The 72,089-nt window shown below is 39.2% G+C and overlaps 1 protein-coding gene across 1 annotated transcript; it reads right to left on the bottom strand.

The window, feature by feature from the left end:
• Window positions 1–18,094: 18,094 nt before the first annotated feature.
• Window positions 18,095–49,070, bottom strand: MEAF6 (MYST/Esa1 associated factor 6). Its single transcript, XM_053707134.1, has 7 exons — window positions 48,953–49,070; window positions 45,714–45,829; window positions 45,459–45,546; window positions 44,661–44,706; window positions 37,483–37,675; window positions 22,187–22,220; window positions 18,095–19,781 (listed from the first exon to the last, which is right to left on the bottom strand). The coding sequence occupies exons 1-7, from the start codon at window positions 49,040–49,042 to the stop codon at window positions 19,773–19,775; spliced, it is 576 nt and encodes a 191-aa protein (XP_053563109.1). The 5' UTR covers window positions 49,043–49,070; the 3' UTR covers window positions 18,095–19,772.
• Between the last annotated feature and the right edge of the window lie 23,019 nt (window positions 49,071–72,089).

Genomic DNA, 72,089 nt, shown 5'->3' on the forward strand with positions numbered 1-72,089 from the left:
GGGTTCCAAATTACTACTCTTTCTGATCTAACTATATGTTTCTTTTTGTCTTTTTGTATAGTACTTCAACCCATTCACTATTGCTCCTTTTGGTATTATGTATACTCCCAATCATAATCCACCCTAACCAGGCTGGGTTTACACCCATGCGAGAGTCTAGAGATAACACAACCAAATTACTAACTCTTATGGAATATGCAAATCAACACCAAATCCCCTCCGTGTTCATTTCAATGGACGCAGAAAAAACCTTTGATAGGCTGAATTGGCTTTTCCTTAAACATACAATGGCTAGATTTGGATTTGATCAAAAGTTTATAGGGTGAATATTTGCCCTATATAACAGGCCACAAGCAAAAATAAGATTAAATGATTGCACATCTCATCCTTTCCAGATCACAAATGGCACGAGACAGGGGTGCCCCCTCTCACCTCTATTGTTTATCTTAGCCATGGAGGTTTTAGCCACGTACATCAGGAAACAAGCAACAATTACTGGATTCCGAATAGGGCAAACCAAATATAAAACCACTCTTTATGCGGACGACATATTCATGACCATCACTGACCCAGTTAACTTTGTCCCCTCACTAATCTTAATACTGCATACTTATGGCCTCTACTCTAACTTTAGTTTTAATATTGCAAAATCTGAACTTTTAAGTATAGCACTGCCCAATACCACATTAGAGACAGTCAAACAACAATTCTGTTTCCGAACCCAACATAAGGCGATAAAATATTTAGGAGTGCAAATTTCACCAAAAACTGAAGATATAATCTCCCTAAACTTTAAAACCTTAAAGAACGATATCAGCTCAATGTTACAATCCTGGGCAACTAAGCCCCTCTCTTGGTATGGAAGAATAAATGCAATTAAAATGTATCTTTTTCAAACGTTGCCTATTCCTATTCCAGATACACTAATCTTTCAACTTCAAAAATTGCTAAACTCCTTTATATGGTCCTATAAAAGACCCTGCATAGCTACAAGCACCTTATACTGTCCCAAAGACCTAGGAGGCATAGGAGCACCCAATGTGCAGTACTATAGATTGGCTGCTTTTTTAACTAGAATAGTTGATTGATGCAAACACAGCAGCACAAAAGAGTGGGTTATGCTTGAGCGCACTCTTTCTAACGACTCCCATCTGGGAGGCCACTGCTGGCTTCCTGCCGATATCAGACGTCTGCCCCTCAATGCTCCCATAACTGTGAAGGAAACATTCAAACAGTGGGATAAACACATCAAAAGATCTCCCCACTTTTCTTGCACATACTCTCCGTTAACACCACTAGTAGGAAATACCCTGTTCCCACTTCACTCTCTTTTACATATAACAGACAATCCCACCATGATAGAAATGGTCCTGATACACACACTACATCACAATGGCAAACCAAAACCACACAATGAAACCGTTACCTTACTCCGACCCCGATTCAATAGTTGGTTTACGTACTTGCAATTAACGCATTACCTGCAGACGCATCCCTATAAAAAAAATCTCTAACCCGCCCTTTGACAACCTTTGAAGATTTATGTATACACACTTTCCCCAATAAAAGTATACTATCGCTTATACATCAACAGATCCTTTCATCCTACGCTTATACTCTACCATCTTACGTTAAAAAGTGGGAAATTGAAATAGGTGACTCCTGCACCAACAAAGAATGGCTGCATATCTTTGCCAGCATGAGCAAGTCCTCATTTTCTATCTCAACGCTTGAGATGAACCTGAAGCTTCTAAGCAGATGGTACTACACACCACACCGCTTACACCAGTTATTCCCTGGCACACCTGCCGAATGCTGGAGAGGCTGTTCAGATTTAGGTACCCACACTCATATATGGTAGTACTGCCCCATAGCTGAAAATTTCTGGAAACTGATCACCATTGAAATCACACGTGATCTAGATATTCCTCTCCCCTTCACAATATGGACCTTCCTCTTTAACTCTCTCCCAAAAATCAAATGCAAACTTAGATCCACACTACTAACAATTATGATCAACACTGGCAAGAGACTAATTCCCTTAAATTGGAAGAAAACAGAACTCCCAAATATCTCTGTTTGGAGCAACCTGGTATCTCACACACTTAATTTAGAAAAATACCACTACACTCATACAAAACGCACAGAGGAGTGGACTATTATTCAATATGCTTCATATGGGAAGAGTACCTACAAGCCCGATTATGCACTAACTGAACCTTTGTTTCAGTAATTTAGAGCACCCATTTACCTATATCATGATATTTCCCTGTCGTAACACCCCACGGAATAGATTGTCTTGCATTAGTATACACCTATTATTCACCCCTATATACACTCTGGTACACATACGTGCATAAAATGAAATCAACTGTACTTATTCAAAGCAAACCTGTGACTGATGCATGTTTAGTTAATTTTCTGCAAGATACTACATGTAATTATTCTAAAATTCACGTGTTTTTTTATAGTTGATTGTAAACCAGTTACTGATGTTGACCTAATTTAATGAGAGCTGCAAGAAATAGATAGACATTTTGCACTGAGTGGGGCCCTGTCCCGCTTGTACAAGACATACTGAGTCTTTGCAACGCTCCACTAGTTGCCAAGGTGATATAAAAATGTATCTTTGTTAAATCTCATGCGCTCATTTCTGTATATGCAAATTGTATATTGACCAGTTCACTAAATGTTTCAATAAAGCTCTTTTTGAGAAAAAAAAAGTTCAATTACCGAGAAAAAACGTTACTGTCTCTTTAAAATTTAAACCGCACCTTTTTTTACTCCAAACTGCAGAATGCGCTATTCAGTTAAATAAGAGAAAATAAAACACCTCTACACCTCAGTTCTAAGCTGAGGTGCCTACCTGCCCTGCAACACCAGAGTTTAGTCCCCTTTAGCAGCCAAACGATCCAGACTCCAGCAGCAGACGATCTTAGTTGAGTTCCGATTCTAGAATCGCATGCTTCCAGGAAATCATGCGTTTCTAGGCATTCCCTTGAAACTCAGTCTCCTCCGCTCTCAGATGCAAGTAAAATGGAGTGTAATGCTGAGATTACCACCTCACTTAGCTCCGCCCCTCATGGGCGTCTCAAAATAACAATCTCCAGGTTGGTATATTTGTTAAAGTTTAACCGCCGGGAGAAGTGGAACCGCCACAGTATAATTAATAAGCAGCTATCTCAGCCCTAGTGCCTGCATAACAATGCTGTCTAAGAGTCTCCTCCAGTAAGGAGAGTTAAAATGTCCCTTGTGAAAATAAAGTGCTTTGCATTTGTGAGGTAATAATTAAGACTGAGTATTTCCCCTCAGGCTTTCATAATCAGGGAAGCATAAATTATATGGGAGGCGCAGTGAGAATTATGTCCCACAAGTTCCCATTGCTCTAAAGCCACCACTGCTCTACTGAAGAGACTGATATGGACTACGGCTACACCCTAGGAAAAAGCAGCACAATCTTGTACTACTTTAAAAATAATAAACTCTTGATTGAAGAATCTTTTCTAACACCTAATTTACCACCTCCTTGCTCTTAACGTAGGCAAAGAGAATGACTGGGGTGGGAGGGAAGGGAGGTGATCTTTAACAACTTTGCTGTGGTGCTCTTTGCCGCCTCCTGCAGGGCAGGAGTGATATTCCCAATATTAATTAGATGATCCGTGGACTCGTGTCATTAAAAATAAATTATTTTTTTTCTTCCATTTTCCAGCCCCTTGTATCCTGTGACAGATATCAGCCAATCACAGACTAGTATGCGTATAACCAGTGAACTTGTGCACATGCTCAGTAGGATCTTGTTCCCCAGAAAGTGTGAATAAAAAGACTGTGCAACAATTTGATAATGGAAGTAATTTGGAAAGTGTCTTAAAACTGCATGCTCTATCTGAACCATAAAAGTTTATGACTACATTTTTATCTTATAATTATATGATGTTAGTCAAAGAGCAACGGAAACAAAATTTATTCAAGATAATTTAAATACTTCATTTTTTTCTGCAACTAATTTGAAATGCAATATATTATAAAACTTTAAAAACCACTTTATGTTCCAAATAATCAACACATTGCAATTGAGCTGTTGTTTCAGTGTAGCTGCCTAATTTAAAGAGAGAGTAAACATTATCTTAGAGACACCTTGGGGGGGGGGATCAGAGATTTGAGCCCCCAAAGTTTTACTTACCTTACTTTCCTCGCTAGCCTCTTCTGAACCAGTCTTCATCTCAAAAGTGTGTCACGAGTGCGCTAACTAGTAACATAGTGCAGAATTAAGTATAATTTTTTTTACGTTTACTGTCCATTAAAATGGATTTTATTTCAAAATACAGAAACATTTTCACATAAGAAAACAAACAAACAAAAAAAACACTATCTACATCTCATTGCAGAAAGTGGAAAAAAAAAAAGGAAATGTATGCTTACCTGATAAATGTATTTCTTTTTCAATACGATGAGTCCACGGATTTCATCCTTACTTGTGGGATATCGCCTCCTGGTCAGCAGGAGGAGGCAAAGAGCTCCACAGCAGAGCTGTATAAATAGCTCCTCCCTTCCCTCCTAACCTAGTCATTCGACCGAAGTTAGGAAAAGAAAGGAAAAGCCAAAGGAGCAGAGGTGTCTGAAGTTGAACAAAAATATAAAAACCTGTCTCATAGAACAGGGCGGGCCGTGGACTCATCGTATCGAAAAAGAAATAAATTTATCAGGTAAGCATAAATTTCCTTTTCTTTTTAAAGATACGAGGAGTCCACGGATTTCATCCTTACTTGTGGGATACAATACCAAAGCTATAGTACACGGATGAAAGGGTAGGGACAACACAGGAAACCTAAACGGAAGGCACCACTGCTTGAAGAACTTTCCAAAAAACAGCCTCAGCAGAGGCAAAAGTATCAAATTTGGAAAAAGTGTGAAGAGAGGACAAAGTTGCAGCCTTGCAAATCTGTTCAACAGAAGCATAATTTTTGAATGCCCATGAGGAAGCCACAGCCCTAGTGTAATGAGCCATAACCCTCTCAGGAGGGTGCTGCCCAGCCGTCTTATATGCATGACGTATGATACTCTGCATCCACAGAGAAAGAGAAGAAGCCGTAGCTTTCAGACCCTTAGTCTGCCAGAAAAAAACTACAAACAAAGAGGAATGACGAAAAACCTTATTCGCCAGAAGATAAAACTTCAGGGCCCGAACCACATTTAAATTGTGGAGAAGCCTCTCCTTCTGGGCAGGAGGAGTAGAACACAAGGAAGGAACAACAATTACTTGGTTAATGTTCCTATCCGAAACGACTTTAGGAAGAAAACATAATTTTGTTCGAAACACTCCCTTATCTGAGTGGAAAATAAGGTATGGGAAGCCAAAATTTGACCCTTTAGGGAACTAGCAGATAAACCCTTCTCCAGACCTTCCTGGAGAAAAGACAAAACTCTAGGAATCCTAACTCTACTCCAAGAGTAACCCTAGGATTCACAACAATAAAAGTATCTATGCCAAATCTTATGGTAGATTTTTCTAGTTGCAGGCTTACGAGCCTGAATCAAGGTCTCAATGAACGGATACAGGAACGTATACAGGAAGTGTGGCATTCCTATGAGAAGCCAACAGATCCAACTCCGACTGTCCCCACTTGAGGATCAGCTTGAGAAATACCTCCGGATGGAGTTCCCACTCCCCCGGATGGAACGTCTGTCTGCTCAAGAAATCTGCCTCCCAATTGTCTACTCCCGGGATGTGGATCGCCCATTGAAATATTTTGGATACTTCTGTCATCGCTAGAGAACTTCTTGTTCCCCCTTGATGATTGATGTAAGCCACAGAAGTTATATTGTCCGACTGGAACCCGATAAATGTTGCCGCGGCTAACCGAGGCCAGGCCAGAAGCACATTGAGAACCGCTCTCAGTTCTAGGAGGTTTATAGGGAGAACCGATTCTGACTGAGCCCAAAGACCCTGAGCCTTCAGGGAGTTCCAGACAGCTCCCCACCACAGAAGGCTGGCATCTGTTGCCACAATCTCGCAAGCCGGCCTGTGAAAGCAGGCTCCCCGGGATAGATGATCCAGAGACAACCACCACTGAAGAGAATACCTTGTCTCCTGATCTAGAGTTATCAGAGGAGACAGGTCTGCATAATCCACCTTCCATTGCCTGAGTATGCTTAGCTGTAGAAGACGGAGATGGAACCGAACAAAAGGGATGATATCCATTGTCACCACCATCAGCCAAATACCTCCATTACATTGAGCCACCAAAGGCCGGAGAGTGGACTGAAGGGCACAACAGGAATGTAACAACTTTGTTTTCCTGACCTCTGTCAGAAAAATTGTCGTTATCGACAGGGAATTTATTATGGTCCCTAGAAAGGTTACCCTTGTACTTGGAAACAAGGAGCCTTTTTTCAGATTTATCTTCCACCCATGTGTACACAGGTAGGATAATACCAGGTTGGTATGAGATCTCGTTTGTTGAAATGATGGCGCTTGAATTAGAATATCGTCCAGAGACAGCGCCACTCCAATGCCCTGTGGTTGAAGAACCGCCAGAAGAGATCCCAGCACCTCTGTAAATATTCTTGGCGCAGTGGCCAGGCCAAAAGGTAAAGCCAGGAACTGAAAGCGTTTGCTGAGAATGCAAACCTTAGAAACTTGTAATGGTCCCTGTGAATGGGAACATGTAGGTATGCGTCCTTTAGGTCCACTGTGGTCATAAACTGACCTTCTTGAACAGTGAGAGCATGGAACGTATAGTTTCCATCTTAAGGACGGAACTCTAGAAATTAGTTTAGACTCTTGAGGTCGAAGATTGGTCTGAAGGTTCCCTCCCTTTTATGGGAATCACAAACAGATCTGAGTAAAAACCCTGACCCTGTTCATGTGCTGGAACAGGAACGATTACTCTACGCAACGTAAGAACACTTCTCCTTGTATCTGATCTGCAGATAATCAAGAAGGAAGGAACCTGCCGATAGGGGGAAAATCTTTGAATTCCAATTTATACCCCTGGGACACTATTTCTAAAGCCCAGAGATCCTGAACATCCTGCACCCAGGCCTGAACAAAAAGGGATAGTCTGCCCCCAACGAGACTCGGCCTCAGATCGGGGGCATGCCCTTCATGCTGACTTAGTTCCAATTTCAAGCTTCTTGTTTTGCTTGGGCTACCAAGAAGGGTTGGGCCTCCATGCAGGCTTAGGTTATTGCTGCTTAGCAGAGAAAAAAGGAAACAATTCCTTTGGGATTCCGAAAGGATTCATTGTATGTATGTATGAATGTATTGGGTACTGTAAAGCGCAACTAATCACCCGTAAGGGTCTCAAAGCGCTGCCCTGCAGAACAGGTCCGAACAAGGTCTTACCCTTGTAATGAATAATAAGAAGCTTAGTCTTAAAAGACACATCCACGGACCAAGGCTGTAGCCATAAGGTCCTGCGGGCTAGAACCGAACTCTTAGTTGTTAGCTGAAGACCTGTAAATAAGCATCTGCAAGAAAGGCTTAGCAAGTTTCATAGCCTTTATCTTGTCTTGTATCTCCCCCAAGGGAGTCTCCGACAGAGTGAAGCCCCAGTGTCATAGCAGTTGTCAAGCTACCTGACCGGCTATGTGCATTTATGAGAGTTTTGAGGCCATCCCAAGTCACAAAGGAGGACAGAACAAAAAACAGTTTCAATTCTGTTAATAAAGGTTTCACACAAAAACTCTGCACTGTCTTTTTAAAATAATAAAAAAAGAGTATCTCTTTCCGTCATGCAGAACCAGACCAATATAAATATCAATATTGCTGTAACTAGCCATTGCTAAGGAAATCCAAGCAATGTCTATGTAAGGAACTGCAGAGCAATAATTGCAGACACTATGGTTAGAAAATGTGTAAAAGATTGCCCGGTATCACTAGATTTCTAACAGTCACATTAAAAGGTGTAAATAAAATAAAAAACAACACAAGCAAATGTGTTATTATCTCTTTAAGTTTTAAAAATGATAGCATTTTTTCTCTACATAAATCTGCAGAAATAAAGAGTGAAATATTGAAACCTCTTTTGTCAGTGATAGAAATGTAGTCAAGTATCATGTTAATCTTGCTGGAATGGACAGTGCTATTAACAGTAAAGTAACCTAGTCATGTGCTGCAAGGAACCGCAGAGCACCGCATGTGGGAGAAAGAAAAATATTTATTTCAGGTGCACACTTTTTTGTCAAGTACCAAACTGTATTATACAGGAAACAGTGGAATGTAAAATCTTTATTTCATGTGCACACTTTTTTGTCAAGTATGCAACAAATAAAAGGAACCCCACGAAAATTGGTACTGTCCCGTTAAGTGAAAGGAATGACATTTTAGATGTACCATCATTCCATTCCGAGTCATAATGAATGAAAACACTACTGACTCTTTAACGATAGAGACACCCCATATTTGAGCCATTACAGTAAAAAATGAATTCAAATGGAGTAGAGCTGTTAATCTGTTTAACTACAAACTCTGTCTCTTTAACCACACTACGATTGCAAAGAGATTATGCAAGAAATATGCCGATAACCCTTGTGTCAGCAACAGTAAGACTGACCGAAAAGGTATCTAGTTAATAGCCCATCATACACAGTGCGTTCCAGAAAAAGGGGGCGCAAAACTTTCTAAAGCATAGCCTAGCTTCGCCCATTGTGGGCATCTCAGGCTAAAACACTCGGGCGGCAAAGTCACAAGAATGGAGCCTCCTGCATAGGACTACATCCCGACCATCGTGGGCATAGTAGATCGTAACTCCTGGGCAGCCAACTCCAAAATGGAGCCGTTATTTCTATGTAAAAAAACACTATAAACCCCAAGTGGTCCTAAGACAATGCTGTGACCAACTGAAAAACAAACCTCCCGATCGGCCAGTATAATACCGATATTGGGAGTGGGGAGTTATGCCATTCTTATGCCACCATAATATAACACGTAGCTATCACCTGAGTAGCATATTATATCACTACCGGGAGCAAAATAACACTGTTGAGACCCAGCCCCAGTGTATATAAAACAGTCACAACACAATCAGAGCCCTTTCATGTGACTCAGCTCTTGAGAAGTGACTGTAATAATGCAGTGCTCACTTTTAATCTGAGATAATGTGTTTTCCCCAGAAATAATAAAGTTAGCACTTACCTGGAATGCTGTGCGACAGCATGGCAGTCCAGAAGGTTTGCAGAGGTCTTCTCCCTCTCATAGCCCTGTGGACAAAGATCAGCCTGAGTTAAAAGGGCTTAGGCTATCTGTATTAGGGCACAAAACAATGTATAGGAGGCCCAGTGAGAATTATGTCCCACCAGTTCCTAATGCCTTAAATGCTTCTCTTTTTACTGAAGAGAGTGATCTGGTCTAGGCTACACCCCAGCACAAAGTAGCACTCAGTGGCACCACTTTAAAAAATAATAAACACTTGATTGAAGAATCTTTACTAACACCTCACTTTGCCATCTCCTATCTAACTAACACAGGCAAAGAGCATGACTGGGTTGGGAGGGGAGGAGATATTTATACAGCTCTGCTGTGGAGCTCTTTGCCTCCTCCTGCTGACCAGGAGGCGATATCCCACAAGGATGAAATCCGTGGACTCATCGTATTTTGAAAAAGAAAAACAGGTTTGGCCTGGGTGGAGGGGGAAGTATAATATAATCTGCTATTTAGTGGCCAGCTATCTTTCCAAACAGTCATGAACTGTGGTGGAAAAGAAAGTGATTGCTCCTGTGCAAGATATATATTTATTAATTTATTTTCTCTCTATATATACAGGCATACCTCGTCTCATTGCTCTTTTTACAAATTGAAAATTTGTGACAACCCTGTGTTGAGCAAGTCTATCAGCACCATTTTTCAAACATATATACACATATAAACACATAAATACACGCCAACAGCAAAAATAATATGACTCACTGAAGGCTCAGATAATGGTTAGTATGTTTTAACAATAAAAGTATTTTTAATTAAGGTATGTACATTGTATTTTTAGACAATGATATTGCACATAATAGACTACAGTTTAGTGTAAGCAAATTTTATATGTAGTGGGAAACACTCTATTGCTATATTTGCTTTATTGCAGTGGTCTAGAACTAAACCCGCAATATCTCCAAGGTACGCCTGTATATCCACCTTCACATGCACACCTGGAAAAAAGAGAGACTACTGCAAAATTATCATTTTCTCTAGTTTTACCATTTATAGGTATGAACATTTTTGCTTTATTCTAAAATCTACTGACAACATTTCTCCCAAATTCCAAATAAATATATTGTCATTTAGAACATCTATTTATTTGCAGAAAAAGACAACTGGTAAAAATAATAAATACAAATGCAGTGTTTTCAGACCTCAAATAATGCAAAGAGAACAAGTTCATATTCATTTAAACACAATATTTGGTAGAATAAACCTAATTTTCAATCACAGCTTTCATGCGTCTTGCCATGCTTTCCACCAGTCTTTCACATTGCTGTTGGATGATTTTATGCCAATCCTGGCCCAAAAATTTAAGCATCTCGGCTTGCAACCGTCCATCTTCTTCTTGATCATTCTAGTGGTGGTCAGGATCTTGGGCTGGCCACAACAGTTTTGATCTGGTGGTCTATCCACCTTAATTGACCTGGCTGTGTGGCATGGAGCATTTTCCTGCTGGAACATTGTCAGAGCAGAAGGAAGCATGTTTTCTTCCAGGATGACCTTGTGAAATGGCTTGATTCATGCGTCCTTCACAAAGATAAATCTGCCCGATTCCAGCCTTGCTGAAGCATCCCCAGATCATCACCAATCCTCCATCAAATTTCACAGTAGGTGTGAGACAATAGGGATTGTATGCCTCTCCAGGTCTCCATCTATCCATTAGAGAAACAGGTTTTGTGCAAAGCTGAAAATTAAACTCATCAGAGAATATTGCAAGAGGATAGTGATGACAGAGGTAGATGTAATATAATATATTAAATGCTATAAATGACAATATTTATTTGGAATTTGGGGGAAAATATCAGTAGTTTATAGAATAAAACAATGTTCATTTTACTCAACATATAAATAGTAAACCAGTAGCCTCTAAATTTTTCCTAGAGTTTTATCTATCTAATCCATTGGTCTCAAAGTACCGGGGCCAAATGTGGTCCTCAAGATAGTTTCATCTGGCCCTCCCTTGATAAATAGTCAAACCATTAATTTGGGCTGTCAATAATTTTTTTTTAGGGTTCTAAGAGGTGCAACTAGTTGCTGTTCTATATAGGCACTCACAAGATAAATATAAAGACAAGTGTCCAATGTAGACTCCCACCACGCACTGTGTTGGGTAAATGTCACTTTTTATGTTGCTATACAGTTCCAAGATGATCACTTCACTTGGCACTCACAAGATAAATATAGACAACCATGTATGTTTATTGTGGGCTACAACTCCCACCCACCATGCACTACTACTTGACTAAATGTCACTTCCATTTCCTAGTATACCAAGTTCCGGACCACTTACTCAGTTCATGTGGCCCCCATTGGAGAAGAACACTTGGCTAGTGGACCCCCCCCCCCAGATACTTTGAGTTTGATACCCCTGATCTAATCTATCTACCTATACATACACATATCTATATCTCTCTCATCCTGACTGGTTATGAAGTTTAGGAGGTAGATATTTTTTATTTTAAGGATGTATTTAGGTAATCTTCTACAGGACACTTTTTTACATACTACAGTACATACATACATTTACTGAAATAAAAAGCAACAGGATACAGCAGAGAAATACATATTGTCCCTACCTTTATCAAAAATTAAATGCAACTTACTACCTGATTCCCAAAGTGTTTTCCAGACCACAAAAGGACTATATTACACTAGACTAGACCAACAACCACAGCCTAGGTAGCTAGCAAGAAATCTAATATAAAGGATAAAGGTTAACTGTGGGGGTAATTCTTCTGTGGAGATCAGAGATAACTCTCAAAATGTATACTGAAACCATTTGCTAAATCACACACAGAGGCCCAGAACCAGAGGGTGGCCAAGCATGCTCTACAAATAAAACATGTTTATTTGTGCAAAATAACAGCTGGAAAAAGGAAATATATGCTTACCTGATAAATTGATTTCATCTACGATACAACGAGTCACGCATTTCATCCTTACTTGTGGGATATTATCCTCCTGCCAACAGGAAGTGGCAAAGAGCACCACAGCAGAGCTGTATATATAGCTCCTCCCTTCCACCCCCAGTCATTCGACCGAAGGTTTTAGGAAGAGAAAGGAAAAGCTAAAAAGGTGCAGAGGTGACTGAAGTTGTTAAATAAAAAATATAGTCCGTCTTAAAATGACAGGGAGGGCCGTGGACTCGTCGTTTCGTAGAAGAAATCAATCAGGTAAGCATAAATGTCCTTTTCTTCTACAAGATACGACGAGTCCACGGATTTCATCCTTACTTGTGGGATACAATACCAAAGCTACAGGACACGGATAAAAGGGAGGGACAAGACAGAGACCTAAACGAAAGGCACCACTGCTTGAAGAAATTTTCTCCCAAAAACAGCCTCAGAAGAAAAAGTGTCAAATTTGGAAAAAGTATGAAGGGACAACCAAGTCGCAGCCTTACAAATCTGTTCAACAGAAGCATCGTTTTTAAAAGCCCATGTGGAAGCCACAGCCCTAGTAGAATGAGCCGTAATTCTTTCAGGAGGCTGCTGTCCAGCAGTTTCATATGCCAGGCAGATGATACTCCTCAACCAAAAAGAAAGAGGTAGCCGTAGCTTTCTGACCCCTACGTTTTCCAGAATAAACAATGAATAATGAAGATGATTGACGGAAATCCTTAGTCGCCTGCAAGTAAAACTTCAAGGCAGGGACCACGTCCAGGTTATGTAACAGACACTCCTTCTTAGAAGAAGGATTAGGACACAAGGAAGAAACAACAATTTCCTGATTAATATTCTTATTTGAAACAACCTTAGGAAGAAATCCAGGTTTAGTACGTAAAACCACCTTATCAGAATGAAATATAAGATAAGGTGAATCACATTGAAACACTGATAGCTCAGAAACTCTTCGAGCAGAAGAAATAGCAACTAAAAACAGAACTTTCCAAGATAATTTAATATCTATGGAATGCATGGGTTCAAACGGAACCCCTTGAAGAACTTGAAGAACTAAATTCAAACTCCAGGGTGGAGTAATTGGTCTAAATACAGGCTTAATTCTAGATAGAGCCGGACCAAAAGACTGAAGATCTGCCAAACATTTGTGAAGCAAAATTGACAAAGCAGAAATTTGTCCCTTTAAAGAACTTGCTGATAATCCTTTCTCCAATCCTTAGAGAAAAGACAGAATCCTGGAAATCCTAACTTTACTCCATGAGTAACCCTTGGATTCACACCAATAAATATATTTATGCCATATCTTATGATAGATTTTTCTATTGACAGGCTTTCAAGCCTGTATCAAAGTATCGATGACCGAATCAGAGAATCCTCGCTTAGATAAAATCAAGCGTTCAATCACCAAGCAGTCAGCTGCAGAGAAATTAGATTTGGATGTTGGAAAGGACCTTGAATGAGAAGGTCCTATCTCAAAGGGAAGTTTCCACGGTGGCAGAGAGGACATGTCCACTAGATCCGCATACCAAGTCCTGCGTGGCCACGCAGGCGCTATCAGGATTACTGAAGCTCTCTCCTGTTTGATTCGAGCAATCACGCGTGGAAGGAGAGGAAACGGTGGAAACACATAAGCTAGGCTGAATGACCAAGGCACTGCCAAGGCATCTATCAGTTCAGCCTGGGGATCCCTCGACCTGGATCCGTAACGCGGAAGCTTGGCATTCTGACGAGATGCCATCAGATCCAGTTCTGGTCTGCCCCACTGGCAAATCAATGAAGCAAACACCTCCGGATGGAGTTCCCACTCCCCCGGATGAAAAGTCTGACTACTTCCCAGTTTTCTACTCCTGGGATGTAGATTGCCAACAGATAACAAGAGTGGGCCTTCGCCCATCGGATTATCTTGGATAATTCTATCATCACTAAGGAACTCCTTGTTCCCTCCTGATGATTGATATATGCCACAGTCGTGATGTTGTCCGACTGGAATCTGATGAATTTGGCCGAAGCCAACTGAGGCCATGCCAGAAGCACATTGAATATGGCTCTCAGTTCCAGAATATTGAATGGAAGTAGAGACTCCACCTGAGTCCAAACACCCTGAGCCTTCAGGGAATTCCAGATTGCACCCCAGCCCAGAAGACTGGCGTCCGTTGTCACCATCACCCACGAGGGTCTGCGGAAACATGTCCCCTGGGACAGATGATTCGGCGACAACCACCAAAGAAGAAAGTCTCTGGTCTCTTGATCCAGATTTATCTGTGGAGATAAATTTGCATAGTCCCCTGTCCGAGCATGCACAGCTGCAGTGGCCTGAGATGAAAGTGGGCAAATGGAATGATGTCCATTGCCGCTACCATTAATCCAATGACCTCCATACACTGAGCCACAGATGGCCGAGAAATGGATTGAAGTGCTCGGCAAGTATTTAGAATCTTTGTTTTTCTGACCTCTATCAGAAATATTTTTATGTCTACCGAGTCTATCAGAGTCCCCAAGAAGGAAACCCTTGTCTGTGGAACTAGTGAACTCTTTTCTATGTTCACCTTCCAACCGTGAGTTCTCAGGAAAGATAATACTATGTCCGTGTGAGATTTTGTCAAATGATAAGTTGACGCCTGAATCAGAATATCGTCCAGATAAGGCACCACTGCTATGCCCCGCGGTCTGAGAACCGCTAGAAGAGACCCTAGAACCTTTGTGAAGATTCTGGGTGCTGTGGCTAACCCGAAGGGAAGAGCCACGAACTGATAATGTTTGTCCAGGAAGGCAAACCTTAGGAACTGATTATGATCCTTGTGAATAGGGATATGAAGGTATGCATCCTTCAAGTCCATGGTAGTCATATATTGACCATGCTGGATCATTGGTAAGATAGTTCGTATAGTCTCCATCTTGAATGATGGAACTCTGAGAAACTTGTTTAGACACTTGAGATCTAAAATGGGTCTGAAAGTTCCCTCTTTTTTGGGAACCACGAAAAGATTTGAATAAAACCCCTGCCCCAGTTTTGGAACAGGACAAATTACTCCCATGGTAGAGAGGTCTTTTACATAGCGTAAGAACGCCTCTCTTTTTATCTGGTCTACAGATAATCGAGAAAGATGAAATCTCCCTCTTGGGAGAAAATCCTTGAATTCCAGTTGATACCCATGGGTCACGATTTCCAGTGCCCAAGGGTCCTGAACGTCTCTTGCCTAAGCCTGGGCAAAGAAAGAAAGTCTGCCCCCTACTAGATCCGGTCCCGGATCAGGGGCCACCCCTTCATGCTGTCTTTGTAGCAGCAGCGGGCTTCTTGGAATGTTTACCTTTATTCCAAGCCTGGTTTGGTCTCCAGACTGACTTGGATTGAGCAAAGTTCCCTTCCTGCTTTGTGGAGGAAGAGGAAGCAGAGGGTCCTCCTTTAAAGTTTCGAAAAGAACAAAAATTATTTTGTTTACCCCTCATCTTAAGACTTATCCTGAGGTAGGGCATGGCCTTTACCTCCAGTAATGTCAGAAATGATTTCCTTCAATTCAGGCCCGAATAGGGTCTTACCCTTAAATGGAATAGCTAAAAGCTTAGATTTTGATGACACATCAGCAGACCAAGATTTGAGCCATGATGCCCTACGTGCTAAAATGGCAAATCCTGCATTTTTCACAGCTAGTTTAGCAATTTGAAAAGCGGCATCAGTAATAAAAGAATTAGCTAGCTTGAGAGCCTTAATTCTATCCAAAATGTCATCTAATGGAGTCTCAACCTTCAGAGACTCTTCTAGAGCATCAAACCAAAAAGCTGCTGCAGTAGTAACTGGAACAATGCAAGCCGTAGGTTGTAAAAGAAAACCCTGATTAATAAATAATTTCTTTAGAAGACCCTCTAACTTTTTATCCATAAGGTCTTTGAAAGCACAACTGTCCTCAATAGGTATAGTTGTACGCTTAGCCAGGGTAGAAATAACTCCCTCCACCTTAGGGACCGTTTGCCAAGAATCCCGAATGGTGTCTGATATGGGAAACATTTTCTTAAAATTAGGAGGGGGAGAGAAAATGGTATACCTGGTCTATACCATTCCTTTTTTATAATTTCCGAAATTCTTTTAAGAACTGGACAAACATCAGCGTAAGTAGGCACCTCTAGATATTTGTCCATCTTACACAATTTCTCTGGTGGTATCAGTATCATCCAGAGTCGCTAAAACCTCCCAAAGTAACATGCAAAGGTGTTCAAGCTTAAATTTATAGGACATCACATCCGAATCTGTCTGAGATAACACATTTCCAGAGTCTGAAAGTTCTCCCTCAGACAGCAATTCCCTGACCCCCAACTCAGAACACTGTGAAGGTACATCGGAAATAGCTAATAAAGCATCAGAGGATTCAGTATTCACATTAATACCTGACCTACTGCGTTTACCCTGCAACACTGGTAATTTAGATAATACCTCTGTAAGGGTAGTTGACATAACTGCAGCCATCTCCTGCAGAGTAAAAGAATTAGACGCACTAGAGGTACTTGGCGTTGCTTGTGTGGGCGTTAAAGATTGTGACACTTGGGGAGAATTGGATGGCATATCCTGATTCTCTTCAGACTGAGAATCATCCTTAGGCACACTTTCTTTAACTAAAATATGCTTTTTACAATGTAAGGCCCTTTCAGTACAAGATGTACACAGTGTAAGAGGGGGTTCTACAATGGCTTCCAAACACAGAGCAATGAGTTTCCTCAATGTCAGACATGTTAAACAGACTAGTAATAACCACAGTAGTCGTTAAACACTTTATTTATTGAATTAAATTTTTTTAGAAAAACGTGTACTGCGCCTTTAAGTAATAAAAAAGCGCACAATTTTTCCAAACTGCCTAAAAACGTTAAATAACGCTATCTAATTAGCTACACATACACAATAGTGCCAAAAATGATTGCACTCTGAGGCAAAAGGGCAAAATTAACCTCTAAACGTTCTTCATAGCAAAAAATGTATTTGATTTAAAAAAAAAAAAAAAAAAAACGACCCCTGCACCTCGCCTACCTGCCCCCAGGGAACTGCAAAAGGACTTGCCAACGATCCGGTTAACAGGACATCAGTGTAGACCCATCCGGAGCCAATGCCTGCTGCCTTCACAACCAGAGTAACTGGGCGTCTGAGCGTGCGAAAATAGGCCCCGCCCATCATGGACGACATTCACCTCAGCCTGTACAATCACATGGGAAGCGGTTTAGCCAAAAGCCATGTGGTCCCCAAACATAAACTTCATAAAAACAGCTATAGAAATGTTTGTTATCAATAAATAAAAACCAAACCGTTAAGCTGCCTTTCCCAGTGTCTCCGATATATGCTGCAATATGCATAAAGCCCAGTATCATAATAATAAATAATACATACAGGTTTTCAGTAATACCCTCTGTTTCAACAGGTCTACTGCTTACCCCTTCCCCTGCAGGGAAAAACATGTCAGCCAGTTCTGATACACCAAGTCTCCTCAGAAGTAAAGGACTGAACATACCTTAATGCTGCTTGTAGCATGAAACCGTTCTCCACACTGAAGATCTCTCTTGTACTACCTTCAGAAGCTCTGTGGGAACCAACGTGGATCTTAGTTACATCTGCTAAAATAATTAACCTCAGGGCAGAAATCTTCTTCTATATCCCCCTGAGGAAAATAGTACTCACCATTACCATTTAAAATAAAAAACTTCTTGATTGAAGAAACTAAAACTAACATCTCACTTTACCTCTTTCTAGTACAAACACAGGCAAAGAGAATGACTGGGGGTGGAGGGAAGGGAGGAGCTATATATACACAGCTCTGCTGTGGTGCTCTTTGCCACTTCCTGTTATCAGGAGGATAATATCCCACAAGGATGAAATCCGTGGACTCGTCGTATCTTGTAAAAGAAATTTCACTAGCCCTGCAATTTTGACATTGTTCTATGGTTCTACAAAAGAGAGATATATATACTAATTTAGTTATGCATTGGCATTCTATTAAAAAACAACATCAGAGAAAAGAGCAAATAATACCCAAATACATATTTATTAAATTGAATCTATTATGCAACTTAAACTATTGATAACCTTCTGGATATTAAGAGAGTTGTAGTAAATACAAAAAAATTGCTTTGTAACAACATATTCCTATAGAAGGCATCCGTCTGATCAGCTATAATCTAAAAATATAACAGAACAAAGTGTGGATGGATAAGCACATTTTGAAGGAAAAAAAAAAGAAAAAATGTCAAATGGGATACTTCCTACAAAAAGCTTAGAAGTCACACAAAATAAAAAAAATGTAGAGGATTCCAAAAAGTTAGGAGCTGGAACAAGATTTTTTTTGTAGCTAAGGGTCTGTGGCTTTGTCAAGCCCTAACTTAAAAAAAGAACACTCTATTATAAACAAATTCTTATTCTGGCACTAGCTTAATTTTAAAACAGAATATATTATGTTTAGGTATTTAAAAAAAAATAAAACTAAAAAAAAAAAATATATATAAGTAGAAAAATATGTACACTTTACAAATACAAGAAGCCAAAATACAGCACATTACATATGCAACTTTATCTTTTCAGCCATCTATTAACAATTGTTTCTAATTCCTGAATTAAAAAAAAAAAAAAAAAAAAAAGACCAGTTATCTGCCATTAAAGCGACATGAAACACAAATTTCTTCTTTTAGGATTTGGATAGTGCATACATTTTTAAATAAATTTCCAATTTACTTCTATTATCAATTTAGCTTCATTCACTTGGTATGCTTTATCGACGGAGCAACAATGAACTACTGGGAGCTAGCTGATCATTTATGTGCATCCACCAATTAGCAGATAGTTCCTGAGCCTACCTAGGTATGCTTTTCCACAAAGGTTATCAAGAGGTCATAGCAAATTAGATAATTGGAAAGTTTTTAAAATTGTATGTTCTATCTGAATCATGAAACAAACATTTTGGGATTCACGTTCCTTTAAATATACTTGAAACATAAGATTTCAAATGTGAAGGCAAATGCACAAGTTCAATGTGTGATGAAATAAAGTCAACCTGAAAAATAAAAAAAAATTATAAGAATACTCTGTCTGCTAATGTAATAGCAACCAAGTTGTAAACTACAAAGACTTTAGGATTAACAGATAAGCGCTTGTAATAAGACACTGTATACATTTCTGTAAAACCAAACAGAATTAAAAAAAGACTTTGTATTATGAATGTAAAAATGTATTATGTATTACAAACAAACAATAAATAGGAAAGCGAAAATAATGCTCTAAACAAGTTTCTATACAGTGGCTATATGCAGTCCTCTCAGAAAGATTGGTTAACTGATTTCATTTTACCATTTTTAGAAACATGCCGGGTTGGATGACAAACATGAATGTAGCTACCAGGAGCAAGGCAATACAGTTTCCCATTTATATTATTAGAAGTTATGTGCTAATAGGAAATTCTTTACATTAGTGCATATGAATTCACAGAAGGATGACCGTCATTCTCCTACAATGGTCCTGAATTAGCTTTGCTTAGGTCCTCAAACAGCTTTTGAAATTCTTTAAAGAAATCCTTCATCTTGAGTCCAGCCTTTATGTAAGGCACGTACACTGTTCCTGGTATCCTCTCATGTATACAGGCTGCATGAAGGCCTTGTTCTGCAAGTCAAGCTTTCTCAGAGGGGGAAGAACTCCACTGGTAGACCGTTTTCTCTTAATATTCCTGAAAGTTAAAATAGTATTCAGACAGATAAAATGAAGAAGAGGATTTAAGCATAGTGGTAAATTATTGAAAATTAAGTGCAACATTTTATCTTTTTCTGTTTAAAGACCTGTGGAATATATTTTCTTTTTTAAACTCTGAATGGTGTTACCTTGCATTCCTGATATTTTGCTGTATTGTTAGTAATTTATAAACTCTTTTACCTGGACAATTTTTTGTACATTAAACAAGTTTCAATACTGTTAAAGGGATTATATATACAAAAGTTGTGTGCACTCCACTATTGTTGCAAATTCTTAAAGAAACAGGTGCTTGCAGTCATAATCAATTTAACCTTAACCTTGAAAAAGAGAAGTCATAACTAATAATAAAGTTATGAAAAAGAATGACAAGGCAGCACTCAAATATCTTTATAACAAGTGGTTTATTATTGCTCCTCCCAACATGTCAAAAGACATGAAAAAAAAACCCTAAACAATTGTGTGATTAAGAAGGAGTTACATACATTACCAGGCCTGGTGAACAGAACATTTCCTACATCAAAAGGTTAAATAACCAATTACAGGGAAGCGTAGTTATGTAGCAGAAACGCTTCTATAATAACATTTTGTTAAGGATATGCAAGGCAACAGACCGACATTAGACACAAAGTAACAAATGTCCAGAACCAACAGAGCACTTAGTGTGAATCACACGCTCTTAATTGCAAAAGGAATGATGCCAAAATAAAGTTCCAGCGTTACTGAATTTGAGCCAAACAGCATAACAAGAAAAGAGCAGCCTCACCACCATACGCGGTAGAAGTTCCTAATACACCTGTGTCGTTTCTTCTGTATGCAAGCTTCACAGAAAGCGAGATAATTTCTCAGAAAAGCAACTGTGTATGATCCTCTTTTCCATTCAGAGATAGTCGCCTCCTTATAGACTTAAGACCCGGAACTCCCCAATCAAGGCTGCTGACTTCAATGCTGGTAACTGCAAACTGCAAATGCTCCTCAGTATTGCGGTAGTTCAAGACCGCTGCCAGGTAAGTATACTCCAATTCTAAAGTTGCCGCTTCTCAGACGTCAGTCATGACGCGTTTCGCCCCTTCCCTTAGTGGGCTGACTTCAGGGCTTCGTCAGAAAAAGAGGATCATACACAGTTGCTTTTCTGAGAAATTATCTCGCTTTCTGTGAAGCTTGCATACAGAAGAAACGACACAGGTGTATTAGGAACTTCTACCGCATATCCTTAACAAAATGTTATTATAGAAGCGTTTCTGCTACATAACTACGCTTCCCTGTAATTGGTTATTTAGCCTTTTGATGTAGGAAATGTTCTGTTCACCAGGCCTGGTAATGTATGTAACTCCTTCTTAATCACACAATTGTTTAGGGGTTTTTTTCATGTCTTTTGACATGTTGGGAGGAGCAATAATAAACCACTTGTTATAAAGATATTTGAGTGCTGCCTTGTCATTCTTTTTCATAACTTTATTATTAGTTATGACTTCTCTTTTTCAAGTTTACTGTTAAAGGGATACTCTAGTCAAAAATTTCCTGATTCAGATAGAGCATGCAATTTTAAGCAACTTTCTAATTTACTCTTTAGAGAGAGAGACAGCGAGACAGAGACAGCGAGACAGAGAGAGAGAGAGACAGCGAGACAGAGAGAGAGAGAGACAGCGAGACAGAGAGAGAGAGACAGCGAGACAGAGACAGCGAGAGAGAGAGAGACAGCGAGACAGAGAGAGAGAGAGACAGCGAGACAGAGAGAGAGAGAGAGAGAGAGACAGCGAGACAGAGAGACAGACAGCGAGACAGCGAGACAGAGAGACAGCGAGACAGCGAGAGAGAGAGACAGCGAGACAGAGAGAGAGAGAGACAGCGAGACAGAGAGAGAGAGAGACAGCGAGACAGAGAGAGAGAGAGACAGCGAGACAGAGAGAGACAGCGAGACAGAGAGAGACAGCGAGACAGAGAGAGACAGCGAGACAGAGAGAGACAGCGAGACAGAGAGAGACAGCGAGACAGAGAGAGAGAGAGACAGCGAGACAGAGAGAGAGAGAGAGAGACAGCGAGACAGAGAGAGACAGCGAGACAGAGAGAGAGAGAGAGACAGCGAGACAGAGAGAGAGAGACAGCGAGACAGAGAGAGAGAGAGACAGCGAGACAGAGAGAGACAGCGAGACAGAGAGAGACAGCGAGACAGAGAGAGAGAGACAGCGAGACAGAGAGAGAGAGACAGCGAGACAGAGAGAGAGAGAGACAGCGAGACAGAGAGAGAGAGAGACAGCGAGACAGAGAGAGAGAGAGACAGCGAGATGAGTGGCCTTGGATAAGCATAAGGCTTAGAATTTATATGAAACATGGACAGAAGTGTTGGGCCTATGTTCCTAATAGAAATGAATTTGTGATACTCACAGATCTTGGTTTTTTGTTCAGTTTAAGATCAATCCTGTAGGTGAGGAGAAAACAAAAATATGCATGATTAGAAACGAGACAATTGATATAGATTTAGCAATTTGTTTAAATTAATTAAGCAACACAATACAATACTTGGGTTGTAAAATTTCTGTAAATCAGTCCCCCAGTGCAATGTCTAGAGATTTAAATAGTAATACATTAAAATAAGTAGTTTAACTATGAAAACAGGTTCTAAAAAAAGGAAAACTAAGTAATGCATGCTGGTGCAACTGGAACCCTTTCAAACAAGTTTAAGATTGATATCAATCATATTTTCCCCATCGTATAAGCTGTAAATTTAAACTACAATAAATATAAAACAGTTTGGAAAATATATGGCATAAATTATGTGCTCGTCACTACTACATTGATATTTTAATTTTGTGCAAATTAAAAAGGGATACTAAACCAAAAATGTTTTCTTTCGCGATTCAGAAAGAGCATGCAATTTTAATCAACTTTCTAATTTACTCCTATTATCAATTTTTCTTCGTACTCTTGCAATCTTTATTAAAAAAGCAGGAATGAAAAGCTTAGAAATCAGCCCATTTTAGATTCAGCACCATGGATAGCGCTTGTTTATTGGTAGATACATTTAGCAAACCAATAAACAAGCATAACCCAGGTTCTCAACCAAAAATGGTCCGGCTCCTAAGCTTTATATTCCTGCCTTTTAAATAAACATAGCAAGAGAATAAGAAAAATTGATAAAAGGAGAATATTAGAAAGTTGCTTAAAATTGCATGCTCTATCTGAATTAGAAAAGAAAAAAATTGGGTTTAGTATCCCTTTAAAAGGAATGTGCAATAGGAAAATATACCAAAGAAACAGTTTGCAAGTGAGAAAAAAAAACAATGTTCAAGCAGAGGTCTTTGCAGAAAAATATTTGGAAAAGGGATGCAAATATGAAAATAGGTAGGAGACTATTGAGTCTGTGAGATGTAGAGATTTTTGATGTACATAAAGAAAAAATGGAGAGGGATCAGAAATAAAGAAAAAAAAATATCACTGGAAAGTGCTGGAGTATGCAAGAGTTTGCACAATTTAAAAAGGGACAGTCTAGTCAAAATTAAACTTTCATGATTCAGATAGGGGATGCAATTTTAAAAAAACTTTCCACTTTTATCATCAATTTTGCTTTGTTCTCTTGGTATTCTTAGTTAAAAGCTAAACCTAGGTAGGCTGATATGCTAATTTCTAAGCCTTTGAAGGCCACCTCTTATAGGAATGCATTTGACAGTTTTTCACAGCTAGAGGGTATTCGTTCAAGTGCGCCATACAGATAAGATTGTGCCCAGGCCCGTGGAGTTACTTATGAGAGGGCACTGATTGACTAAAATGCATGTCTGTCAAAAGTACTGGAATAAGGAGGCAGTCTGCAGAGGCTTAGATACAAGGTAATCAGAGGTAAAAAACAAAATTTATGCTTACCTGATAAATTTATTTATTTCTGGATACGATGAGTCCACGGAATCATCAATTACTGTTGGGAATATCACTTCTGGCCAGCAGGAGGAGGCAAAGAGCACCACAGCAAAGCTGTTAAGTATCACTTCCCTTCCCACAACCCCCAGTCATTTGACCGAAGGAAAAAAAGAAGCAACACAAGGTGTAGAGGTGCCTGAGGTAAAGTTAAAAAATAACTGTCTTAAAATAAAGGGCGGGCCGAGGACTCACCGTATCCGGAAAGAATTTTTTTTTTATCAGGTAAGCATATATTTTGTTTTCTTTCCTAAGATACGGTTAGTCCACTGAATCATTAATTACTGTTGGGAATCAATACCCAAGCTAGAGGACACCGATGATTAGGGCGGAACAAGACAGGTAATCTAAACAGAAGGTACCACTGCTTAAAGAGCCTTTCTCCCAAAAGAACCTCAGCCGAGGCAAAAGACTCAAAATTTGAAAAATTTGAACAGGATACTGTATGCAGAGAAGACCAGTAGCAGCCTTGCAAATACATTTCACAGAAGCTTCATTCTGAAAATCACAAAAAAGAAGAGACAGCCCTACTGGAAAAGAGCTTTAATTCTCTAAGCAAAACCAATTATACTTCTCTACCAGAGAAAGAAAAATAGCAGAAGCTTTCCGACCTCTACGTTTCTCAGAGAAACAAACAGGGCAGAAGACTGGCGATAATCCTTAGTCGCCTGAAAATAAAATTTTAAAGCACGCACAACCTCCAAGTTGTGCAACAATAGTTCTTTTCTGAAGAATGTTTATGACAAAGGAACAACAATGTCCTAATAAAAAAATTTGTCCAGACCACTTTAGGAAGGAGCCTAACTTGTGAAGATCCGCCTCATCGGCATGAAAGAGAAGATAAGGCGATTCACACTGGAAAGCTGAGAGTTTCGACACTCTCCAAGCAGATGAGATAGCAATAAGAAACAAAACCTTCCAAGATAACAACTTAATATCTATGGAATGCAATGGCTCAAATGGAGCTCGCTGCAAAACTTTAAGAACAAAGTTAAAGCTCCCAGGAGGAGCAACAGACTTAAACAAAGGCCTGATCAAAAAAGATTACACATCCAGGACGTCCACAAGACACTTATGCAGCAATCTGACACTTCAGAGAACCGACAAAACCTTTCTCCAGATCTTCCTGAAGAAATGGACAAAATGCTACAAATCCTGACTCTACTCCAAGAGAAGCCTTTGGATGCAAACCAATAAAGAAACTTATGCTATATCTTATGGCAATTCTTTCTCGTAACAGGCTTGCAAGCCTGAATCAAGGTTTCAATGACAAACTCAGAAAACCCCCCGCTTAGACAAAACTAAGCGTTCAATCTCCAAGCAGTCAGCTTCAGAGAAACGAAAAATGGATGAAAGAAGGGACCCTGAATCAGAAGGTCCTTCCTCAGAGGCAGTCTCCAAGGTGGAAGAAATTACCTCTCCACTAGGTCTGCATACTAGATTCTGTGAGGCCACGCAGGGAATATTAAAATAACCAACGCTCTCTCCTGTTGATACGATCAATAACTCATGGAAGGAGAGGAAACAGGTAAGCCAGCCTGAAATCCCAAGGAACTGCCAGAGCATCTATCAGAACGGACTGTGGATCTCTTGACTTTGAACCGTACCTAGGCAACTTGGTAATTTGCCTAAAAGTCGTCAAAACCAACTCCAGCACCCCCCCCCCATTTGAGGGTTAAGTTGGAGAATACCTCCTGAAGGAGTTCCCACTCCCCAGTCTATCTGCTCAGGAAATTCGCTTCCCAGTAGTCCACTTCTGGAATGTGGATTGCAGATCGACAACAATTGTGAGCTTTCACGCACTGAACAATAAAAGTCACCTCCTACATAGCAAAGGAATTCAGAGTTCCTCCCTGGTGGTTGATGAAACCATTGAGGTAATATTGTCCGACTGGAACCTGGCTAAGGACAACTGAGGCCAAGTTATCAGAGCATTGTAAATCGCTCCCAACTCCAAGATGTTAAAGGAGGAGAGCAGACACTTCTGAGTCCATAATCCCTGCTCTTAAACAAGACCCAGACTGTTTCCCAGCCCAGCAGGATGGCGTCTGTGGTCAGAACACCCAGGAATGTATCTAGAAGCACGCTCCCTGAGACAACTACTCCTGAGAAACCCCTACGGAATAGAGACTCTTCTCGACTGACCTAGATCTCTCCGAATATTCTCCATTTTATGGAAAATAGCAAAGGGAATGATGTCCAAGATAACCAACAGACCAATTCCCTTCATACATTGAGTCACTGAGAGTGAAAGTAAAAACAGCTGCAGCTGGATCCAAACTCCCAACCTTCTGGTTTACCGGACCACAAGAGCTTGCTGTTGGCCGGACAGAGGACTGCAGTGAAAAGAAAAAAAAAAGGCCAATCCTTGATTATCTGACCTGTAATAGAATCTTCTCCTATGATAGAGAAACTATTAAAGGCCCTTGTAGATGGGACAAAGGGACTCTTCTCCAAATTCATTTCCCATCGATGGAAAAGAAGATTGGACAAGATCTTGTGAAAGAGAGAGTGCTTGAAGGAGGATGACACCTGAAGAAGAGCATCCTTAAAATTACTTCAAGACCTAAAAGCCTTTCTAGGATGACAAGACTCAGAAACTTGAGAAGAATCCGAATAATGGGAACAATAAATACACATCCTTCAGGTCTATGTTCGTTCTGAACAGGTCCTTTTGAACCAAAGGATAACAGATACTACTTTGGAGGACAAAACCTGAGAAAATTGAGGTAAATACCCAGATCCCGTTCCCAGACTGGGACTGGAATTATCACTCCTAGAGAGGAAGGTCCTGAACTCAGCTCAAGGAAAACCTCTCATCATACTTGGATTGCAGATACTCCAGAATGAGAAATCTGCACCTGGGAGGAAATCTTAGATAGGACTCCAATAAACAAGACTGACCTTGCTGAAATAGGAAAGGAAAACCTTCCTTTAGTCTTACTCTCTTGATGTTTTGAAGAAAACCCTTTTTTCACCCGTAACGCCAGGAGACAATTCTGTCCAAACAAGGTCTCATCCCTGAAAGGAAATGCCAGAAGCGTGGAATTGGAGGGAACATGAAATATTGAACCTGTACTGCTAAGCCACAGGTACGCTTCTTTTCTGAACAAGATTTCAGCCACAAAGCATGGCGGACAAGCACAGCAAGTCTAATAAGACAAGACATTGTTCTAAATGAACAATTAAACCTCCAGCTTCTCATCCAGGGATCCGAAAAGGAGAACTATAAGGATCGAAGTTCTGAGCCGTGGTAGAAAAACACCCTTCTACTTAAGGCACCGTGCATTTAATGGAGTCAGTTACAGGAAAATCCCTTGAGGGACGGGAGACAGGGAGAAAGGCATCCCTAGCTTCTCCTAATCCTGAGAAAAAAAATCTAAGGCACATCTAGAAACACTTCCTCTTAGGAAGGAACATCCAAGAATGGCAAAGATTACAAAACTTTCAAAAGGTTGACAACGACAGGGTATCAATGTCGTCCAAGTAGCCAAAACCTCCTTTAACAGTACACGAGGGTGTGCAAGCATACATCTGAAGGACACCACTTCAGCATCAGATAAAGGAATTATACTGTCCATTTCTGAGATTTCACCTTCAGAAACTACCGGCGAGGCCTCCTCACCAAACTTAGGAGAGAGAAAGACCTAAGCAGTACAATATGGAGCAGCAACCGTGATATCTGAAAATGAAAATGTCCTCTTGCCTTTTTTCCTGAAAATAAAGAAAAACAGATAAAGCCGCAGATACCACAAAGGGTACCTGAGCTGCAATTTCTTTAGGCACATAACTCCTCCAGGAGATTAAGAGGAACCGCAGAGCACTGGGTGCGACACCCTTGAGGCCTGGGACGTTTGAGGAGAAATCTGTGACATTGTCAGAACAGCATCATCCTAAGAGACATGGTTTTCAGTGGGCAACAACTTCTCACCATGAGAAAGTTACAGCTTAAGCAAGCAGCACAGAATTGTCAAGAGAAACAATTTTTACTTCCAAACATAACATAATTAAAATTATTTTAATAAACATTTCAATATTAAATATGTAAATGTGATATGTACTGGCACTTTCAGAAGGACACAGCTAGTGCTCCTAAAGTTAAAAAAAAAAAAAAACATAACCTGATTGCACTTCTCAATCATGATTCATAACTCCGAAAAATACTAGCACTCAGCTAGGAAAACACAATTATGCCAACACTGCCCTAAAGGGTTAACAGTAAAACAAGGAAGCACGGTATGCTGATCGTATAGAATATCAGCTTAACCAAATATTAATGTTTATCCTGTCTACCACTGTGAAACAGAGGAATGTAACCTGTGAAGTAAATTTTGCAGGAATGTAATATTAGTACTTGTCACCTCGCACCAAATCGGTACAGCATAGAAGAGGGTCACATGACTCGCCGACAGGAAAAATACATTGCACACAAAACGCGCGCCATTAAACGCGGAGCAGAAATAACAGACCTTCCCGCCACTAGAACGCATGACGAAAAACCTTTCCCAACAGCCATAGCGGTCAAAAAACATGCAACGAAAAAAACTTGCATAATACAGAAGGAAGGATCTCGAAATCCTTAGTGCCGTTCACAGTGAAACATTTTTTTTTATTTAACATGTCTATTAAACACACTAAAGTCAATTAATGACAAGCTCGGTAGGAGTATCTCGCAAAGATGATCCTTGCTGCCGAGACCGCAGTAGAAAACTGCATACCAGAATAAAGAGATCTGCATACGAACAGTGCTTAACAAACACCCACTTGTGAACTTAGCAGCCCAAATAAAGTATGAACAACACATCATACTAACTATAATGCCAGTGTCTTGCTAAGCTTAGCCCGTTGCACATTGACTAAAAAAAAAAAGTATATACTTAGCTCCCATCAAGTAATAACCCCTGGTCTCAAAGTCACACAAACATGCCTGCTCCTTGCCTGTCAATATCCTTCCAAAGGATACAAATGTCCCATAACATGCTGCAGCTCACCATAAAAGTGCAAATTCTCCCAAGCCTGGAAGATAAGGCACTTACCTGCAGTCTGGCCGTCTGGCAGGAGGACAGCACCCAAGGTATGGAGAGAAACCGATCCTTAAAGGGACATGTGAAAAAGGAAAGAACAAAGTAAACCTACTTTGGCTTTCTTATACCAGGGCAGCAACATGTTAAGAAAACGCAGTGAGGCCCACCTCACAAGTTCCCAACTGCTTTAAATCCACCAGTGCCCTACTGAAGAGGCTAAAGTGGAGTATGACTAGACCCAATCCTTGAAACAAGGGAGAGAGCAGAGTAAACCTACTCTGTCTTAAAATAATAAAATCTTGATGTAGTGAAATTCCTTCAGACTCCAAAACTTTACTTCCTCCATGCATCAAGGCAAAGAGAATGACTGGGGGTTGTGGGAAGGGAAGTGATACTTAAAGGGACACTGTACCCAAAAAAATTATTTCGTGATTCAGATTGAGCATGAAATTTTAAGCAACTTTCTAATTTACTCCTATTATCAAATTTTCTTTGTTCTCTTATTATTTGAAAAAGAAGGCATCTAAGCTTTTTTTTGGTTTCAGCACTCTGGACAGCACTTTATTGGTGGATGAATTTATTCACCAATCAGCAAGGACAACCCAGGTTGTTCACCAAAAATGGGCTGGCATCTAAACTTACATTCTTGCATATCAAATAAAGATACCAAGAGAATGAAAAAAAAATTGATATTAGGAGTAAATTAGAAAGTTGCTTAAAATTTCATGCTCAATCAGAATCAGGAAAGAAAATTTTGGGGTACAGTGTCCCTTTAACAGCTTTGCTGTGGTGCTCTATGCCTCCTCCTGTTGGCCAGGAGTGATATTCCCAACAGTAATTGATGATTCCGTGGACTCACCGTATCTTAGGAAAGAAAGTACAGTATATTAATATAAAAACGTTTGTTATGCAAAATTGGAGAATGGGTAATAAAAGGGATTATCTATCTTTTTAAACACTAAAAATTCTGGAGTAAGCTGTCCCTTTAAAGACTGGGTGTCTGATATTCTAAACTTTGCCGCTCAGGCAAGATATTCTAAGAAGCCTCGTCGTACGACGAGGTCCAAAATTTTTTTTTTTAGAAACAAAATGTTATCTTGAGAAATGTTTAATGTTGTTATGTACTATTCTTTATATGAGACACTGACTTCTACATTACAATACAAAGTCTAAAAAAATAAATAAAAAAAATTAAGAGTGATTTCTCGCCATGCCGTTGAGGCTTTTGATATCAGACCCTGGATCTGATAACGGAACCAAATCTTTATAATTATGTTATAGGTTTTTTTATTGATATGTAGAAGATACGTGCATTCATCAGTTTCGCTCACTGCCAAATGCGGCGGCCACTCGCGGCATTCGTCTCTTTTCAGAGACAGATTTACTCTTGTGATAGTGCAAGACACTAAGATCTGGATTTGTGTTGCACTTTCACAAGAATAAAACTGGCTCAGAAAAGAGCCAAATGCCGCGAGCAGGGCCCCCTTCATCCACGCGCGAAAGTGACCGAAACTACCAAATGCACATATCTAATATGTAGTTAAAGACAAATATGAGAACAAGTTTATATTTGAGCATATTGAGGGTATAATTTTAGAGATGCATGGTATAACATACATGCACAGATAATTACAATGTTATATCTTCTACGGCATACAGGACATAACTCTGAAACCTTAAATGGATACAAAGCAGTCTGTTTTGTGGTTATAATAAAAGACACTAAGCAGTGGGTTACAATTAAAAGAGATCATTGCAAAATGTATCATTCCTCATTTTAAAAAGGATTTTACATTTTATTTTTAAACTTATATCTGTAGTGTCTATTACTTCCTGTCACAGTCTTACAAGGGGACTGGTGTCTCTACAGTAGACATCTACCTTGAAGTTATAAATCTTCTAGAGTAACTTGAGCTGGCTTAGTGTTTAGTGAATGCAAGAGAAACAGGCAGTCAATTTTGCCTATTCTCATGAGGAGGACTGAATGAAACAAAGTGACAAGAAACCCCAAATGTTTATTTCAGGGTTTAGATAGAAGTTTGAAATTTGTATGCTTGGTTATCACATTTGCTTCATGCTCTAGGTATCCTTTTTTTGAAGGAGCAGCAATGCACTACTGGGAGCTAGCTGAACACATCTGGTAAACCAATGAGAAGAGGTATATATGTGCAGCTACCAAACAGCAGTTAGCTCCCAGTAGTGCATTGCTGCTCTTGAGCCCATCTAGGTATCTTGTCAAAAAAGAATAGCAAAAGAACAAAGCAAATTAGATGGTAGTAAATTGGAAAGTTGTTTAAAATTGCATGGTCTATCTGAATCATGAAACAAAAACATTTGGGTTTCATATCCCTTTAAGTTACCAACATGTCAGCTCTCTCATTCATTTCCCTGAAGAAATGGGCTACAGTGAGAATCTGAAGTTCTCACTATGCAAGAAAACAAGTCATTGGTTTACGCAATCTTTCTATGTTCACTTTGATTTAGCATATTTGTATTTACTAAAGGAGTAGTTTCATATGCCTTTAAAAAGTTGGTAACCTAGATGACCAAGGAAAGCAAGATAGATATAGAACAGGAGTGCTCAGTATGCAAGTTATCTGAACACAGAGATTTATTCACCTCTAATATAGTTTAAATTTAGAAGGATTTTTTTAGTTGTTTTTATGTGATATAAACTGAAGTCTGTTCCAATATTTTGTATATATTAGAGGCAGTACAGACAAAATCTAACTAATAATTCAAATCACAGGATGGATTTTTTTCCAATTAATTTCTATCATCAAATTTGCTTTGTACGCTTAGTATCATTTGTTGAAGAGTAAACTTAAGTAGTACTTTATTGTCCCCTTAATGCACACATTTTTACAAATAAAAATGTGTTTAAATTCAAATGGATTATATCTTTAATGATTCATCATAGATAGATCTCAAATATTTTTAAGTCTTCAAAGATACATATTTTTTGTATATTAGTTGTGTCATAAACTTGCCCCTTTAAGAGAATCTAGCATACTATTTTGTGATTTATGTTGTCATAAGAGTAAATATTTTTAAATTATGTGTGTTATTACAATCATGAAACTTTGAATAATATATAAAATAGGAGAAAACATTTTGACAAAGGCAATAAGCATTGCATTATGAAGAACATTGGAATGTACAATATATCAGTTCAGCTTAGCGTGCAAGTATATGTGTTATTTTTTTTTTTTTAGTTTGCATGCTCCATTAAAGTCTATGGGGAAAATAAGTTAAATCAGTTAGAATATCAGTCCAACTCTTTGCGAGTGTTGGGTTTTGCTCACGCGCAAATTTTTTTACTTTCAACTTGTAATATGAGAGCTACCTGATGTACGCATAAAGTTAACGCTTAAGTGGGAGCGCTTAATAGCATGCCACTTGTAATCTAGCCCTCAGTTTTTGTAATTGCCCCTTTAAAAATGAGGACATGAAATAAGCACCAGATATACTGACTCTGGAAATAAATAGATCTTAAAGTGAATGTAAATTTTGATGCTTAAGTGCCCGGTTTTTAAAACATCGATTAAAAACAGGGGCACTTTAATTCATCAAAATTTTCATTTCACTCCTGTTGTGAAAAAAAACTTACCTTTTAATCTTCACAGCAGCTCCAGCTTCCTCCACCCGTTTCAAAGCCTCTTCCTGGGTCTAAAATGAGGCATCCAGCTTCCTCCAATCACAGCAGTGAATCAGACACTGAATCCCCCGGGGGGGAAGCTGTGATTGGAGGATGACCTATCAATCATTTCTGACATCAGAAGTGGCTTGTGAGGCCGGAGGAAGCTGGAGCTGCTATGAAGATTAAAAGGTAAGTTTTTTGTCACAACAGTAGTGAAATGTAAATTTTGATGAATTAAAGTGCCCCTGTTTTTAATCAAAGTTTTAAAAACCGGGCACTTAAACATCAAAATTTACATTCACTTTAAGATAACATACTATTTGTTTAACTTTTACATGCACATGTTTTTAATTAAATTAACTTTTACGTTTTTATAAAGTTTAGTTGCAATACCGATAATAATTTACCATAATGTGATACAGTTTAATTAAATGTTTTATTGCTATTATTTTTGGGTGAATGTGTTTTACTAAGAGTTTAAGTATGAATATTTGCAAGTTTCTACCTAATGTATGTGACAGTATTTATGTGTATGGTTTTATTAAATTAAATTTTTTGAAGGATAAAACTACCCCTATGTAACTATCTTAACTGTTATACGGTTTTGGGCATTATGAAGAAACCTGCCTTGTGCACGCCTTGCCAGTTTTCAATGCACAAAACTTTTGTTAAATTTTCTTTTTATAGTAAGTACTTAGCTAGAAGGTGTTAGTTATGCCAACATTTTATAAATGATCTCAAATACAGCTCACCTAATTCTTTTAGACCATTAACTTTTTTTTTTTTTTTTTTAAATCTTTGTCCTAAAATTTATAGACAATTATTCAATTACAAAAGCAAAATGTTATACTCCCTCACCTTTATAGCTAAGGAGGGGAAATATTCTATAAAACCATTTGTTTTTTAAATCTAGTATAATAAATTTTCTGAATACCCTGCAAGTCCCTCCTACAAAATTGTTAAAAGAAGGAATGAATATATATATATATATATATATTTCTATCTATCTGTGTGTATGTAGAATATGCAGCACATACATTTTTATATAAACAGTCACAAATACAGACATAAGATTCACACTTACTCGAAGTCATAATCATACATGCCAGATGGACTGGGGAAAGCATTAAAAAGGAAGAAACAAAAAAAAAAAAAAAAAAAAAAAAAAAAAAAGCAATAGGAATTAATGCACTGATTAGATTAATTTGATGATTAGGATTAAACATTATGCTAATCTTGAAAAAAGAAAGAAAAAGAAAAAAGTTTAGGATTACAACAGGAGCTGAAGCTAATTAAAAATAAAAAACTAGTTTGTTATATGTTAAGAAAAATAAAAGGCTTGCATGCATTGCAAAATAAATCTGATCAGAATACTCTGACATTGGTCTAAATATTAAAATAAAAGAACCTTGTACCTAAAGTTATAACCACTGAGTACATAGCTTCAAGCCAATTGAAGTAGGCAGATACTTTCCACAAGTCTTTAGGTCTCTTCCTCCACCAGTACTAGCCCTTCCCCTACATAATGATGGTTTACCAATCACGTCAATATGGAGGGGGGATTATAAAGTACAATTCATGAATACTTATTCTCAAAACATTAAGATCAGCAGCAAAGCAGTCTACAGTTGGATATTTTTCATCCTACCCAGGCCATTCCTACCTTAGTCTAAAAAGAGCAATCTAAAAGATCTTGCTTGCAAATGCTGTGTGTAAAGAAGCAAATATTAAAATTGGAAATGTTATGTGACTACATACAAGGAAGTCTGTGTAGCTGCCTTGCATAATTGCTCAATTGAGGTTGTATTATATCTGACATACAATGCAAACATAGCTCTAATAAAACACATCTTTCACCTTGAATAGCAGTTCTTAAACATGTATGTAGTAAGGTAAGAAAAATGTGTTTTGCCAAGGAAGCCTTTAGATCTACCCATGGACCAGAATGAAGCACACAAAGGGCTTGATTTATCAAGCGTCGGCAGACAATGGCGGACATACGCATCCCTGTCCGCCGCAGCTTGCCTCTGGCCGGCAGAATTCTGTTGGTGGAATTCAGTATTGCACAAGAGCGTTATTTTGCTCTCTTGTGCAATGCCGTCCCCTGCCCATCACGCACGGGAAGAAGCGGTCAATCTCCCCTGTCGGACAAGACTGGGGAGATTGAAATTCTCTACCTAAGAGGTGAAAAAAGAGTAAGGGAAGCAGCCGCCTGATGACTGCTGCTTGATAAATACTGACTCCAGGTTCACTTGCGAGAACCTGTAGTCATAGCGAAGGGCTTGATAAATCGAGCCCAAAGGCTATCACACTTCATGACTTCCTCTGTAGTTTCCAGGAAATCTTTAAGCTGAAAATACATTAAGTCAATTTATATGTTCAAAATGATGATGAACAATATGTAGAACCAAGGGCAAAGGACCATTTGGCTGAAGAAACATTAAAATAAAAAAAAAATCTGAACTTTAATACAACAATAATAAATCTATAAAAAGACAAATTCATGAGAGACATCTGCTGTGTGAAATCTGATCACATAACAAAATACAGGTATACCCCGCTCATACAGCGGGTTAGGGACCGGAGACTCGCTGTAAAGTGAAAACCGCCTTAAAGTGAAACAAAGCGGTTTTAGCTTTCTTTTTACTTGCCAGTGTGTTTAAAAACATGTTTGAACTAACATATTAGGGGTGCAATAGTGCTACGTTTAGTTTAACACTAGCACAGTATTCAATTAGTAATAAATACTGTACCTGTAAAATAGTGACAATTACTGTAGTACAATTTGCCACACTACAACACAGACTGCATCGTAATGCTGTAAACAGAGTGAAATAAGCATAACAAAATGGTGCCAGTCACTTTTCTCGCAATCTCACAATTACAGCACTGTTTCAAAATCCTTGGAGCTTGAACTGCAGTATTAAAGCATGTAAACAGGGCACTGGTAGTAGAGGTTGAACTTCAGCTCCACAAAGCGCTGTAAAGTGAAGCATACCTGTATTCAAGAAATAAATAATGGAAACTATGAAATGCATACATTCTTTGACCATAATGGGAAATTGTTCCCCAGGGAGGTCTAAGATATCAAAGTGAAGAGTAAACACTTTCACCTAACATTTACAAAAACATTAGTGTTAAGTTTCACCAGCTATCTGCTTCTTAAGAGCAATAACCTAGTTAAAAGTGCATCCTTGATCAAGCCTTTTAGCTTGATCTATAAGAAATGGACAATAACCATTAAACTTTTTTTTCCACAAATACAATGCAAAGAGGAAGATATACAGTCCATGTTAAAGAAGCCAGAGTCAGAATACCTTTAAAAAGTCATCAGAACCTATACATTTTAAGCCACTTGAACCAAAGATCATGATGGAGACGATAAAACCCAATGTGCAAACAAATACTTCCTCTTGACAAGATAACAGAACTCATCAGCAGTTACTACCACAAGGATTGAGGAGATGGCAAACACATGGAAAACTCCAGGTAAGCATAGTTACTACAAATCTGAGAAACATCCAATGGTAAGTTGCTCCTCTGGCTTTCACTTAATAAATAGATCCTTTTGAGAGTCTGACTTCAGTCTACTCTTTCAGGATCCTGAGTTAAGGTTATATTCCTTGTGCTAGAGCCAAAAAGATACAAACTACAATGCATATTTCAATAATATAGAAAGAGCCAATAAAAAAAAGAACTAAACTGTGGAAGGAAAGAGGTGAAAACTGAAAGACTTGAGGGACGTTTCTACTTACTTCAAGAAACATGACCCCATATATACACAAACAGTACCAAATGTGTCACACAAATGAAACAAATAACATAAAATAAAACATTGTGCAATAATGCATAACTAAAATTGTTTTGCTCAAGCCTTCTAAAACATAACCATCAGGCTTAACCTATGTAAGACATAAACCCCTAAGCTATAGATTGTCTAACTGGTGACTCATGTTTTGCATCGAGGTCACAGTGTATTTTTTTTTCCTAGTGTGTTTGTGATTAGGGCAAAAGGGACAAGTATGTGAGAAAATTTCTAGGGATAGTAGAGCAAAAGTAAACCGCATCCAACTCAAAAACAGTAACAGTAGGGAGGAGAAACAGCAGGTATTCGGTCTGCCTTTCACTGAACCCACCATTACTTTGACCAACCCTCTTATTTAGCTGGCTGCTGTTGTTGCACAGCCTAACAATGTTCTCTTTTCTCTGACCTTAGGGTGCAGTTTTAAAACAAGGGCAGAAAAGCAGGTGAAATGTATATTGTTGCCAAGGGTATACATCTGATTAAAAATATGTTTAGACATGTATCTAGCATAGGAGAAATAGATGGGGCAATGAGAGGTCTGATTAATGTAAAGGGCATGCATCTGCTTAAAAGTCTGATGTTTTAGCAATATACTGACAAAGGGGTGGTTGGGGCATTTATCTAATCTGAGATCTGATTTTGTGCATAGAGCCGGCATAAAGAGGTTCATGGTGTTAGCTTTTGGTCTTAGGTCAGTACTTTATGCAGAAGTTCTTTAACACATTTACTGGAATAAAGTTCTATTATTCTTTTTCTTTTTATACCACCCAAAAAAAAAAAAGAAAAAAAGAAAAAAAAAAAAAAAAAAAAAAAAACACCTTAATGAATCAGTTAACTCCTTGTAAGTTACAAGACACTTCTGTTTGTCTTGGTTTAAAAATAAAAAAATCAGCCAAGTTTTAAAACAGTATGTTTGTTACAATTGTTTTTCAACAGTCAAACTCCACCTATCACTTGGAGCCAATATAGGCGTGAGTCTGCCTCTGCAGTGTGCATTTCCAGTTGAGCATTTTAAAAAAATCCACAAATTTCAAAGCTAAATTTTATGAAAAGTGGAAAAATAAAGTAAATTGCATAGTTGTTTTACTACGCATAACTATACATTTTATATGAAAATCTAAAAGGGGTTTCCTGACCCTTTAAATAGTTTTCTTCTGAATGTTTTTGATTTATTATAATTCTCCAATATGGCCGTACATGGAGAGCCTTTTTCATAGCACCCTAACCAAAAGTCATACTCCTCTCTAGATACAATAAGAATTATAAAAACAGAAAATGAATCCAAAATATTGCTTTGGCAAACCTGTGCCTGTTTTTATTCTTGCGTTTCTTGTGACTGCTATGATGTCCGCCTGAGTTAGCAGAGGAAGCAGCTTTCTGAGGTTTGGCACCAGACAGGGAACCATCTATATCCTCTGTGTCGTCTTGACTGGGCTCATTTTCTTGGTTCTGGAAGTCTGGAGAATTATCACTCTCTGTTCCACTACCTGGTTCCCCTACAGTGAGAGACAATGTACTTTAACAATTTCATTTATTACAGCTTTTCTATATTACTGACTACTTCTGTCTTGGATATTAAAGGGACATGATACCCAAATGTTGAAGCACTTGACAGTGATGCAGCATAGCTGTAATAAACAGAGTAGAGAATATCACCTGAACATCTATATGTAAAAAAGGGATATTTTATCTCAAAAATGTCCTCAGTAGCCACAGCACATTGTAAAGGGCAATACAGCCAATCAAGATGCTAGTCCCAGGAGTTGCAAGGGAGTGTGCATCAAACATGTGCATGCACACTCATGCTATTTCCCTCCTCAGTTTAAGGAAAATTTACTAGGAAATCTCTCAATATTAGAGTGAAATCTCATGAGATCATAGTAAAGCAAAGTGTGACATCAGGAGAAATGTAGCTGATCGGTTGGGTTCTACCCCCCAACATACAGCTACAGTAGCTGAAGGATAACTGTTCAAAGCGCACTTACTCTGGTGAGCTGAGGAAATTGAGGTAAAATATCTTCCCTTTTTACATAGAGATGTTCAGGTGATATTTTCCTATTAGCTTTTTACAATTATGCTGTATCACTTATAAGTGATATAGCATATGGGTATTATGTCCCCTTAAGAAGTGCACATGAAATTAAACGTCAAACCAGCAATGCTTCAGCAACCAAGTTTGTTTTTTCAGATCTTTATGCTAAAAGGTTTAAAGAACTTAACTAAAATGATTTATTCACAATACTGCAATACTTTTCCTGACATATTATATATATGTATTATACATGAGTAGGTCATTACATCAAGCTATTACCACCACTGCTACACTCTTCATTTATTCTTTATAAGAACAGACAAGAGAATTGTGTGTGGTTACAACAGTCTAACAAAAAAAACAAAACACACAACATTCCCAGTCTTCCTTAGTCAAATAAGTGGTGGTCATTAGTGGCGGCCATTTACACTCACAATTGTGCTGGCACAACAGGATCACAGCAAACATGCTTTGTAGGTCCACAATACTGAAGAAGAATGTGGCAGGCAGAACTACCACTAGGGGGGGAAACTCCTGTTAGCCCCTTTGATTCAACAGGGCTGCAACACACAGCATCTGAGGGGTAACCCCTAGTCTAAACAGTAAATCCAACCATTTCACAAGAACTCTTGTGGAGTGCCGCTCCTGCTCTCATGCAACAGAGAGCAGGGCATGTTAATCACCCCGAGCAAGCAACTGCTGGGGTGATTTATTTTGCCACCTTTGAGGTGTTGGAAGGGGCAAAAGAAGCGGTTTATTACAGGACCATTAAATACATTAGAGTTGCATAATCAACAAGTTCATCTAAAAAGACAATGCAATTGCACGTTCACTGAACAGCATGAAGTTAAAGGGTTGATATAGTTTTTTTTGTTTTGTTTTTAGAAAGAAGCATTGTTTTAATTTTTTTATTTTTTTTTTACATGCTCTTAATTCGTTAAAACATGCCATTTTAAGACTAGCACTGATGACTGGATGAGCCTGAAAGGGACATGAAGCCCAATTTTTTTCCTTTCATGATTCAGATAAAACATATAATTTTAAACCACTTTACTTCTACTATATAATTTGCTTAATTCTCTTGGTATCCTTTGTTGAAGAAGCAGCAATGCACTTCTGGAAGCTTACTGAATGCACTGGGTTAGCCAATAAGATGAGAAAGATATGTGCAGCCACCAATTAGCAGCTCCTGAGTCTATATAGTTATCCTTTTCAAAGTATATTAAAAGAATAAAACACAATTAGGTAATAGAAGTAAATAGGAACATTTTTTAAAAAAATATCATGCTCTGATTCATAAAAGAATGAAACATTTTTTTACTATAAATGGATTTTTTTAAAGGGACACTACTTCAGAATTTGTATTGTTTGAAAAGATAGATAATCCCTTTATTACCCATTCCACAGTTTTGCATAACCCACACGGTTATATTAATATACTTTATACCTCTGTGATTACCTTGTATCTAAGCCTCTGCAGACTGCCGGCCTTATTTCAGTTCTTTTGACAGACTTGCATTTTTGCCAATAAGTACCCTCTCATAAGTAATTCCACGGGTGTGAGCCCAATGTTATCAATATGGCACACATGAACCAACACCCTCTAGCTATGAAAAACTGTCAAATGCATTGAGATAAGAGGTGGCCTTCAAGGGCTTAGAAATTAGCATATGAGCCTCCTTAGGTTTTGCTTTCAACTTAAAGGGACACTGAACCCAAATATTGTCTTTCGTGATTCAGATAGAGCAAGCAATTTTAAGCAACTTTCTAATTTACTCCTATTATCAATTCTTCTTCGTTCTCTTGCTATCTTTATTTGAAAAAGGCATCTAAGCTTTTTTTTTTTTTTGATTCAGACAATTTTATTGGTGGATGAATGTATCTACCAATCAGCAAGAACAACCCAGGTTGTTCACCGAAAATGGGCTGACATCTAAAATTACATTTGCATTTCAAATAAAGATACCAAGAGAATGAAGAAAATTTGATAATAGGAGTAAATTAGAAAGATGCTAAAAATGTCATGCTCTATCTGAATCACGAAAGAAAAAAAATTGGGTTCAGTGTCCCTTTAATAGATAAAGCTCTAAAAAAAAATTTCAATTGTTCTTTCTAAGTATTGTACAGAGACACTGATAAGAAAGGGAAGCATTTGAGTGAGAAGATCAAGAGATCTGATCTGTCAGCAAGCCAAGCCTATTTTGATGGGCTGTGGTTTCAAATAGCAAATCCAAAAAGAAGCTAAAATAAGCATGTGACGGACTCCGGCTACCCCGACTGGGTAGATCCGCCAAAGGATCCTCCATGTACCTGCCGCTATGTAGTGGAGAAAGTGATTTTAGGCAATCCCACCCAAATAACTAGACAGACTAGCATTCAGGTGAAAACACGAAGTACATCTTTATTGGGAAAACAGTTTTTTATACACAATCTCATCAAGATAAGCCTTATAAGTCCCCCAAATCTCCCGCCATTCCTGCCCCTCCAGATAGGCTGGTGTCGTCCATAGAGTCCATTGTCCCATAGGGTCCAGCGGTATAGTGATAGTTCCAGGGTGATCTCGGGGGAGCGGCAGCACTTCCAGGGTGTCGTTGGAAAGCCCTCGGTCCCCAGCTGCTACAGTCCAAAAAGTGACATGATCTATGGCTGGGGCCTGGAGCTATGGGTGATTAAATGTACACCGGGAAGGTCACTGGGGAGTGGGGGTTGAAGAGGGGGGTCCGGAACCTCCGGTTCCCAAGGGACCTCCTTTTCGGCAATCACCCCACCCCCCAAAAGAGCGGAGCTCTGGGTAAAGGGGCCGCTAAAGCGACCTGGGGTAAAGCACACCGGGGATGCGGGACGATGTGTCCGGCCGGCAGTTTCAGGGGCCCAGCCAGCCGGAGAGGGACTAGGCGGTCAGGGTCCAGCTCTTTCTTGACTATGTGTAAACCATAAAACAAGCAAATCAAAGGTCTGGGAGATCGCGGTTGCTTTAACAAACCCAAATCCGCTGAGGAACAAGAGGGGGCTAGGTAGTAGGGGGTGAAGTTTAAGCCTTGCAGCCTGGTATCTGTGACAGAGCAATTTCTCATATATTGTATACTCTGCAGCTCGTATAACAAGTAATGGGAAACACATTCAGGGAAAAATTATTTTACAGTGAACTGTCCCTTTAAGTACTGACATTTTCAGTATAGGTGGGGAAACAGGGCAAAAACAACTGTTTCAAATGTTAAAATAAAAATGTAATGCACTTCAGCAGGTTTAAAAAAAAAAAAAAAATTGAGATTAGGAATACATTAAAGGGGATACCAATAAAAACACAGTACACTCTATATCATTACAGAGTTTACAGCAGGGTGCCAACAGTGTCTATAGAGTAGAACAAGACCACCAGGTCATACAGACCACAGAGACTTGCTCAAGTTGTGGCACAGGTTTTAATACACTAAAACACATTTTGCCACACATAAAAGGAATTACACCCGTGTTACAAAAAAAAAAAATTAAGGGACTCTACAGACCAATTAACCCCTGTGAACTAAATGTTATTTGTATCAGGGACTGCATGTTGCCAACCTTGAACGACATGAATGTGTAGCCAGACCCTTGAAGCAACTGTAAACTAATGAGCAAGGTCACAATTTGTCATTTATCTGTTCTACAGCCCATAGTCAAATATTTTGAATAGGCTAAAAACAGAACTGAAGGCACCAGAAAGAGGAGATCTCATATATGGGAATCACCCAAAATACTTCAGGGACGTTTCTACTTCTTTCAAGTAGGTGCACTGACACATATTTTAATACTGTGCAAATAAAAGTCTAATAATTATTAAACTTTAACAGGAACTTTTGGAGGGGCGTGTCCGACCAGTGACCAAGATGGCTGCTTCTTAGCTACGGCTGAATAACTGAGGTGATAAATCTACTGTTTATCTCTCCTAACTCTCACCATTTATGTACTTCCTAAGAGATGTGTGATGAGTACTGTTGGTAGAACAGTCATATTACTTTTACACAAGAATGAAGCCAGGCAGACCTGAATAGAGAAGGTGTGCAGTAGAGGCTTAAAGGGCCAGTGTACACAGCAATCACAAGTTTATGTCCATAAAGGAAATACAGTGACTAAAGAAATTAGACCTATATAGTTAAACTTGCTAACAATATGTTTTGCAAATTTTAGCTTTTTATTCCTGCTTCTGTGAGTATTATTCACAGTGCTGGCACTCCCCCAGGAAAGGGCTGAGCTGTGCTTTAGTCTAGCACGCCCACCCTCCAATCATAGGCTATATGCAAATTCCTATGTCAAATGAACATTAGAAATTTGCCTGCACAAATCCTCTCTAATTCTTGCGAAACAGTAAAAATACATCAGCTTTAAAAATTCCTATGTGTAATAAAACGCAGAGCTTTAACTGCACACATCGGCTCTGTAAGATTGATGAGACTGGGACAGGCTGTAGAACGGCAAGACAAGCAGAGAGATCACTTCAGCTAAACTTCTCACAGCGTGTAGTGAGCATGTCAGGAGGACTGCGTACTTGCAACAAAACAGAAATCATTGGACCTGAAATTCTTACCTCTGTATTTGTGCAGACAGCGTATGTATTTCTGCTGTGAGAATCTGTTTTGTTGCAAGTTTGTAGTCCTGATATACTCACTACACGCTGTGAGAGGTTTAGCTGAAGTAGTGATCTCTCTGCTTGTCTTGCCGTTCTACAGCCTGTCCCAGTCTAATCAATCTTACAGAGCCGATGTCTGTAGTCAAAGCTCTGACTTTTATTACACATAAGAATTTTTAGCAGGCAATGCAGGGCAGCCACGGTATCTGAGCAAGTACAACAGCTATACAATGCGTGTGCTCAGGTCATCAGGCAGCTTGTAACAATAGCTTTAGGAGAGGACAGCACATGCGCAATGCACTGAGGGGGCGTAACAGCAGACTGGCCGCATGGCCAGAACATTTTCTAAGGGGTTTAGGCAAAGTGCATTGTAAACAGACATTTCAAAAAATTTCTAAATACAAAACATGATAAAAACAGAATGTTCAGCACCACTATACTCAACTATTCCTGCTATTGTGTTTAAAAATTAAACACTTTTTGGGTAAACTGTCCCTTTAATACCGGCCTAGACCTTCCTCTACTCTCCCCCCATCCCACCACCCCCCCTCCAAATAGTCTTTCTTGAGTTGGTGCTTGGTTGAGTCTCATATACCATCGGCTCTAACATTAATTACTGCTTAGATCATGGCGACGTGCCACCAGTGGCCGAGGCAGCACGACCGTGCTGCCCCCAAATTGTTGTTGAACACCCTCTCTGTATCTAAATTGTAGATGCAATACATATTGGGGATTTAGAACACCTTCAAATGTTTAACATCACCTCTCCACTGAGAAGTTTCACTCTCCTCCCAACTAGACATACAAGTGAAAAATACTGGAAATGTTATTGTCCTATACTATACCATTAGTATGTGGTACACTATATTGGTATGTTTCTAAAATATATATAGGATCCATAATGTCCCTTAGTAACCGTATCAAGAAGTCAAGTAACTAATGGCTTGGAATACCACTTATAACTCGGGTCTAAAGAGATTATTCTTTGATCTTCTCCATCTAACTCCCTTTGGAGCAGTGACCCCATCTCTGTCAACCCTACTACTCCCTAAAAACTTAAGAAACTGGTTTATGCTCCTATAGCTCTATATCCATTGCACTGATGTTAATAGCTCTTTATAGTCCGAACCTAAATGTTTACCTATTGTATTTGAAGTTTTCAACTGAAAGTTAATTTTGAGCAGATAAAATGTATTTGTTACTAACTTATATAACTTACTGAAACTACAAGAGCCGGTTATTTATCTTATAAAATGAGGAAAATCAAGATTCACCATTTGAGACCTAAGAGTGGTCTCCTACTGTTTCTGGTTGCCTTCTTTAGCTTTGCATTTTTTTCTACAGCAATGAGAGGTCCAAGAGTGGCCTCAAAGGGTTCTTAGAACAGTGGTCGACAAATCTGTTCAAAATGTGGGAGCCAGTAAGAATATTTTGGAGCTATACACTGGTATTTGTATATAGAGATATAAGGAAAATCACCCAACAAGTAAGGAGCCAGGGTTAAAATTCTAGGAGCCAGTGGCTCCCTTGCTCCTGGTTTTGTCGAGCTCTGACTTAGAAGGCTTATAGTCCCACTGCCAAAAATTGTGTCTTCTAATTATACAAATGTCTCTTAACTATGCTATGTTTCTCTTGCTTAATTTTTATTGGTTGGATATATGGAAATTACTTCTCTGTATAATCAAAACTGGCATATATGCTTTGTATGCCTCAAATTGAATCTCAATAACAATATTTGGAAAACAAAAAAACAGGAGCTTTCCAACAGGTATTCCAATGTACGTGTAAATAACAAATTGCACTGCTAAAATCATGACTTCTAGCAAACACAAAATGAACTCACGTTTTTCAATCAGCTGATCTTGTACGCCAGCCAAAGCACTTACTGCCTAAATAAAAAAAAAAAAAAAAAAAAAAAAGGACATCATATCAAAAGGCAATTCTCTATGACATTTACTTAGTATAAAAGGGAACATTGCGGACATGAACTTTATAGGGGGGGGGGGGGAAACAACAATTACATTTGGATTGTAATTTTATGAAGAATGTTACATTATATTTTACTTATAAACTTCCATTCCTGGCTTCTTAAAGGGATATGAAACCCAAAAATGTATTTTGTGATTCAGACAGAGCATACATTTTTTTACCAATTTTCTTCTATTATTGAATTTGCTTAGTTGCCACAGTATTCTTTGAAATGATCACAAGATAGGTGTCTGGATCACAGAAAATAGTAATGCCACCTTAGTGCCATTGCAAATGGGTAACATTCAGGCAAAACTGCTACCATTAAGTGCTCTGGACATGTGCAAGCTCCTGAGCATACGTCCTTCCGTTTCAACAAACTATACCAAGAGAATGAGGAAATTGTGATAATAGAAGTTAGAAATCTGTATAAAATGATACGCGCTGTCTAAATTTTGAAGGAAAATAATTGGGTTCCATGTCCCTTAAGAAAATATAGGTGCTTACATAATATTCTAATTGGCTCTTATTATAAATACATTTTTATTGTATTATCTATACTGTATATAGTAATATGAAATCATAATTTCTGCATTTATCACCCTTTAAGGGAAAAATAAGAGAAAAAGACAAGTATTTAGAAATAAATCACCCATGTACAGAATACACTCACAGCAGCTGACGTGACTGAAGATTTGCTAAAAAGTCTTTCTGCTTCTTTGAATTTTCGGTTACGCCTATCATTTTTACTGTTTGAGTTCCTGGAGTAAAAAAAGAAAAAAGAAATTAGGGGAAAAAATTTTTTTTTTAAAAAAAAAGCCAAACAACTAATTTTTTCTAAGGAAACAAGTGACAAAAATAAAAACATATGGAAGTGTGGGCATCGAGTAGCACTGTGACAAAAACAAGAAGCATAAATGTAACTGACTTTTGATTTGTTAAATAACGATCCCAGCCTCTGATGATATTCCCATACATCTGTGTGTCTTCCAGGTAACTTCCTTCAAATGCATAGATCTGTCGTTCTAGATTTGCCAAGGTCTCCTAAGAAAAAGTAGACAACCCAAGGTATTGATTGAGGCCCATTTTGGAGTATATTTCATGCCACAATTTCACCATCAAATCATAAAAACATAATAAAAAATAAACTTTTTCACAAACTGAGTTTCTCACTGAAATTATTTACATGCCGCTTGTGCATTAATGACACAAATGATTGTAAAAGCTTCTTTGGGATCCCCTTTGTTCAGAAAAAGCAGACATGCATGGCTTTGCCATTGGCGTTTGGTAATGAGAATGCTGCGAATTGCAGCTGCACACCAAACTTCTATTATTCCAGGCAGTGAAGGGGTTAATTAGGTAGCTTGTAAGGATAGTTTTAACTGTAGTGTAGGGATTACCATGTCACCTCCCACCCCCTGATCCCTCCCAAACAGCTCTCTTCCCTGCCTCACCATCTTAGGTACTACTGGCAGTCTGCCAGTATGCAGTTGGGGGGACGGGCAGTGTAGTGAATCCTAGTCTACTACTGATCCTCTAAATAAGGAACGTGGTGGATGGTGTTTGGATACTGAAACACAAGGTGACAATACATGGGGGGGTCACATTCATCATGTTAATTTAATGCAAGGCTGCTGAAAACATTTGTAATTACATTTATATAATAATGCAGTATCTCAGGGTTATTCAAAACTTTTTCAAAAAACCCAGTACCACTATACCACATACCTTTGCGACCCTATTTTTATGCTTGGTCTGAACATTTCCAATGTAATATACAATATAGCTGCAATTTTTGACTAAAACTTGTAGGCACTTTATTCCTGAGTGTAGTCAAACTTGAAGGTGTTGTAAAAGGTAATAACACACACATATCCTTATATACCACACACACACACATATCCTCATATACCACACACACTCTCCTACAACACACTAACAAGTTGCAACCCAGTAATGGGTCCCGACCTGTGGTTTGAAGAACCCTACACTATCTGACATAAAGGCTTGCAGTACATTTTTATGCAATGTGATCCAGAACTTTATGACAGCTGAAGATTAAAACATACACATTAGTTTGTTAGGAGCAGTGTGATCTCATTCAGATTCCGATGTAAACAAATAAATAAAAAAATAAATAATAATCATGCGATCGTACATGCTTTTATTAATAATAATTTATACACGCCAAGTGATCACTATTACCACAGTGATCACCTGCCTATAACAAACTGTATATGGGATTTATTATTAAGAGTGGCTTCTTGGTGTTAAACAAGGGGTCATGGGGGTCTCTGTCTTTTTGATGACTTGTTATAAGTGCCTAGAGACTCACAGCCTCCAAACAGTGTATGGTAGTTTTTATTGTATGTGTAATTTGACATTTAACCCCCATGACGACCATCTGAAAGAGCAATTGGTATAGTTTTAAATGGTGGGTCTTGGGGGTTTCAATGACTTAAAGGGACAATCTACACCTGTGATAAATTTACATTTTCTGAAAGCTTCTCCCCACGCAATCGTCCAGCACCTTGATCCATTAATAATTGCAAACCGGATTAAATATTTTTTTTTCTTTTGTGTGCCTTAATGATCCTTGATATGGCCACCAAACTCCTCCCCCCTCTAGGTTTTTTTTTCCTTCTTTAGACGCGTTCCTGTTAATGACGATGACATCACTACGAACTGCGCACAGTGTATATACATTAGCTAGCTGACTATCCACAAATCATTAATAACTGCTTCTTTCCTTATAAACTGACTTTGCTTCACGCACCTATTAGGTATTTATTGTCGAATCAAGGTTCTGAAGGATTGTGTGGGGAGAAGCTTTCAGAAAATGCAAGTTTGTCACGTGTGTAGACTGTACCTTTAAGGGAGCTAAGATTGAGGGGTTAAAATACTTAACCCCATCCAGCTCCCTTAATCCTACAGAGCTGCCTTTTACTTCCTGGTTTCCGGAGAGTGGGGAAATAACCAGCATCCCTGGTCCACTAGGTATTTGGTGGTACGTGCAGGGGAGCAGTCCTGAGCTCTGAAAGCGCCCTCCCCCACGTTGACAATATGTAGTTGTCATCCGCACTTACCGCTTGTGTGAACCACGATCACGGCATCATAAAAAAAATAATTAGCATCACTTTGTATTCCCAGGACACACCCCTTTAAAAGTGTCTTATACGTTGTTTACATTAGTTTACTGTGGCCATATATAAACAAGCCTCTGCATGTATCAACCAATCACTGTGTAGCATGTCAGGGTTTAGCATTCTGCAGAATGCAATACAGCCTCTCTGCAATAGTGCAAAAACTTAGAAAAATGATGTGTGCATTTCAAAATTATACATGATAAAAGTTTTATTATGGGAAATGAAAACACTGGGTCGTGTGACTAGCACGTCTGGTTGGATCAGCAGCATTTTCAGCTCAGGACCAGCAGTGCTCTGCAGCCCCAAGCAGTACTTTGAGTGTGTAACCCCTTTGCAGGAGTTAAACACGTAGCTTTGCCACATGATAGTAATTAAAGACATGCTCCAACAATTAGAGTTTATAATTTAATTTTATCACTGTAATGGCCTTTACAATTACCATCATTCTGCCTGTGTTTAAAATCAACAATTATAGTGTTACTGATGCATATAATCAACAAATTAAGGCTACATACATATTTTGCAATTAGGGTTTCATAAGCAGTATAGCAGCACCAGTTTCTGATAGCATACTACCCCAGAAACCCAAGTGCAACCGAACCGTAACCCAACCCCCTTGCTTTAAGTATCCCGCCACTAGATAGATTATTCATAGCTAAAATAGTAACGTAGTCTCGTGGTATTATGCTAATAGCAATATCTATCTACGTCAACCACGCAGCAAAAGCCGAACGTACACTAGTATAACGCAATTAGAGTAACCTACTACGTTCACAGTGATACCTCACTAAATCTGCAGCTGAAAAACAATGTTACGTAACATACGTAACATTATTGCAAATCACAAACTCCGTATGCGTCACGTAGATAACGTAATGTTATAGGTGAATCCGCGATCTACGCCATTAGCGCGACACTAAAGCAACGGCGATTAATGAAATAAATGTCCGAATGTGTTGAAATAATGGCTTCTGACAGTTTATAAGTAGATGAAGGGTTAACGAGTATACATATATTTTACCGCTAATTCTTGTTTCCTCTTCACTAATTCAGAGAGCTCTCGTCGGGTATCAGGGATCTGTGGCGGTGTGGCCTTGTTATGCATCGCCATGATGGAGACTGAAGGAAGGAACGAAAGAAAGGGCGGGACATACTGAGAGGGATAAATAGGCCTTGCCCACTGCTTGAAGCCCACTATGCAAAGCTCTAGTGTACACAGGTTTTCTGTCATGCTAGCGAAACAATGTTGTGCGTGCCAGGTTGTAAATAGGAAAAATTAATATAGGTTTTAAGATTGTAATATTATACTGGCTGATATATATATACACACACAATTATGTGTATAATAATAACTGACCTGTTTGCTGCCCCAAACCTACAAAAAAGGGAGTTGCATAGGTCTATTTGCTTGAACATATCGCATTAAAAGGACATGAAACCCAAAATATGTATTTCATGATTCAGATAGAGTATACAATTTTAATCAACATTCCAATATACTTTTATTATTTAATTTGCTTTATTTTTTAGGTACCCTTTGTTGAAGAAATAGAAATGCACATGGGTGAGCAAATAACACGAGGCATCTATGCACAGCCATCAATCAGCAGCTACGGAGCATATTTAGATATGCTTTTCAAACGAAGGATCTAAAGAGGATAAAGTAAATTAGATAATGGAAGTAAATTGGAAAGTTGTTTAAAATGGCATACTCTTTCTGAAAAAATGTGGGTTTCATGGGGTGTGGGTAAAAGCCGGAGCTATGTCTAATTTAGACAAATACACACAAATTTAAGTGTTTTCCACACAAACACATCCAGACACTACTGGATCCAACAACATTTTACTGCAAAACATTTGGGTCCTTTCAGAACCAGCACTTTTTTTACAGAAAAACAGCCGGATCCATGCCTAATTTAGACAGATACACACAAATTTAAGTGTTTTCCACACAAACACATTCAGACACTTCTGGATCCAACAACATTTTACTGCAAAACATTTGGGTCCTTTCAGAACCAACACTTTTCTTTTTAAATATACGATGAGTCCACGAATTTCATCCTTGTGGGATATCGCCTTCTGGTCAGCAGGAGGAGGCAAAGAGCACCACAGCAGAGCTGTATATATAGCTCCTTCCTTCCCTCCCACTCCAGGCATTCTCTTTGCCTGTGTTCGTAATAGGAAGAGGTAAAGTGAGGTGATAATTTAGATTCTTCAATCAAGAGTTTTTTATTTTTAAAATGGTGCCAGTGAGTACTATTTTATTACAGGGTGTAGCCATATTCCTTGTCAGCCTCTGGAGTAGAGCAACAGGTGGCTTTAAAGCATTGGGAACTGGTGGGATTAAATTCTCACTGCGCCTCCCATACTGTGTGCTGCCCTTCTGATGATGGTCTTAGCAAATATTAACTAAGACCCTGTATGTCTCCACAGAACTGCAGGAGGGAAAGAAGACCTCTTGATCCTGTGGGACCGTTCATGCTGTTGCTCAGCATTATTAAGGTATGTGCAGCGTTATTTTCTGGGATAGTACTAACTCAGAGACAGCTGTAATTTTTCTTCATCTGACTCCCCTAATTTAATTGCACTTGAGGGCTTCTCAATTTAATACGAGGGAAGGTCAGGACAAGGAGCGCTCAGGATATTAAATGGAGGTTATACTCTCTTTCTTATTGTAGCGCATGACGGATGTGGGCTAGACGCTGGGGACCCTGGTTACCAAATTAAGACTCCGGTGTAGGGGTAATTGTTTTGTATTGGTCAGATAGTGGTGGACATAAGTGTGTGTTCAAACGGTTTATTCAGTAACTTATGCTGGGCATTAGTTGTCGGCATTTTTCTCACAGGAAGTGCTAGTGTGTTTTTTAACGCTCACGATGGGCGGGGTTATCTTTGCACGCTCAAGGAAAAGCCGCGCAGTTGTTTTTCTAGTTACGCAGTTAAGACCGCATGGTTCGGCAGACAGTGGTCGGACATCCGGATCAGTGATTTTGCTAGCATTTTTAAGACCGCATGGTTAGACATTGAAGCAGGCGGTCTTAGGCAGTGGAAAACTCGGCAGACAGTGGTCGGGAATAACGTGGGGGCAGGTAGGCGCCTCAGCAGAGCTGTTGAGGCAACAGAGGTGTACTATTTTATTGTCATTTTTTTGCCAAGCATGTTAGTTTAACAGCTCTTGCTTTAAAAAGAATTGGGCTTATTTTGTTTTACCCATACTGTTACGTCCTGTGTTAGAACTAACAGACAGAGTGTGAGTGCTGTTCATTTGAAATTTAAAGGCACAGTTACACGTTATTTTCAGGAGCATTTTGACAACAGTCATATTAGGCTGTTCTAATATTATTTCTTTTTGCTACCCATGACCAACTTTGTTTTGCTTAATTTGTTCCAATGAAAGGTCTTCAGAACGTTCCATGTGTTTGCATGCCAATGTGGAACCTTCTGTTACTTTTTGTCCCTCATGCATTGAGAGGGCATTACAGTTTAGAGAGCAAATTTTCTTTGATAAAAATTTGACAAAGGTGGATGCTTCTCGGGGTTCTACCGATGAGATACAGAGTATGCCGCAGCTTTCTCCTCAAGTGTCGCAACCCTTAATGCCTGCTTAGGCGCAACCTAGTACCTCTGCAGCTTCTGCTGCGATTACACTACAGGACATAGCTGCAGTTATGTCATCTACTCTTTCAGATGTGTTATCTGCCTTCCCTGTATTTCAAGGCAAACGCAGAAGGAAGGACACCCAAGTGGTCAATACAGATTCTGATGCTTTGATGGCGATCTCAAATGTACCCTCCCAGGGCTCTGAATTGGAGGGTATGGAGGTCCTATCCGAAGGCAAACTTCAGGGGTTACTATTGCAACCAGCGGCCTGCATTGTTACGGTTACAAGTGCGGCTGCGTATTGGTTTGATGCTCTGGAAGAGTCTCTTAAAACTGAGACTTCTTTGGAAGAGATACAGGATATAATTAAAGCTCTTAAATCAGCAAATTCATTTATTACGGATGCTTCTCTGCAGATTACCAAATTGGCGGCTAAGAGTTCGGGTTTTTCCATCTTAGCACGCAGAGAATTATGGTTGAAATCTTGGTCTGCGGATGTGTCATCCGAGTCTAAGCCTCTGGCTATTCCTTACAAGGGGAAGACACTGTTCGGTCCTAACTTGAAGGAAATTATTTCTGACATCACGGAAGGCAAGTATCAGAATCTGTTTACAGAAAGAAGGGGTGGAACTCAACTGCAGTACTAAGTAAATGTATATTTGTTACACCAGACTGTCTGAATCCTTTATTGCTGAAAAAGGAATCCTTCAGTCTAATGGTTCAATATAATTATATATCTTTAGGAATATACTCACTCAGTAGGATACTGAAAGAGGTAGACTTCTAACTGATAATTATCACACTGAGATATTATCAGAAGTGTAACAAGAAAAGGGAAAAACTCAGGCAACAGTGTATCAGTACATGGAGTGGAACTTAGGTAGAAACCCCGGTACAAATATCATATCTAATGCACAGTTCAGATAGTTGGTAGTAAGTTTAGCTGTATGTGTACATAGGATGATGACAGCTGAGAAAAGTACCTTGCAGATAACTTGAAAGAGTAAAAGTAGTTGCTGTGTACCTTCGTTAATGTCACAGAGTGGTTTGGCAGAGTCCGGTACAGGACCGGAAGTGACGTCACGCTTCACTCGCAACTCCGCTGCAGATTGCTGACAGGCAGTAGTTCACACAGGGGTATGAGCTGCGGCAATGGAAAAGCAGTGAAAAAGTAAACATCAAAGTTAAGGTACCTTACCCCACTGTAAATAAAGTGACAAGTTCAAGGAAGTTCAAAGTGGCAATATATGGCAAGTAGAAAGGGCTCAGAAATCCTTCCTGGAGTGAAGAGAAGCTTTAGCAAACAGCTTGGGAATCCTCACAGGTGTAGTGACTTCAATACTGAGCAGGGAGTGAAAGGTGAGCTGCTCTCTTAAAGAAGGAGGAACGAATCAGAGAATTGTGGGTGTAACTAAAAGGAGAGAGGGTTTGTACAAAGCATAATCTGACAGAATCCCCCCTTCAAGGACGCTGTTCCACAGCGAGGGGACGAGGTCGGTCAGGATGGCGACGATGATACAAAGAGAGAAGTCTAGGTGAGTTGAGGTTGGAGAGTGGTTCCCAGGAGTCCTCATCACTGGAATAATTCTTCCACCTCACTAAATATTGAAGAACACCCCTGTAGAACCTGGAGTCCAATATGGTGTCAACTTCGTACTCATCCGGTGCCAGAGGAAGATTTGTAGGAGGTAGAAGGATCCGTCTATCCCTTGCGGGTGAATAAGGTTTCAGTAGCGAGACGTGAAACGTAGGATGTATCTTCAAGGAGCTGGGGAGGTTCAATCTGACAGCGTTGGCATTGACAACCTTCTGGATAGGGAATGGACCTAAGAAAAGACTGGCCATCTTTTTGGATGGTATTTGTAGTTTCAAGTTTCGAGTGGAGAGCCAGACTAAATCACCTATAGCGTAATCGGGAGGCTTACGTCTCCGAAGGTCGTAGTAATGTTTCTGGGACAGCTGGGACTTGCGGATGTTTTCCTGTATCTGGTTAAAATTCTCCTGAAGTGAACAATGGAGATCATCGATGACAGGTGAATCTGAGGAAGGAAGAGTTGAGAAAGTCATTGTGGGGTGGTAAGCATAATTTGCAAAAAAAGGTGTCATTTTGGTAGATGAATTAGATAGGTTATTGTAAGCAAATTCTGCCATAGAGAGATATGTCATCCAGTCATTCTGTTGATAGGAACAATAACATCTCAAGAAATGTTCAAGCCATTGATTCAACCTTTCCGATTGTCCATTCGTTTGCGGATGAAAAGCTGTGGTAAAGCGATGTTCCATCTTGGTCAATTCACATAACTTGCTCCAAAATTTTGAGGTGAATTGCGTACCCCTATCAGTCGTTAAGATGGATGGGATCCCGTGTAATTTGATGATGTGGTCTATGAAAAGGGTAGCGGTTTCAGAGGAAGTAGGGAGTTTATGGAATGGAATAAAATGTGCCATTTTAGTGAGTAAATCAATGACAACGAGTATAGTCGTTTGTCCTTTTGATGGTGGTAAGTCTACTATAAAATCCATGGACACATGATGCCAAGGCTTGTTGGGAATTGGTAATGGCATAAGCAACCCAAAAGGTGGTTTTCTTTCGGGTTTACAGGTGATACAAGTCCTACAACTGGCAATGTATTCAGAAATAGTGGATTTCATGAGTGGCCACCAGTAAGTCCGAGAGACAAGATCAAGAGTTCGTTGGACACCTGGGTGTCCTGCTAAAGGAATGTCATGGCAGGACTGTATAACGTTTGTCCTCAAGGAAGGTGGTATAAAAATTTTCTCTCCATGGTAATAGATACCATTAGTCTTGACTAAAGTTGGTTCAGGAGGAGTTGATTGTTCATTGCAGTAATTCTGAAGATCAGTAAAGAAAGGGGTAGTGAGACCTACGAAGCAATGTGGGGAAACAATGTCCTTTCTGGCGGATAGATTTACAGATCGTTCAGGTAGACGAGAAAGAGCATCAGCTTTGATATTCTTATTAGCTGGTCTGTAAATGATAACAAAATTGAAGCGGTCAAAGTACAGGCTCCAACGAACCTGTCTAGCAGATAAAGTTTTATTAGACTGAAGATATTGAAGGTTCTTGTGATCTGTAAATATATTGATTGGTATAGTAGTGCCTTCCAGGAGATGTCTCCAATGTTCAAGAGAGCGTCGGATGGCCAACAACTCCTTGTCGCCAATGGCATAATTCTGTTCGGCAGGTGACATAAGTTTGGAGAAGTATGAAATTGGATGGAGAGGATCAGTTTGAGATTTTTGTTGAGAGAGTACGGCTCCAATGGCAAAATCTGAAGAGTCAACTTCCAGGGTGTATTGGTATGAAGGATTAGGAAATTGAAGAATTGGCGCAGAGGTGAATCTGGTTTTTAGATACTGGAAAGCTTCTTTAGCTTTTAAACCCCATGAGAAAGATGTTGTAGACCCAGTTAAAACCGTGAGAGGTTTCACTATTTTAGAAAATCCTTTAATAAATTTCCTATAATAGTTTGAAAACCCAAGGAAGCGTTGGAGGTCTTTTTTGGTCTTAGGTTCAGGCCAATCCAGAACAGCTTCAACTTTTTCTTTCTGCATTTGAATTCCAGATGGGGATATATCATATCCCAGAAAAGAAACCTGGGTTGTATGAAATTTGCATTTCTCCAGTTTAGCGTAGAGTTTATGTGCTCTGAGACGTGCAAGGACCTGTCTGACATGCCTCACATGATCTTCATGAGTCCTGGAATAGATGAGTATATCATCCAGATATATAACAAGACATATATCCAGGAGATCACGGAAAACATCGTTGATGAAGAACTGAAAAGTGGCAGGGGCATTGCAAAGGCCAAACGGCATTACAAGATATTCGAATAGACCATACCTGGTCCTAAATGCCGTTAGCCACTCGTGTCCCTCTTTGATCCTAATGAGATTATAAGCCCCCCTTAAGTCGAGCTTAGTGAAAATGGTAGCCTCTGAAAGTCTTTCTATCATCTCTGGTATAAGAGGCAGGGGGTAACGGTTTTTGATTGTGCATTTGTTCAGTTCACGATAATCAATGATAGGCCTGAGGCTGGAATCTTTGTTACGAACAAAGAAAAACCCAGCGCCAGCAGGGGAGGTTGAAGGCCTAATAAAACCTTTTTTTAAGTTGTCGTCAAGATACACTTTAAGATGCTCCAGTTCAGGAGTGCTCAAGGGGTATAAGTGACCAAAGGGAATACGGGCACCTGGTTGAAGATCTATGGGGCAATCATATGCCCTATGAGGTGGTAGATTCTCTGCCTCAACCTTACTAAAGACATCCTTAAATTCGGAGTACTGAGGGGGTAACCCCTCAGAAACAATAGTCGAGTGTAACAAAAGAGGACTAGGGAGACATGTATCTCTGCAATAAGTGGAAGAAAACTTTATTTGAAAAGGGTGCCAAACAATAGTGGGGTTGTGAACTTGTAGCCACTTTAACCCTAAAACCAAACAAAAATGAGGTGAAGGGAGTACATCAAAAGAAATTAACTCAAAATGTCCAGCTATATTGAGCATTACAGGTATCGTCTCATGAGTTATAGGGCCAGAACACATGATAGACCCATCTATGACTCTGATAGGTATTGGAGTGGACTTTTTAATGAGAGGAATGTTTTTCTTGAGACAGAAGTCATGGTCCAAGTAGTTCCCTGAAGCGCCGGAATCAATAATAGCATCATTGATCCTCAGAAGACTTTGTTCCAGCTGTAGGGAGACAGACAGAGTACAATAAGAAGGTTGCATCAGAGAGAGAAGAGATGTATACAAATTAGAGGACTTACATTTCTTATTCTTCAGAAGAAGAGGACAATCCTGGACACTGTGGGTCGGATTGGCGCAATACAAACAAAGGTTTTTTATGCGTCTGCGTTGTTTCTCTTCCTGAGAGAGGGGGCCTCTAAGAAAGCCAATCTCCATAGGTTCTACAGAGGGTTTTGTAGGAGTAACAGAAGTTGAGGTGGTGGAGCTGTTGGAGGTCTTAGGTTTTGGATCTGTTGTATACTTCTCTGCCTTCCTCTCACGTAATCGTCGGTCTATCTGAACAGCCATCTTCATGAATGCTTCAAGAGTTGTAGGTAGTTCAATTCTGGCGAATTCGTCTTTTAACAACTCTGAGAGTCCTAAGCGAAATTGATTACGGAGGGCGACTGGGGTCCAGAGAGCATCCGTGGCGAACTGTTTAAAGTCTGTGATGTAGTCTTCCACGGGTCTTTTCCCCTGCTTCAGATTCCTGAGACTCATCTCAGCAGTAAGCTGAACATCTGTATCTTGAAACATTTCATCCATACTAGTAAAGAAATCCACAAGAGAAGTTAAAATGGGATCCTGATTTTCTATGAACTTATCAGCCCAGTTCCTTGGATCCCCCCTGAGAAAGGAGATTGTGGTGAGGACTTTTACTCTATCAGTGGGGTAGGTCCTAGGTTTCATAGAAAATAATAGGAGACAGGCATTTTTAAATTGCCTGTAGGCTTTTCTGTTTCCACAGAATAGATCTGGAAGGGAAACTTGTGGTTCAATACAACTCTCAGTTTGGTTATGTTTAATAGCAATAGAATCTGTAATAACCTTTCTTAGGGCAGCATTTTCAATCTGTAAATCATGGAGACCCTGTGCAAGCTGATCAACTTTTTGAGTAAGGTTATATACTATTTGTCTTAAGTCTGCTGGTTCCATAGTTACTTTAGGCTCAGTATTATATCAGAATCTGTTTACAGAAAGAAGGGGTGGAACTCAACTGCAGTACTAAGTAAATGTATATTTGTTACACCAGACTGTCTGAATCCTTTATTGCTGAAAAAGGAATCCTTCAGTCTAATGGTTCAATATAATTATATATCTTTAGGAATATACTCACTCAGTAGGATACTGAAAGAGGTAGACTTCTAACTGATAATTATCACACTGAGATATTATCAGAAGTGTAACAAGAAAAGGGAAAAACTCAGGCAACAGTGTATCAGTACATGGAGTGGAACTTAGGTAGAAACCCCGGTACAAATATCATATCTAATGCACAGTTCAGATAGTTGGTAGTAAGTTTAGCTGTATGTGTACATAGGATGATGACAGCTGAGAAAAGTACCTTGCAGATAACTTGAAAGAGTAAAAGTAGTTGCTGTGTACCTTCGTTAATGTCACAGAGTGGTTTGGCAGAGTCCGGTACAGGACCGGAAGTGACGTCACGCTTCACTCGCAACTCCGCTGCAGATTGCTGACAGGCAGTAGTTCACACAGGGGTATGAGCTGCGGCAATGGAAAAGCAGTGAAAAAGTAAACATCAAAGTTAAGGTACCTTACCCCACTGTAAATAAAGTGACAAGTTCAAGGAAGTTCAAAGTGGCAATATATGGCAAGTAGAAAGGGCTCAGAAATCCTTCCTGGAGTGAAGAGAAGCTTTAGCAAACAGCTTGGGAATCCTCACAGGTGTAGTGACTTCAATACTGAGCAGGGAGTGAAAGGTGAGCTGCTCTCTTAAAGAAGGAGGAACGAATCAGAGAATTGTGGGTGTAACTAAAAGGAGAGAGGGTTTGTACAAAGCATAATCTGACAGCAAGGGTCATCTCCTCCCTCAGGATAAAAAATCCAAACAGAGAGGTCGACAGAGTAATTTTCGTTCCTTTTGAAATTTCAAGGGAATCCCCCCTTCCTCTTCCTCTAAACAGGAAGGGAACTATTCTCAAGCCAAGTCTACCTGGAGACCCAACCAGTCTTGGAACAAAGGTAAACAATCCAAGAAGCCTGCGGCTGCCCCCAAATCAGCATGAAGAGCTGGCCTCCGATCCGGGACCGGATCTAGTTGGGGGCAGACTGTCTTTCTTCATCCAGGCTTGGATAAGGGATGTTCAGGATCCCTGGGCATTAGATATAGTGTCTCAGGGATACAAGCTGGAATTCAGAAATTCTTCCCCCAGAGGAAGGTTTCTTCTTTCTCGATTGTCTGTAGACCAGATAAAAAGAGAGGCGTTCTTACGCTGTGTAAGAGACCTCTCCTCCATGGGAGTAATTTGTCCCGTTCCAATTCAGGGACAGGGGTTTTATTCAAATCTGTTTGTAGTTCCCAAAAAAGAGGGAACTTTCAGACCTATCTTAGACCTCAAGAGTCTAAACAAGTTTCTCAGAGTTCCATCTTTCAAGATGGAAACTATTCGTACCATTCTTCTATTGATCCAGGAAGGTCAATTTATGTCAACGGTGGATTTAAAGGATGCGTACCTTCATGTTCCTATCTACAGAGATCATCACAAGTTCCTGAGGTTTGCCTTTCTGGACAAACATTATCAGTTTGTGGCTTTCCCTTTTGGTCTGGCCACAGCGCCCAGAATTTTCACAAAAGTTCTGGGGTCTTTATTGGCGGTTCTAAGGCCGCGGGGCATCGCGGTGGCGCCTTATCTGGACGATATACTGATCCAGGCGTCATCATTTCAACTGGCAAGGTCCCATACCGACATTGTGCTTTCCTTCCTAAGGACCCACGGGTGGAAGGTAAACCTGGAAAAGAGTTAATTAGTTCCTCAGACAAGAGTATCCTTTCTGGGAACTATAATCGACTCTATTTCAATGAAGATTTTTCTGACGGAGGTCAGAAAGTAAAAAATTCTGAATACATGTCGACTCATTCAGTCCAATCCTCGTCCATCAGTGGCTCAGTGCATGGAGGTAATCGGATTGATGGTGGCGGCAATGGACATCGTTCCGTTTGCTTGTTTTCATCTGAGGCCTCTGCAATTAAGCATGCTCAGACAGTGGAATGGAGATTATACAGATTTGTCTCCTCAAATAAATCTAGATCAGGAGACAAGGGACTCTCTTCTATGGTGGTTGTCACTGGATCATCTATCCCAGGGGACGTGCTTCCGCAGACCCTCATGGGTGATAGTGACAACGGATGCCAGCCTGTTAGGATGGGGAGCAGTCTGGAACTCCCTAAGGGCTCAGGGTGTATGGACTCAGGCAGAGTCTCTCCTTCCCATCAATATCCTAGAGTTGAGAGCAATAATCAATGCGCTTTGATCTTGGCTTCTGTTGGCTTCGGCCCAATTCATCAGATTCTAGTCGGACAACATAACGACTGTAGCTTACATCAATCAGGGAGGAACAAGGAGTTCCTTAGCGATGACAGAAGTATCCAAGATAATACAGTTGGCGGAGTCTCACTCTTGCCATCTTTCAGCGATCCACATCCCAGGGGTGGAAAACTGGGAAGCAGATTTTCTGAGCAGACAGACATTTCATCCGGGAGAATGGGAACTCCATCTGGAGGTATTTTCCAACCTGATTCTCAGATGGGGCAGGCCGGAGTTGGATCTCATGGCATCTCGTCAGAATGCCAAGCATCCGAGATACAGGTCCAGGGAGGAGCTATATATACAGCTCTGCTGTGGTGCTCTTTGCCTTCTCCTGCTGACCAGGAGGCAATATCCCACAAGTAAGGATGAAATCCGTGGACTCATCGTATCTAAAAAGAAACAAATTTATCAGGTAAGCATAAATTTCCTTTTTTACAGAAAAACAGCCTGATCCTGCCGGATCCATGTCTAATTTAGACAAATACACACAAATTTATTGTTTTCCACACAAACACATCCAGACACTTCCGTATCCAACAACATTTTACTGCAAAACATTTGGGTTCTTTCAGAACCAGCACTTTTTTTACAGAAAAAGAGCCGGATCCTGCCGGATCCATACCTAATTTAGACAGATACACACAAATGTGTTTTCCAAACAAACACATCCAGACACTACTGGATCCAACAACATTTTACTCAAAAACATTTGGGTCCTTTCAGAACCAACACTTTTTTACAGAAAAACAGCCGGATCCATGCCTAATTTAAACAGATACACACAAATTTAAGTGTTTTCCACACAAACACATCCAGACACTTCTGTATCCAACAACATTTTACTCAAAAACATCTGGGTCCATTCAGAACCAACACTTTTTTTTACAGAAAAACAGCCGGTTCCTGCCGGATCCATTCCTAATTTAGACAGATACACACAAATATAAGTGTTTTCCACACAAACGCATCCAGACACTTCTGGATCCAACAACGTTTTACTCAAAAACATTTGGGTCCTTTCAGAACCAACACTTTTTTACAGAAAAAAAGCTGGATCCATGCCTAATTTAGATAGATACACACAAATGTAATTGTTTTCCACACAAACACATCCAGACACTTCTGGATCCATAAATATTTTACACAAAAACGTTTGGGTCCTTTCAGAACCAACACTTCTTTTCAGAAAAACAGACAGATCCTGCTGGATCCATGCCTAATTTAGACAGATATACAGAAATATAAGTGTTTTTCACACAAACACATCCAGACACTTCTGTATCCTTCAATATTTTACACCAAAACATCTGTGTCCTTTTAGAACCAACACTTTTTTTGCTTCAAAACAGCCGGATCCTGCCAGATTCATGTCTAATTTAGACAGATATCCTCAAATTTAAATATTTTCTATACAAACACTTCCAGACACTTCTGGATCCAATAATATTTTGCACAAAAACATCTGCGTCCTTTCAGAACCAACCTTTTTTTACAGAAAAACTGCCGTATCCTGCCGGATCCATGCCTAAATTAGGCAGATATACACAAATGTAAGTATTTTCCACACAAATACATCCAGATACTTGTGGATCCAGCAATATTTTACAAAAAAACATCTGGTCCCTTTAAGAACCAACACTTTTTTCCACAAAAACAGCCAGATCCTGCCGAATCCATGTTTAATTTAGACAGATATACACAAATGTAAGTGTTTTCCACACAAATACCTCCAGATACTTCTGATCTATCACTATTTTACACAAAACCATCTGGGTCCTTTCAGAACAAACACATTTTTTTACACAAAAATAATCTGATCCTATTATATCCATGTCTTATTTAGACAGATATACACAAATTTAATTTTTGTCCACACAAACACATCCATCTAGGTCCTTTCAGAACCAACAGTTTTTTACAGAAAAACAGCAAAACTGTTGGTTCTAAAAGGACCCAAATGTTTTTGAGTAAAATGTTGTTGGATACAGAAGTGTCTGGATGTGTTTGTGTGGAAAACACTTAAATTTGTGTGTATTTGTCTAAATTAGGCATGGATCCGGCTGTTTTTCTGTAAAACAAAGTGTTGCTTCTGTTGGTGATATATTCACTCTGGACTGAATAACTTCTTCAGACCAAGACAGGTTAAAAAACATAATTTATGTAAGAACTTACCTGATAAATTCATTTTGTTCATATTGGCAAGAGTCCATGAGCTAGTGACGTATGGGATATACAATCCCACCAGGAGGGGCAAAGTTTCCCAAACCTCAAAATGCCTATAAATACACCCCTCACCACACCCACAATTAAGTTTAACAAATAGCCAAGTAGTGGGGTGATAAAGAAAGGAGTAAAAAGCATCAACAAATGAATCTGGAAATAATTGTGCTTTATACAAAAAAATCATAACCACCATAAGAAAAGGGTGGGCCTCATGGACTTTTGCCAATATGAAAGAAATGAATTTATCAGGTAAGTTCTTACATAAATTATGTTTTCTTTCATGTAATTGGCAAGAGTCCATGAGCTAGTGACGTATGGGATATCAAATACCCAAGATGTGGAACTCCACACAAGAGTCACTAGAGAGAGGGATAAAAATAAACAGCCATATGCTGAAAAATTAATCCACAACCCAAAATATAAGTTATTCTCATGAAGAAAAGAAAAACTTAAAACATCAGCAGAAGAATCAAACTGAAACAGCTGCCTGAAGAACTTTTCTACCAAAAACTGCTTCAGAAGAAGCAAATACATCAAAACGGTAGAATTTAGTAAATGTATGCAAAGAGGACCAAGTTGCCGCTTTGCAAATCTGATCAACTGAAGCTTCATTCTTAAAAGCCCACAAAGTGGAGACTGATCTAGTAGAATGAGCTGTAATACTCTGAGGCCTGGCACGACTCTAAATAAGCTTGATGAATTAAAATCTTTAACCAAGAAGCCAAGGAAATAGCAGAAACCTTCTGAACTTTCCTAGAACCAGAGAATATAACATATAGACTAGAAGTCTTTCTGAAATTTAAAAGCTCTCACCACATCCAAGGAATGTAAGGATTTTTCCAAAGAATTCTTAAGATTAGGACACAAGGAAGGGACAACAATTTCTCTACTAATGTTGTTAGAATTCACAACCTTAGGTAAGAACTTAAATGAAGTCCGCAAAACCACCTTATCCTGATGAAAAATCAGAAAAGGAGATTCACAAGAAAGAGCAGAAAGCTCAGAAACTCTTCTAGCAGAAGAGATGGCCAAAAGGAACAACACTTTCCAAGAAAGTAGTTTAATGTCCAAAGAGTGCATAGGCTCAAATGGAGGAGCTTGTAACGCCCTCAAATCCAAAGTAAGACTCCAAGGAGGAGAAATTGATGACAGGCTTAATACGGACTAAAGCCTGAATAAAACAGTGAATATCAGGAAGAGTAGCAATCTTTCTGTGAAATAAAACTGAAAGAGCAGAGATTTGTCCCTTCAAAGTATTTGCAGACAAACCTTTATCCAAACCATCCTGAAGAAACTGTAAAATTCTAGAAATTCTAAAAGAATGCCAAGAGAATTTATGAGAACACCATGAAATGTAAGTTTTCCAAACTCGATAATAAATCTTCCTAGAGACAGATTTACGAGCTTGTAACATAGTATTAATTACTGAGTCAGAGAAACCTCTATGACTTAGCACTAAGCGTTCAATTTCCATACCTTCAAATTTAATGATTTGAGATCCTGATGGAAAAACGGACCTTGAGACAGTAAATCCGGCCTTAACGGAAGTGGCCAAGGTTGGCAACTGGACATGCAAACAAGATCCGCATGCCAAAACCTGCTGGGCCATGCTGGAACCACCAGCAACACAAATGATTGTTCCATGATGATTTTGGAGATCACTCTTGGAAGAAGAACTAGAGGCGGGAAGATATAAGCAGGATGATAAGATCAAGGAAGTGTCAGCGCATCCACTGCTTCCGCCTGAGAATCCCTGGACCTGGACAGGTATCTGGGAAGTTTCTTGTTTAGATGAGAAGCCATCAGATCGATTTCTGGAAGACCCCACATCTGAACAATCTGAAAAAACATCCGGATGGAGAGACCACTCCCCTGGATGTAAAGTCTGACGGCTGAGATAATCCGCCGCCTAATTGTCTACACCTGGGATATGAACCGCAGAAATTAGACAGGAGCTGGATTCCGCCCAAACAGGTATCCAAGATACTTCTTTCATAGCTTGGGGACTGTAAGTCCCACCCTGATGATTGACATATGCCACCGTTGTAATATTGTCTGTCTGAAAATAAATGAACGGTTCTCTTCAACAGAGGCCAAAACTGAAGAGCTCTGAGAATTGCACTGAGTTCTAAAATATTGATTTGTAATCTCACCTCTTGAGATTTCCAAACCCCGTGTGCTGTCAGAGATCCCCAGACAGCTCCCCAACCTGAAAGACTCGCAACTTGTGATTACAGTCCAGGTCAGCCGAACAAAAAAGGCCCCTTGAACTAAACGCTGGTGATTTAACCACCACGTCAGAGAGTGTCGAACATTGGGATTTAAGGATATTAATTGTGATATCTTTATATAATCCCAGCACCATTGATTCAGCATACAAAGCTGGAGAGGTCTCATGTGAAAATGAGCAAAAGGAATTGCGTCCGATGCTGCAGTCATGAGGCCTAAAACTTCCATGCACATAGCCACTGAAGGGAATGACTGAGACTGAAGGTGTCGACAAGCTGAAACCAATTTCAAACGTCTCTTGTCTTTTAGAGACAGAGTCATGGACACTGAATCTATCTGGAAACCTAAAAAGGTGACCCTTGTCTGAGAAATCAAGAAACTTTTTGGTAAATTGATCCTCCAACCATGTTTTCGAAGAAACAACACTAGTTGATTTGTGTGAGATTCTGCAGAACATAAAGACTGAGCTAGTACCAAGATATCGTCCAAATAAGGAAACACTGCAATACCCTGTTCTCTGATTACAGAGAGTAGGGCACCCAGAACCTTTGAAAATATTCTTGGAGCTGTTGCTAGGCCAAATGGAAGAGCAACAAATTGGTAATGCTTGTCTAGAAAAGAGAATCTCAGGAACTGATAATGTTCTGGATGAATCAGAATATGAAGGTAAGCATCCTGCAAGTATATTGTAGACACATAATGTCCTTGCTGAACAAAAGGCAGAATAGTCCTTATAGTCACCATCTTGAAAGTTGGTACTCTTACATAACGATTCAAAATTTTCAGATCCAGAACTGGTCTGAATGAATTTTCTTTCTTTGGGACAGTGAATAGATTTGAATAAAACCCCAGACCTTGTTCCTGATAAGGAACTGGCATGATTACCCCTGAAACCTCCAGGTCTGAAACACACTTCAGGAAAGCCTGAGCTTTTACTGGGATGCGTGAGAGAAAAAATCTTCTCACAGGAGGTCTTACTCTGAATCCTATTCGTTACCTCTGAGAGACAATGCTCTGAATCCATTGATTTTGCACAGAATATGCCCAAACATCCTTGAAAAATCTTAATCTGCCCCCTACCAGCTGAGCTGGAATGAGGGCCGCACCTTCATGTGGACTTAGGGGCTGACTTTGGTTTCTTAAAAGGCTTGGATTTATTCCAATTTGAGGAAGGCTTCCAATTGGAAACAGTTTCCTTGGGGGAAGGATTAGGTTTTTGTTCCTTATTTTGACGAAAGGAACGAAAACAATTAGTAGCCTTAGATTTACCCTTAGGTTTTTTATCCTGAGGCAAAAAAACTCCCTTCCCCCCAGTAACAGTTGAAATAATAGAATCTAACTGAGAACCAAATAAATTATTACCTTGGAAAGAAAGAGATAGTAATCTAGACTTAGATGTCATATCAGCATTCCAAGATTTAAGCCACAAAGCTCTTCTAGCTAAAATAGCTAAAGTCATGGATCTAACATCAATTTTGATAATAGCAAAAATTGCATTACAAATAAAATGATTAGCATGTTTTAGTAAACAAACAATGCTATATAAGTCCGAATCCAATTCTTGTTGCGCTAAATTCTCCAACCAAAAAGTTGATGCAGCTGCAACATCAGCCAAAGAAATTGCAGGCCTAAAAAGATGACCTGAATATAAATAGGCTTACCTTAGATAAGATTCAAGCTTCCTATCTAAAGGATCTTTAAAGGAAGTACTATCTTCCATAGGAATAGTGGTTTGTTTAGCAAGAGTAGAAATAGCCCCATCAATTTGGGGGATCTCTTCCCAAAACTCTATTGAAATTGCTTGTAACGGATACAATTTTTTAAACCTTGCAGAAGGATTAAAAGGAGTACCCGGCTTATTCCATTCCTTAGAAATCATATCAGAAATAGCATCAGGAATAGGAAAAACCTCTGGAGTAACCACAGGAGGTTTAAAAACAGAATTTAAACGTTTACTGGTTTTAATATCAAGAGGACTAGCTTCCTCAATATCCAAAGTAATTAACACTTCTTTTAACAAAGAACGCATATATTCAATTTTAAATAAATAAGTAGATTTGTCAGTGTCAATATCTGAGGAAGGATCTTCAGAATCAGATAGATCCTCATCAGAGGTGGATAATTCATTATGTTGTCGGTCATTTGAAATTTCATCAACTTTATGAGAAATTTTAAAAGACCTCTTACGCTTATTAGAAGGCGGAAATGCAGACAAAGCCTTCTGAATAGAATCAGTAACAAATTCTTTAAAATTCATAGGTATATCGTACATTAGAAGATGAAGGAACTGCAACCGGCAATGTACTATTACTGATGGATACACTATCTGCATGTAAAAGTTTATCATGGCAACTAATACAAATGACATTAGGAGATATAATCTCCACAATTTTACAACAAATGCACTTAGCTTTGGTAGAACCGATGTCAGGCAGCAAAGTTCCAACAGATACTTCTGAGGCAGGATCAGATTGAGACATCTTGCAGAATGTAAAAGAAAAAACAACATATAAAGCAAAATTATCAATTTCCTTATATGACAGTTTCAGGAAGGGGAAAAAATGCAAATAGCATAGCCCTCTGACATAGAAACAGCAATGGGGCAAATAAATAATGAAAAAAGTTTAGGCGCCAAGTATGACGCACAACGTAACTTAAAATTTTTTGGCGCCAACCATGTCCGGAAATGACACACTCGCGTCACTAACAACGCAACCCTGTGTGAAACCTCTGCATCAATTACGACGCCGGAAATGACGAACTTGCGTCAACGGACTTGCCTTTCGCGCCAAAAAATTCTCGCGCCAAGAATGACGCAATAAAGTGTAGCATTTGGTGCACCCGCGAGCCTAAGTCAGCCCGCAATTTGAAATAAAGTAGTCAATTGTTAAAAAGGCTAAACCTCAGGTAAGAAAAAAATATTTCAACTTTATATAAATGCATAAAGTGCCAAAACCATAGCTGAGGTGTCTTAAGTAATAAAAATATAGTTACCGAAAGACACCCATCCACATATAGCAGATAGCCAAACCAGTACTGAAACAGTTATCAGTAGAGGTAATGGTATATGAGAGTATATCGTCGATCTGAAAAGGGAGGTAGGAGATGAATCTCTATGACCGATAACAGAGAACCTATGAAAAAGACCCCCGTTAGGAAAATCATTGCATTCAATAGGTGATACTCTCCACGTCCCTCTGACATTCGCTGTACTCTGAGAGGAATCAGGCTTCAAAATGCTGAGAAGCACATGTCAACGTAGAAATCTTAGCACAAACTTACTTCACCACCTCCATAGGAGGCAAAGTTTGTAAAACTGAATTGTGGGTGTGGTGAGGGGTGTATTTATAGGCATTTTGAGGTTTGGGAAACTTTGCCCCTCCTGGTAGGATTGTATATCCCATACGTCACTAGCTAATGGACTCTTGCCAATTACATGAAAGAAAGAGTTTGTTTATTGATTACACACTGCAGTATGGAGAGAAACAATGCAAAGTTTCCTCGGGGGGGGGGGGGTGGTTACAACATAAGTAGATTTAAGTCAGCAAATTCTATTTTATTCAGAGCAGTAGGTGTTTCTGTGTCTGACCATATAATTAGGAAAGTCAAAGGTCAGGGATGAACTATTGTTCTGAGACATTCCTTATTTTGGCCATTCAGGTTACTAAGCAATTTAGTTGTTTTACTGCTACAGGCTGGAAAGACAAAATTTGGACAAGCACACAAGAAGGTTATCAGATTTACAAAGACAAGACATACAAGCAGGACAAGTTATTTTATAGCCCCCTGTTCAGACTGGCCTCTCCTGACTAATAATGCCTGCATAGAAATTAACCCATTCAGACCTCACTAGGCACTACAATTAAAACAGACAGATATTGCTTATTATTTTTAACAGCTCTGAAAGGACCCAAATGTTTTTGAGTAAAATGTTGTTGGATCCAGAAGTGTCTGGATGTGTTTTTGTGGAAAACACTTAAATTTGTGTGTATTTGTCTAAATTAGGCATGGATCCGATAGGATCCAGCTGTTTTTCTGTAAAAAAGTGTTGGTTCTGAAAGGAACCAAATGTTTTTGTGTAAAATATGGATAGGTCCAGAAGTGTCTGAATGTGTTTGTGTGGAAAACACTAACATTTGTGTGAATCTGTCGAAATTAGGCATGGATCCGGCAGGAACCGGCTGTTTTTCTGTAAAAAAGTGTTGGTTCTGAAAGGACCCAGATGTTTTTGAGTAAAATGTTGTGGGATCCAGTAGTGTCTGGATGTGTTTGTGTGGAAAACACTTAAATGTGTGTGTATCTGTCAAAATTAGGCATGGATCCGGCTGTTTTTCTGTAAAAAAGTGCTGGTTCTGAAAGGACCCAAATGTTTTTGAGTAAAATGTTGTTGGATACAGTAGTGTCTGGATGTGTTTGTATGGAAAACACATTTGAGTGTATCTGTCTAAATCAGGCATGGATCCGACTGTTTTTCTGTAAAAAAGTGCTGGTTCTGAAAGGACCCAAATATTTTGCAGTAAAATGTTGTTGGATACAGAAGTGTCTGGATGTGTTTGTGTGGAAAACACAAAAATTTGTGTGTATCTGTTTAAATTAGGCATGGCTCTGACAGGATCCCGCTGTTTTTCTGAAAAAAAGTGTTGGTTCTGAAAGGACCCAAATGTTTTTGAGTAAAATGTTGTTGGATACAGAAGTGTCTGGATGTGTTTGTGTGGAAAACACTTAAATTTGTGTGTATCCGTGTAAATTGGGCATGGATCCGGCAGGATCCGGCTGTTTTCTGAAAAAAAAAGTGTTGGTTCTGAAAGGACCCAAATGTTTTGCAGTAAAATGTTGTTGGATACAGAAGTGTCTGGATGTGTCTGTATGGAAAACACTTACATTTGTGTGTATCTGTCTAAATTAGGCATGGATCCGGCTGTTTTTCTGTAAAAAAAAAGTGCTGGTTCTGAATGGACCCAAATGTTTTGCAGTAAAATGTTGTTGGATACAGAAGTGTCTGGATGTGTTTGTGTGGAAAACACTTAAATTTGTGTGTATCTGTTTAAATTAGGCATGGATCTGGCAGGATCCCGCTGTTTTTCTGAAAAAAAGTGTTGGTTCTGAAAGGACCCAAATGTTTGTGAGTAAAATGTTGTTGGATACAGACGTGTCTGGATGTGTTTGTATGGAAAACACTTAAATGTGTGTGTATCTGTCTAAATTAGGCATGGATCCAGCAGGATCCCAGCTAAAGGGACAGTATACACTCATTTTCATATAACTGCATGTAATAGACACTACTATAAAGAATAAGATGCACAGATACTGATATAAAAATCCAGTAGAAAACTGTTTAAAAACTTACTTAGAAGCTCTCAGTTTAGCTCTGTTGAAAAGGCAGCTGGAAAGCCCACTGCAAGTGGGAAATAAGACACCCCCCCCCCACACACACACACACTTCTTTTGCATATGAAAAGACCCTTTACACAAACAGGAGCAAGCTGGAGAAGGTAGCTGACGGTATTCTCATAAAACTTTGGTGCTTGGTTAGGAGTCTAAAAATCAGAGCAATGTTATTTAAAAATAATCAAAACTATAGATTTTTAAAAAAAATAATAAACTTTATGGGCGATATAAATAGATCATCTACAAAACATTTATGCAAAGAAAAAAATGGGAAAAAAAAGTAGCAAAACATTATAGTGCCAAAAGCATAACATTTCAGCATGTTCTCCTGTTAAACGACTTCTGATTTTTTCATATATTGCTGCCACTTCACTAAAAACACGCTTACTTGGTACACTTTACAGATAAGAGTTAAAATTAAAGTAAAATATATATATATATATATATATATATATATATATATATATACTGTCACTTGACAGAGAAAGAAAGGACATGCTGGAATACCAGTGCTAGATTTATTTATTTGCTTTAATTTTTAATATGCTCATATATTTACTGGATTGCAAATACCTTCCATGGTACTGAGGAGTGGACTATAAGTTTTTTTTATTTTGTCACTTATGGGCAGTTTTATACATATGTAACAGTGCCACCTAAAGGTCAGAGCATTGTTATCCACTGCTAGAGAATATTAATACTAGTCTCCTATACTGAATAGCTTTCTACTCAAGGTATGTTGTTGTGGACATTTAATTGATGTGCCTGAACTATACTTTTTTTAACGTTTTTTTAACGTCAAATATAGCCGCTTTAGTGAAATGTTTTGAAAATGTTTAAAATTTATCAGAATGCAACAAATAATGTTCTATTTGTGACAGCAATTAGCTAGCAAATTGATTTTTTGTATTGCTGACCCCTATGAGCAAAACAAAAGTAATTTAGCTCTGTGTACTTCAGGGAAACTATGTAGCTTTAAGTCCCACTTAAAAATCAAATTTTTAATTTCACAAATCATATATGTTTGTTTATGCAAGTCCATCTACAGGTCTGCCATTGGTGGTATGGTAGTTGGAAGTACACAGAGCTAAATTTCTTTTGATTTGCTCCATATCGGTAAGTTTCTGTCTGATGCCGATATTTCAGGAATTCTAAATATCGACCCTAATAATCGTCTGCTCCAATATATTGGTCTATCCCTACTGGTGTGTAACAAATATATCCAACTCATGGACTGCTAGAAGTACAGATCTAACATAGACAGTGCAAAATGGAACATAATCAGGTAATCAATGCCAATAGTAAATGATATCAACCACTTAGGTACCAGGCTATTGAGTTTACGTATCCAGAAGATCTCCTGGAAATTATCTCCCCCTCTTTTGGGTCTAACAATCTGCTCGATTGCCTGCCACCTAGAAGAACTCACATTTCCACAGTGGACCTCAAGGAAGTGTTTAGATAAAGCAGAACATGTCCTTTCAGTTGTAATATACGACAGATGTTCTTTGATGCGGGTGCCCACCTCTCTAGTCGTCCTCCCAACATATTGCTGAGAACAGACTGTACAGTCTATCAAGTATATTACAAATTTGCTACTACACTTGACACACACCCTGGTCTCTAACTCCTCCGAAGAAATGGCAGAACTGAATGGGGTATGAATATTGATGTGATCACACAATCTACATGAACTTTTGTCACATTTAAAAGTCCCCTTGAAGTGTAACCAGGGAACTTCTTGGGTTGCCACCCCTCAGAAGAATAGGAGAAAAAGGTTGCCCAAGGAAAGAGTTCTTTCATAGACAAATCTACAACCCTTTTCCACTGAGGGTCGTAACTTTATCACCCATCCAAATTGGCAGGTTCTTTTTGATGATAGAACACACCTAATCATGTTGGTTTGAAAAGGTTGTCACACAAACAGGTTTCTGTTTATCTTGAGAAAGATATTCCTGATGCTGTTTTAAATAGATTGCTCCTATCCATCTGACGAACCTCTGAGAAGACCCCTTCTATTACTCTTCTTGGATAACTTCTTGCTCTCAAATGCTTACTGAGCTTTCCACTCTCCTTCAGGAAAACACTATCCAGAGTACAGTTGCGTTTAACCCGCATAAATTGCTCTTTAGCAATTCCCCTAAACACATGTCTTGGGTGATTGCTACGGGGGCGTGTAAGGGTGAATTACCAGACCAGAGATGGGTTTCCTGTAAAGAGATGAGAGCACTCTCCCACTAGCAATATCAGAGGTAAAGGTAACATCCAAGTAATTAATGCTCTTTTTACTCATTTTAAAGGTAAATTGTAGCCCCACTTGGTTTTTGTTCAAATAATTCACTAAGTTCTGTGCTACAGATGAGTCTGAGGACCAAATAATCAGAAGGTTGTCTATATACCGTATGTATTTAAAGGGACATGAAACCCAAATTTTTGCTTTCATGATTTAAAAAGAGCATACAATTATAAACAACTTTCTAATTTACTTCTATTATCTATTTTGCTTTATTCTCTTGATATTCTTTGCTGAAAAGCATATCTAGATATGCTTAGTAGCTGCTGATTGGTAGCTGCACATAGATGCCTCCTGTGATTGGTTCACTGTGTGCATTGCTATTTCTTCATTAAAGTATA

The sequence above is a fragment of the Bombina bombina genome, chromosome 3, assembly GCF_027579735.1.
Source record: "Bombina bombina isolate aBomBom1 chromosome 3, aBomBom1.pri, whole genome shotgun sequence".
NCBI lineage: Eukaryota > Metazoa > Chordata > Amphibia > Anura > Bombinatoridae > Bombina > Bombina bombina.

Excerpts from the sequence above, each read along its gene's own strand:
- MEAF6 (XM_053707134.1), bottom strand. The coding sequence starts at position 49,042 with ATGGCGATGCATAACAAGGCCACACCGCCACAGATCCCTGATACCCGA. Across the intron at positions 37,676-44,660 it reads AGATCAGCTGATTGAAAAAC|GGGAACCAGGTAGTGGAACA; the intron begins GTGAGTTCATTT and ends CTCTCACTGTAG. Across the intron at positions 22,221-37,482 it reads AAGAATAAAAACAGGCACAG|GATTGATCTTAAACTGAACA; the intron begins GTTTGCCAAAGC and ends CCTCACCTACAG.